The sequence below is a fragment of the Quercus suber genome, unplaced genomic scaffold (assembly GCF_002906115.3).
Source record: "Quercus suber isolate HL8 unplaced genomic scaffold, Cork oak 2.0 scaffold_586, whole genome shotgun sequence".
Taxonomy (NCBI): domain Eukaryota; kingdom Viridiplantae; phylum Streptophyta; class Magnoliopsida; order Fagales; family Fagaceae; genus Quercus; species Quercus suber.
Window position 1 is genome coordinate 50,314 of NW_027070031.1, and position 72,089 is coordinate 122,402.

The following is a 72,089-nucleotide window of genomic DNA, read 5'->3' on the forward strand; positions in this document are numbered from 1 at the left end:
TTGGTAATGTACAGATAGGAGTTACGAGTCAGGGACTCGTATTTAAAGCTTCATGAATGGAGTTAAGAACTCCTCATGAAACCCGATCCTACTTGCATTACCAAGCAAAAATTTATATTTGAGAATGAGGGAGAGAGATTTTGAGAAGAAGGGGACTGATGAAATCCCATATACAAACCTACGCTCTTTGCTTGATGTTACTCTCTGTCCTTGCTTTTTTCTCTTCTCTCTATTTTTTTGCTGTGTGTGTAATTGCTCTGCCTTTTCGTGTTTCTGGCTTTTTTTTATTTTTAATTTTTGATTTTTGATTTTTTTTATTTTTTATGTGCGTGCCTTCCTCTTTTTATAGAGAGACTCGAAAGAAGTTGTTCCCTTCTTTTTCTCTCAACTGATTAGATCATGGAGTAGTTTTCGTCAGTTTTCTGTCCACAATTCCTAATTCCATGTTGAGCCGTGACCCACTATTCAGTTTTTTGCTTTTCTTTTTAACGAGAGATGTTACGTTTACAATAATTTTATAATATTTTTACAACAAATTACAGGTGGTTATTTATTATTGGTTCAAATTTAAAACTAATATTAAAATTACTTTTTTACCCCAACAATAACAATTATTAATAATCTGCCACTTAAAATTTATTATAAAAATATTATAAATATATTATTTCTCTTTTTTTATTTGTCCCGTCCCACTTTAAAATCCTTCTTTTCCGCTGGTGACATCTCCACTTTTCAACTTTTCAGGCTCACTTTCCTTGTTTTCTGGTTGTGCCATTTCCCATTTCACTTTTTTTTTTTTTTTTACTTGTTTTGTTTTTATCTTTTCCTTTCCATAGGTTCTAGGCAGCAGACCACTCACGTGGCTTTTATTTTTATTTTTTTCTTAGTATAGGCTAGTCAACTTTTTATAGATGACCATGCATGACCTTTGCACCTATAATATTGTTTAGTCCACAGTTGCCGTGCACCTATCCTATTGTTTAGTCCACAATTGCTGTGTAAATACAGGTACCTATGACACATTTTATAAGTATTTTTTTTAGTTTCAACAATGCCTAATTTATATAAGGATTTTATATAATTGTAAATTATGTGATCTAGATGTGAATAGTCACAAAAATCTCACTAAAATAATTGTTGACTTGTTAAATTTCATTTAAGTGACAGGCTTTTCAAAAGGAATAGTAAATATAAGTACTCATTAATTTGGCCTATTTTAAGAAGGATCAATATTCTATAATTATTTCAATTAGGCCTATTTTAAGAAGGTTCTATATTCTATTATTACATCAGTATAAATAATGTTGTCTTTTTTCTTCTTCATTTTTTTACATTTTTTTTTAATTATAAAACTTTTATTTTTAAAGATTTTATGCAAACTTTATAGGCTATGCGAGAATATTGTTATCATTATTATTTTTATATGATTATGTGGTTCATTATCAAATGCTCAAATATGAATAGTAAATAGCAAATATATATATATATATATAGGTGGAATAATGAAATATTTTTTTTACGCTCTATTTATTTTAGCGATATTGTTTTTTAGAAAATGGGTCATTTGTCAAAAAGTTTTTTCTATAAAACTATCACATTTTTCTATGTTTGGTAACAACCAAAGACATCATTTTGTCAACCGGTGTTGGCAATTCGGCCATCGAAGATATCACTCTAACAATGATCGTCGGTAGTCTAGTCACCAGAGCTACCACTCTAACTGCCAATTTGTGAGAGACCCGCCCCCGGCCCGTTTTTATGAATGTTAGGCCAAACCCACGTGAATGGGTGGAGTCATGTTATTGCCTCTCAAAATGGAGGTTCGACTAGTTATATTTTCCCTGTAAATTAAGGGTTTTACAATGGAGTCGCCACTTATTTAATTATTGGAAAAATAAGAAAACCATAATTAAAAAAAAAAAAATCATCATTTTATTAATTTGAAATTGAATTTACATTGAACATAGAAAATTACATGGCTTTGGTCCTAGATACAATCTAAGATAAAATACATGGTTTGTTTCCTAGTTACAATCTAGAAATTGAAAATTACAAGGATAAGCATTGGATCTACTAACCCTTGATCTAAGTTCGGAGGCTATGTTACAAGGTGGGAAGGTGTTAGGCACCCACCTTGCCCGGTGAAACCGGTCTTCTAGACTATGGTGGCCAACAATAATATCATATCATCCAATATGTCAATCAATTTACATGTTGAATTTAATGTGTGTGCATGTGATAAACCCTAATTCAATTTATTAAACACTGCATTTAGATTGAAAAATAAAAGTCTAGTGAATGTGTGTGGATGGTGATAACCTAGATTCAAGGATTTGAAAGAATTATGAAACAAACATGTTTTTCATATTTTTGATGTAAATTTAAGATCAAAACTAGTGATATGCATGAACATGTGATGAACAACCAAGAACATGTAAAGAACGCATAAGAACATTTAAGAACATTCAAACATATTCAAGAGAATTTAAATAATCACTATCATGCTTTAATCCTAAATTCTCATCATGGCAACACAATAAACAAGTTAGAGAAAGGGAATATACCTTCATGCAAGATCCATACGGTGGAGGAGGAGACTCTTGGTAAAGGTCCTAAGGGTGGAGAAAAGAAGAACTAGGAGAGGGAGAGTGAGTCTCACTCAATACCTTGAGTCTCAGGAAGACCAAGATATGACAAGACTACTCAACTTCACTAGAACTCAAGAGGGGAGAAGAGAGAAGGTTTTTTTGGTGTCTTGGAATGAAGGAGGGGGAGGGTTTATATAGTAGTCGTGGAGGGAATATGAATGGAATGCCATTTAATGAGGGTTGACAAGGATTATGAACCTAGATCTCATTTTAGCCTTGGGGAAAATCTGGTGCATTAAATGGAGAGATTGGTGAGGGTGGGGAGCAAGCCAAAATTAACCTCATTCACAGATTCAAAATATTCTGAGAGATATTGATGAAATGGTGAGCAGAGGTCATTTGTTAGAAAATGGTTTCAGCACAATTAACATTAATAGGTCCCAAATTAGCTCCCAATTAACATTAAATGGCTCCAATCACTCCCATTTCAAAATTAATTGGTTCTAAATTTACTCTAATTAAAAGATAATTACACAAATTACTCATTGAATGATTAATGTTTTACTATCTAATTAATTAGGTGTATGCAACCTCACCAGAAAATGTAGTCCTAACCAATCAAATTATGACACATCATTGATCTCAAATTGATCACTCCTATAACCAATTGAAATCAATTATTCATAATCATATATAGTCGGACTCAATTTGTGATAGTACATCTTAGTCATTAAAAATTGATTTGATGATAACTTTCAATCTGGTGGTCCGATTAGGGCTTATGACCAGTCGATTTGATCGTTACAACATCAAAATCATTTTGGTGAAATGAATCCAAGGATCTAATGGCTAGAATCAAGATGCATATTTCCAAGGCAAAATTACCCTTTTACCCTCCATGCGTGGTTATATACGGGTTGCAAAATGGGGTGTCAACAGAATTCCAATGGTCCAGTCACCAGACCTTTGACACTAGCAACTTCGTTATCGAGTTATTGGTTTTGGTGGTTTACTACAAAATTTTTATATTTTATACCAAATACTTGAAAATATTTTACTCAAAAGAAACATAGCATTCGTGGAAAAATGTTTGTTTCCAGACTAATTTGGAGTAATGTTGCTCTAAGTCATGAAGTATCTGTTAAAGAAGCTATATGTTTTTTGAGTTTAGACTCCAAACTAATTATGTAACCATTANGAATCAAGATGCATATTTCCAAGGCAAAATTACCCTTTTACCCTCCATGCGTGGTTATATACGGGTTGCAAAATGGGGTGTCAACAGAATTCCAATGGTCCAGTCACCAGACCTTTGACACTAGCAACTTCGTTATCGAGTTATTGGTTTTGGTGGTTTACTACAAAATTTTTATATTTTATACCAAATACTTGAAAATATTTTACTCAAAAAAACATAGCATTCGTGGAAAAATGTTTGTTTCCAGACTAATTTGGAGTAATGTTGCTCTAAGTCATGAAGTATCTGTTAAAGAAGCTATATGTTTTTTGAGTTTTGACTCCAAACTAATTATGTAACCATTAAACAGACTATTCGAATATAGTTTTAGTCACGTGACTCTTTTAAAGAGTCATATAATTTGTTTAGAAAATACACATGGTGACATAGAGATTAGAAAGTATTACAAATCACCTATACATATCATACTTGACAACCCATCTATCTATCTATCTATTTATAATATAATATATTATAAAAGTTGAATCTCACAATTGGTTGATGCACACAACATGATGCAGTCTTTTATCTACTTAGAATGATGTGGACAAATAGTGCAACATGGCAAGTAGTAGTTTCTCTACAACATAATGCTGACAAATGTCCATTTTTCCAAACATACTATGATGACACATCATCTCTTCTTAAAACTAAAAGGATTATAAAGAGATTTTATTAAAATAAAAATTAAAAAAAAAAAAACTATTCATTTACTACTAAATTCTTTCAATTTTTGTTTCTAAAAAAAAAAAAATGCTTTCAATTTTTCTTCTTCTAAAAAGGAAAAAAAAAAAAAAAGAATCTTTTCATTCTTTTTCTAGCTCCATTTGTTTTATTGAAAAATCTTGTATAAAGATAGTTTTATATATTTTTTAATGTTTTGTAGTATCTAAAAAATGAGTCAAACATACTGTGATGACACATCATCTCTTCTTACAACTAAGAGGATTATAAAGAGATTTTATTTTTTTAAAAAATACTATTCATTTACTACTAAATTCTTTCAATTTTTGTTTCTAAAAAAAAAAAGCTTTCAATTTTTCTTCTTCTAAAAAGAAAAAAAAAATCTTTTCATTATTTTTCTAACTCCATTTGTTTCAATGGAAAATCTTGTATAAAGATAGTTTTTCATATTTTTCAATGTTTTATAGTATTTAAAAAATGAGTTAAAGGATAACTATTTTTAGTCAATAGAAAAAGTATAACTTATTTTTAGAGATTGTTTCCTACAATTTTTTTTTTTTTTTAGAAAACAACTCTATCTCACCGCAAACTAAATAAAAGAACTTAGAAGATTGTTTTTTTTTTTTTTAAACTCATTTAAGGTTACTAAACCTCTGGTACTAGTTGTGGTGTAGCATCTTCAGCCATCGAATTGCTAACTCTAGTCTCGATGCGTCATCTTCAACTATCAAACTAATGGTAGCAATCGTTGGTAACACATTTCCTACTACTGAACTACCAACACTGATTGCTAGTGTGGATTCACTAGCCATCGGACTGCTAGCTAGTCCCTAGTTCGATATCTTCAACCACCAGACTAGTGACAATGTGATTTCATGGGAAATGAGAATTCACAATATGTTTTTGGAAAATGGTTTTTTTATCAAAATTTTAAAGGTAAAACATTTTACAATTTTTTATAAAGGATTTTAAGGTCAACGGAAAATATTTAAAGTTTGACAATATTTTACTAACAAACAAGTACTAAAATTAATAAGAGGTATTTGGTATATGCACTTAAAAACTAAAAACATGTGTTTAAAAACATATATGAAAATATGTATGGGTAGTGGCGGAGCCAGGAATTTAGGTTAGGGCGGGCAAAATTAAAAGACAAGATTGGAAGTTAAAAATTAATCGGTATTAATAACAAAATAAGTAAACAACTATATGATTACGTAATTGTTATACAAAATCTAACATAAAATGTAAACTTAAATTTATTTTTTCACATCTAGCTTATTTTACTAAATTGCCCTTGACGATTTTTTATATTTTAAAACCGCTGCATGATTTATTCACACTCAATAGTCTTGAATATATTTTTCTCAATATATGTGACTAAGCAATCATTCATCACTGATCTCCTATTCGATTGCGTAATTGATTTTTAATTATGTTCATTACTGAAAAAGCTCTTTCAACAGTAGCTATTGTAACTGGTAAGATTAATGCCAAAATCACTAATGAGTAAACCAATGGATATGGAACATTCTTTTTTATTTCTACCATCTTTTTAGCAAGCTATCCAATTCTTTTAACTGCTGAAAATTCTTCAGTAGACTGCATGTCATGGATGTATGTCTCAAGTTGGCTATCCAAAAAAAAAACTTGACACATAAAAAAATTCTACAGGTGGCTTTGTCTAGTCCATCAAGTTTACTAAGTGTGATCCATTAATTTTATATATAGAATTGTACTAGGAGTAGAAGTCTACTACTACTAAAAAAGTTGAAAAAGTAATGTGAATTCACTTAATTGAGATTTTTTTTTTTGGTCTTTTGTGTAGGAGAAGGGTGGGGGGTCAAAACATTTGAAAGTTCAGGGGCCCCCCTTCACCCCCCCTCTCTCTGCCCCTGTGTATGGGTAAAAAAATGTATGAAAATATATGTAATATTGTTTAAAAATTAAAAATATGTGTTTAAATAGTTGTACCACCGAAACTTAATTTTTGAAAAATATTTTAATACAAAACAAATGGACAAAAAGTTGCAAAACTGTACCTTTTCTTACCACTTTTTTTTTGAGAATCATTCAGCGAACCCGTCGTACTCTACTCCCCCACGTCAAACAATCCAACTGTGTGGCGCACGTTTAACGTTTATCACATTTCCCACACTCTGTTACTATTATAAAGACTTCAGTATTGTAACTCATAACCCGCTCAGAAAGTCATTGCTCTAACTGTATCCTCACACACAGAGAGACACTTCTAGAGATAACACAAAAAAAAAAGGAAAAAAACCCTCAAGGTTTGTTTTGGCAATGGCGAGTGGTGGTGGTGTTGAGGAAGTGACCAATAAGCAAGTGCTCTTCAAGGAGTATGTGTCAGGTTTTCCTAAAGAATCAAACATGCACGTGAGCACTTCTGGGACCATAAAATTGAAGGTTCCTGAAGGCTCCAACGCTATTCTGGTTAAAAATCTGTACTTGTCTTGCGATCCTTACATGCGTCCTCGTATGGATCAGCCCACTCCTGGGAGTCAGTCCTACATCGATTCATTCAAACCTGGTTCGGTCAGTGGGTCCACCCTCTTTTCACGTTTTTAATGATGTTTTTTTGGGGAGTTGTATGATTCAGTGTTTAATGAAATTGGCAAATTGGAAATGGAATTTTTGGGTTTTTGATATAATGCTTAGATGAGAATCTCACACAAAAAAAAAAGAAAAAGATATATATATATATTATTTTTTGTTGGGTCTTTGAAATTTGTGAGTTCATGGGGTAAATTTGTTTTTTTTTTCTATGTTGCTTGGGTTGGAGTTCATCCAAGTTGCAAGTTATTGTTCTTTTTTGAAGTTATATGCATGATTACAATGGTATTGTTAGAATTATTCTCTATTTGTGTTTTGGGTGAAATTGGAAATGGAATTTTGGGTTTTGGAGATGATGCATAGATGGTTGAGATTCTTCTTCCAAAGAAAAATGTTACTTTTTTTGTTCTTTGAAATTTGTGGGTTAATTGGGTAATAACTTTTTAATTGTTGCATGGGGTGGGTTTCATTCGAGTTGCAATTTTTAGTTTTGTACATTTTTGGAGTTATATGCATGATTTGATGCTTGGAACGGAATTTTTAGTATATTCTCTGTTTGTTTTGGGTGAAAATGGTGTGTTTTTGTTGGAATTCTTGGTGTAATTTTCTGCTTGTTTTGTGTGAAACTGGGAATGGAATTTTGGGTTTCAGAGATAATGATTAGGTGGGTGAGAGAATTGAGATTCTTCTTCCTGTTTGTATATGAAAAAAGAAAACCCAATTTGAAATTTGTGAGTTAAAGGGGTAATATTGTTTTTAATTGTTTCATGGGGTAGAATTCACTTCAGTCGAGATGCAATTTTTCTTGTACGTACTATTATTTTATTATATCCTTGTTCACGAAAGTTGCAATTTATTGTGCTATTTTCTGTGCTGAAGTGTCTGCATCCCATGATTTGTAGGTCAAGCACATATAAATATTAAAATAGTCATATGTTTTGAATTTCTATGTTCTCAAATTGTTTACCTGTATTTGATTATTAGTTATACCTTGACCATGGGAACCCAATAAAAAAAAGGATTTGTAATCATTAGTTACAAGTGGTTGTTAAATTTTAAAATTAGCTCCTTATGAAAAGGCTAAGACACCAATTGGTTTGGTATAGGCAGGGTTTAAACCCAAGTTTTTTATTTGATGACAAGAGATTTACCAATTGACCTAATTAGAATCCACATCAGGATTGAAGTTAAATTGTGAATAATTTGTTGATTATAAAAGTTAGAGATCTTTTGGTCAACTAGAAGCTTATATTGGGATAGAGGATGAGGTATTGGTTCAAGTTTCTTTGGCTGTATTTATAATTTACCAATAAAAAGAAGAAGATGTGAAGCTTAATTTTAAATAACACTATGATTGATTGGTTTTTTACCTGATTGATGTTGTGTCAAAGGGGTTCTTAAATTGATGACCTTTATGTTGAAACTATGCAGCCCATTGTTGGATATGGAGTAGCTAAAGTTTTGGATTCTGGGCATCCAGACTTCAAGAAAGGCGACTTGATTTGGGGAATGACTGGATGGGAAGAATATAGTCTCATTACAAAAACACAGGGTGTGTTTAAAATTCATCACACTGATGTGCCTCTCTCCTACTATACTGGACTTTTGGGTAAGCTCACCCCCACCCCTTGTTATTTATTTATTTTTATTATGCTTTTGGGTTTCCACATCAAAATTTGTTTTATATAGATGTTTGGATGTGCCAAAACCGGAGAAATAGTTGAAAATTATCATCCTTTTTTTTTATTTACTTGAGTGATGCCACATATTCTTCAGTGTTAAATGTTCCTGTTGGTACCAGCTTATTTTTCAGCTTTTTGAAAATGCATGGTTAGAAAAAGTAGCATCTAGAGTGAGGTTTAAAAAATTTTATTAAAAAAAGTGCAGTTCTGAACCCCTGCACCATGTATGGTGGTACTTGCCTACATGAATAGCTGGGATTTTCTGAATTAATGTTTCCATTAATACATGTAGTGGCCCTAATTCAAGAAAACTTGTAAAAGCGTAGTATAGGGGAATCTAAGTACTAATTAAATATATTGCCAGTATATATATATATATATATATATATATGGATGTCAATTTTGTAGTGACAATGATCTCAAAAGCAGTGAATAATTGCTATAGAAAACTGTTGATATGAGCTAATTGTCTTTTATATGATTGATCTGCGTAAAATAATCTCATGCACCTCGGTATTTTGAAATAGCCTGCCCCCAGTGGCTGTCACAGTTCTTAGTTAAGTTGACTTCTCTGTCTTTCTTCTCTCGAGTTAAGTTGAATATGAATTTATCCTATCCTATGTGGTTCTTTCTTTTCAAAATTTGATGAAGTGTTAGTTGTCTGTCCTAAAGAGAACTGATTAACTTTGATGAATCTTTCGGTGAGCCCGGCATCAGTGACTTACCAGGCTGAAGATTTTTTTTATCCTTTTTTTTGAAGTTTGTGTCCATCTCATATTAGGGAAAAAAATTATAGACTGGATATAGCAACTGAGAAAGTAATTTCGCTTGTCATTTTATTGTGCTATGTTTTCCTTGGTGCTCAAAGCACATTGAACATTTTCATTATATGTAGGTATGGCCGGTACGACTGCTTATATTGGTTTTTATGAGATTTGCTCTCCTAAGAAAGGAGAGCGTGTCTTCATTTCAGCAGCTTCTGGGGCAGTAGGTCAACTTGTAGGACAATTTGCCAAGCTATCTGGCTGCCATGTCGTTGGAAGTGCTGGAAGCAAAGAAAAGGTGAGTCATCTTATCATGAGGGTACAGTGTGTCAATAACTTAGCATAGTAGCTGCATCTTTCTTTATAGTATGGTTAATTGTCTCATTCATCTCATCTGTAAATAGTCAAAAGTAGTTCTGTGGGTGATATTCTGCATCTGGAACTCCTTGATAAAGAGCACTCATTCCCTTAATCACGAGAGAGAATGATTTTTGTATCACACAAGTGGACACAACATTGGTGCCAATACATTTCCAACACATACTGATAATACATAGGCATACCTATGTTGGTGTCATGCTTTCTTAAAAAAATCAAAGGGCAGAAAGCTCCCACTTTTGTGAAGTTTGAGAGAGGTGATTTGTATGCAACCTTCGTAGGCAACCAAACTCCTTTTTTTTTTGGAGAGGCTGATTCACTGACCTGAATCCACAATATGTTGATTTAGATGGAAGGCACTTGTCCTCACATGAAGGCCTGACCTTTGGTGTCATGCATTCTTGTTATTAACTAATTATTTTTAAAAAGGTTCTTCATAGACATCATTGTCAAAAAAATTTCTCTTAATGGTTCTTATGCTTGCAAACATATTCCGCCACATTTCTGAACATATTTTTGATATAATTAATTCGAGTGTCAGTTATGTTTTAAGTACATGGGAGTGGCACTGTTTGGTACCCAAGGTTTGTGTCAAAATTGACTTTGTAAGTTTGTATCTGTTTCCACTGGTCACAGTAGATTATTAATCCTATGACTGCTGATTGTCATACTTAAGAAATTTTGGATCTTATTTAGGGGTTGGATTACTTTACCAGTGTGCAACCTCATTAACCAACATTATTTTCTGTTTGCTTTTGTTGCTTCCTTCTATCCTTTCTGCAATATAAGGTCGATTTGCTGAAGAACAAGTTTGGTTTCGATGAGGCTTTCAACTACAAAGAAGAGCCTGACTTAGCTGCAGCTTTAAAAAGGTTAGTAGTAATTACTGCAGTAATCATTATATTTAACTATCATGGTTTGTTTTCGTGATTAGTTTGAATTTTCATGTCATACAAGGCAGCCCATTTACCGGAAACAGGGGATTACTCAAATCTGTAAGCTGGGTTCAATTACACTTTGGTACATGAATTAATAAACATTGGCTTATTTTATTTTATAGAAAAGGAAAATAATAATAATAAGAACAATGAACTATAGTTCAATTGGCACCTCCTCGTCCCATAATAATGAGATTGAGAGTGAGGTTGTGGGTTCAAAGAACACACTTAGTGCATGCTTAAATTAATAGAAAAAAAAGGAAAAAAATTGATACAGAAAAAATAAATGCAAACATAACTAGAGGAGTGTATTGCAAAGGACACAACAATTTTCACAATTGCTGATATGACCTGTTGCAATTAGAACAACATCACTATTATCTAAGTCCGAGATTGAAACCACTTCTTCTCTATTGCTAAACATAGAATGTTGTGATTAAAGCAACATCTCTTTTACATAATACCACCACTAACGCTGCTTTTATCATGCACTGAATAAAACAGATCATGTCAACAGTTGTGAAAGATGTTTTGTCTCTATACTTATTTTTTTAAGTTCTAAATTTCTAATCTATGTGCTTGAAAAACCAAGAGTGAATGATCTTTCATTTGTATTTCTGGTGCTTAAATCTAGAGAGTTGCTGTGTTTTTCTTGCAGATACTTTCCAGAAGGTATTGATATCTATTTTGACAATGTTGGGGGAAAGATGCTTGATGCCGTGCTACTCAACATGAGAGTCCATGGCCGCATTGCTGAATGTGGAATGATCTCACAGTACAACCTTGAGCAGCCTGAAGGTGTGTACAATTTAATGAGTGTGGTTTGGAAACAGATCCGGATGGAAGGATTCCTTGTTTTTGAATACTACCACCTCTATCCAAAGTTTCTGGAGTTTGTTCTGCCTCACATCAAAGAGGGGAAGATTACTTATGTGGAAGACATAGCTGAAGGCCTCGAGAGTGCCCCGGCAGCACTGATAGGGCTCTTCACCGGCCGCAATGTTGGAAAACAGGTAGTGGTAGTTGCTCGGGAATGAATGACTTTGTAGACAACTTCAGGGTCCAAAAACTCTTAGGTCCAGGAAGGTTATATACTGCAAATGTATTTACTTTTGGGTTTTGGGTTTTGTTGGTAACAATAAAGTTTTATATCCTTAATAAAGTGTTTTGTTGTTGAAGTAGAGTAAATTCTTAACTAGCACCTGTCTTGAATCTTTTTACTCAAATTCATTTGAGTTGGAAGCACTAATTTGTTATATCACCTTCACTTAACGTCTCCCTTTTTATTTGACATCTAGACTCAAGCAAATAGAGTAAAGTTTCCTTAAGATCTCAATTCTAAAATATAAGCCCCCATGTGTATACCGATACCATGAAGTTACAATGATTGTACATGTAATACAGCATACTCATCTAGAGGTGTGCAATGGGATATAAGTTATATCTTAATCTTTATGCTACAATCTTTTTTTTCTTTGGTTATGAAATGTGTGAGTCATATTATTTGATAAGGAGTGGCTGCAAGAGTTGCACTAGTTTGAATATTTCATTTTCTGTCCCGTTGGGGGGGGTGGGGTTTGGTGTCAAAACTCACTTTAAAAAATGAAAAAGACGTCCAATGTTACATTTTTGTGGCGCATAAGGCATAAGGTACATGATGGGCCCAGCTTGCATTTGTATTGTTTTTTTCTTTAGGAGTCGGTAAGAAAAATTTTAGTATAAAATGCAAAACTTATTGTCTATATTTTACTAAAATTCATTTCAGTTCTCTAACTCTGCTTTCTTTCATTTCAGTCTTCTAACTTTTAAGTTTATTCAATTAAACATTTTTCATTAACTTATGTTAAATGTTATGGTTATTTTTTCATTTTTTTAAAAAATTTTTCTTAAAAAATTTTAATTTAAAAAAATTCAATTAACGATTGAAAAATATTTTCTAGATTTTTTTTTTTTCAAAAAAATTTAACAAATGTTGATGAAAAGACCTTATTTGAAAGGACTGAAATAAACAAAAATAAAATTAGGGGCCTATTTGGTTTTAAAAAGTGGTGTATTTACTTTTCATTTTTGTTTTATTTTATATTCACATTTGAATTTAAATATAAAAAAAAAAAAAAAACTTATTTTCACATTTGGTAGTATTTGGTAAGTTTAGACAAAATAAAACCATCTTCCGTGGGATCATTGGGATTTGAGAATCGCCGGAGTAAGTATGAGGCAAAAGACCAAAAACCTCACAACGCTTTGTACTATACATACACTTGGGGGTAATAAAGTAGTTACAGTCTTATTAGTTAAACTATTCACTTGTCAAATCACGTCCAATCATACTTTTTTAACTATACTATAAGGATGTAGTTAAAATTTAAAATAAACTATTCACGTTTTTTTGGATATAGAAAAATCTGAATATATATTAAATATGCATCAATTTAGATGAAAAAAGCCAAATTATTTTTGCAACCTGACCAAAATACCCTTGAACCCAAAATTGAAAAAGCGTGTTTTTTTTTTTTTAATCTCTAAATTACCCCCAGCCTTATTATGAACTCCCAAATTTATCCCCACTCTATAACCACAAAATACACAGAAATGACATATATAGAAAATCATAGTAACATCTGGGTATGGACAAGGACATCCATCTGATCATCACTAATCTCACTCTAACATCAGATTTGAATATTCTAACACCATTGGGTCGAGATGACGAGGAGTAGCTCCGATGCATCCATTTAACTTCAATTCCAATTTGGTTTTGGGGCTACAGAGTGAGAGAGGAGTTGGTCTTGGGTGAAAATGAGAAAAATTAACTCTTAATGCTTTTTAATTGGCAGGTAAGAGGAAGGATGAGAAATTTGAGAGAGTGGGTTCTTTGAAGATGTGTGTGCGTGGAGGAGAATAGTGAAGTGTAGAAGAAGAAAGAAGATAAAAAGTGTGGAGGAAAGCAGATAAAGAAGATGAAGAAAGTGGATATTTGTGAAGAAATGGGGGGATGAGAAAAAGAGAGGAAAAAAAAAAAAAAAGAAAAGAAAAAGAAAAAAGGAAAGAAAAAAAAGGGTAATACGTGGGTGGGTTAGAAGTATAAAAGACCTTTTTTTTTTTAGAATGAAGTATAAAAGACCTGATATAAAAAATTTTAAAAAACAAATTATGAAAGAAACTACAATCGCTTATATCATATTATATATAGTTAAAGTTTGGTTTAGACGCGGTGGTTGCGCCAAGTGACTTCACCAAATTGTAAATTTTTAAAATTTTTAGATTTTAAGAAAAAATATATATAATTTTTCTTCTCCTATAATTTCTAAATGGATAAAAATCTTAAAGAACTAAATAAAAGTTGCTTCACATGATACAAATCTTAATTTGATTATAGTTGAATTACAATTGTTGTGCTTAATATGTCTCTGTGCAGTTTCCTTTAAGGATTATGTATTCAAATTGAAATAAAATTATATTAACCTTAGATAGATCATAATGTAGTGATATGGGATATTGCAGCAGGGTGGCAATTTGTGTTCGCGGGTCGAGTTCGCATCGTGTTGAGCCATGAGTATTTGACTATATAGGTTGACCCGAATCCAACCTGTTTAGTAAACGTGTTAGGAATCCTCAACTCAAACACAACCTATTTATTAAACAGGTCAACTCGACCCGACACGTTCAATTCGTTTAATTAACAAGCTATGTAAAGGTCAATACAAATGACCCATTTAATAATCTATTTTATTAATAGGTCATACCAAACATATATAATTTTTATCAATTCCCATATATCTAACATTAAAATACAATTATAACTATAAATAAAGTAATAAACATATAAAAACAAACCATTAATGAAGTAATAATATCAAAATAAATAATAACTTTATAAGCTAAATGGGTCAGATAGGTTCACATGTTAAACACGAACACGACCCGTTTATCAAATCGGTTAGCCGTGTAAACCCGAATATGACCCGATCCCGTTTAACTTCAACCCATGACCTGTTTATAAATGGGTTAATCGTGTTGAGTTTGCAAGTTATATCAGATTTTGCCACCACCAGTACCGCTCAAATGTAATAGGTTCCATTACAATCAAATATACTTGATGTTTGTGTATTATATATAAAAAAAAGTCTGTTATAAAAGAGACACAGTGTTGGATGTTAATGCTGGATGCACCTCACCAGTGAACTCTATGGGTGATGACAGTGCCTTCTGAATAATGTACCAACTCCCTGGTTGCTAAAAAAGGACCCGGCAGAGTGCTAGGAGATTATAGTTGAATTACAATTGTTGTGCTTAATATGTCTCTGTGCAGTTTCCTTTAAGGATTATGTATTCAAATTGAAATAAAATTATATTAACCTTAGATAGATCATAATGTAGTGATATGGGATATTGCAGCAGGGTGGCAATTTGTGTTCGCGGGTCGAGTTCGCATCGTGTTGAGCCATGAGTATTTGACTATATAGGTTGACCCGAATCCAACCTATTTAGTAAACGTGTTAGGAATCCTCAACTCGAACACAACCTATTTATTAAACAGGTCAACTCGACCCGACATGTTCAATTCGTTTAATTAACAAGCTATGTAAAGGTCAATACAAATGACCCATTTAATAATCTATTTTATTAATAGGTCATACCAAACATATATAATTTTTATCAATTCCCATATATCTAACAGTAAAATACAATTATAACTATAAATAAAGTAATAAACATATAAAAACAAACCATTAATGAAGTAATAATATCAAAATAAATAATAACTTTATAAGCTAAATGGGTCAGACAGGTTCACATGTTAAACACGAACACGACCCGTTTATTAAATCGATTAGCCGTGTAAACCCGAATATGACCCGATCCCGTTTAACTTCAACCCATGACCTATTTATAAATGGGTTAATCGTGTTGGGTTTGCAAGTTATATCAGATTTTGCCACCACTAGTACTGCTCAAATGTAATAGGTTCCATTACAATCAAATATACTTGATGTTTGTGTATTATATATAAAAAAAAGTCTGTTATAAAAGAGACACAGTGTTGGATGTTAATGCTGGATGCACCTCACCAGTGAACTCTATGGGTGATGACAGTGCCTTCTGAATAATGTACCAACTCCCTGGTTGCTAAAAAAGGACCCGGCAGAGTGCTAGGAGTGTTGGGAGCAAGAAACCTGCTACCAATGGAAAGGGAGTGACTAAGAAAAGATTAAGGGAAGGTTCTATGGATGATGTTCACGCCCCATTGGATGTTGATGCAGATGCACCTCACTAGTGAACTCTATGGGTGATGACAGTGTCACAGTGCCTTCTGAACAATGTATCAACTCCCTGGTTGCTAAAAAAAGGACCCGGCAGAGTGTTGAACATTGTATCAACTATCAGGTCTTTTTTTTAGCAACCAGGGAGTTGATACATTATTCAGAAGGCACTATGACACTGTCATCACCCATAGAGTTCACTGGTGAGGTGCATCCAGCATCAACATCCAACTGGGTGTGAACATCATCCATAGAACCTTCCCTTAATCTTTTCTTAGTCACTCCCTCTCCATTGGTAGCAGGTTTCTTGCTCCCAACACGCCTAGCACTCTGCTGGGTCCTTTTTTTAACAACGAAATAGTTGATACATTGTTCTAAAGGCACTGTCATCACCCATAGAGTTCACTGGTGAGGTGCATCTAGCATCAACATCCAATGGGGTGTGAACATCATCCATAGAACCTTCCTTTAATCTTTTCTTAGTCAAGCATCTGTTGTCATGTTCAGTTTGCCCACATTTTTTGACAAAATATGAAGCCCCCTTCCCACACAAGTTCTTCCCATTGATTAAAACGTCAAATTGTCACCAACCATTGTACCTAAAGACCAACAAATTAGTCTCTTCCAAAGAATGATCCTTCACAAATTTTTGCCAAATGTGGTTAAAGAACGTTGCATCATCATTAGTCGTCAATTCTACATCCCATGTTAAACCACTAGGACCTTTAAGAGTTGCACTTTGAGGCAGCTTCTTTCTCAAATTGTTAGAAAATGTTTTGGGGATGACTTGCAATGTCAACACAAACATGAGCAAACTAGACAATTGAGGACAAAGATGCAAGAGAGGGGTAAAGTGTTGCAAGAACAAGAAGCTAAAACTTATAATTGACCAAAATGACAACCATAATCATGTGTTATGCTTGCTACAAGNATCCATAGAACCTTCCCTTAATCTTTTCTTAGTCACTCCCTTTCCATTGGTAGCAGGTTTCTTGCTCCCAACACGCCTAGCACTCTGCTGGGTCCTTTTTTTAACAACGAAGTAGTTGATACATTGTTCTGAAGGCACTGTCATCACCCATAGAGTTCACTGGTGAGGTGCATCTAGCATCAACATCCAATGGGGTCATCCATAGAACCTTCCTTTAATCTTTTCTTAGTCAAGCATCTGTTGTCATGTTCAGTTTGCCCACATTTTTTGACAAAATATGAAGCCCCCTTCCCACACAAGTTCTTCCCATCGATTAAAACGTCAAATTGTCACCAACCATTGTACCTAAAGACCAACAAATTAGTCTCTTCCAAAGAATGATCCTTCACAAATTTTTGCCAACTGTGGTTAAAGAACGTTGCATCATCATTAGTCGTCAATTCTACATCCCATGTTAAACCACTAGGACCTTTAAGAGTTGCACTTTGAGGCAGCTTCTTTCTCAAATTGTTAGAAAATGTTTTGGGGATGACTTGCAATGTCAACACAAACATGAGCAAACTAGACAATTGAGGACAAAGGTGCAAGAGAGGGGTAAAGTGTTGCAAGAACAAGAAGCTAAAACTTATAATTGACCAAAATGACAAACATTCACAGCAAGACATAACCTCAACAGAATTCATCTATCAAAGCAAAGAATTGCATTGTCATTCACTATTCACTTAGATGTAAATCAATACTCCTTGACAACATGTTCACCATCAATGGGAACACACCCCCGTAGTTTTGAATTAGAATTCTCTCTTTATGAAATAGAGTAATAGAGAGTGACCAATTCACAAAATAACTTTTTTTTTTCTTTCACAAATCCTATAATGCCATTGCCATCATTTAAAGTATCATCCGACTGATCCATTTTCTAAAAGATTTGCAAAAATTCACAGCAAGATGTAACCTCAACAAAATTCATCTATCAAAGCAAAGAATTGCATCGTCACTCACTATTCACTTAGATGTAAATCAATACTCCTTGACAACATGTTCACCATCAATGGGAACACACCCCTGTAGTTTTGAATTAGAATTCTCTCTTTATGAAATAGACTAATAGAGAGTGACCAATTCACAAAATAATTTTTTTTTTCTTTCACAAATCCTATAATGCCATTGGCCATCATTTAAAGTATCATCCGACTGATCCATTTTTTGAAAGATTTGCAAAAATCCTTTGTCCCACTTATTGTTATGCTCCACCAATCACAGAATGCCACGAAGTAACTTATGTTCTTCTTGGTTCTCTACTTGGTTCGAAATAGCTAATTGTTGCCTCTATATTTTTTTTTTTTTTTTTTTTTTTTTTTTTTTTTTTTTTTTTGTGTCAAATGGACCCTAAACTTTCCTCCATTTTGTTGCTGTATTGAACTGCATATTCCTTAAAGATTGATAATTTTCCCGTATTCCTTAAAGATTGATTGAAATTGTGACAGGTTTGAGAAAATTCTAGCTTGATATTCCTTTGAAATTCCGGCTTGTTATTTTGTTGCATGCAACAAGCCGGAATTTTGTAGGAATAACAAGCTGGAATTGTGTGGGTGATAGGTTTTTTATAGTAGCATTTGTAAAACTTATAGCAGCATTTGTAAATGCATTTGCCATCTGGCCTAGAAAGAAAAAGAAAAAGAAAAAAAAAAAAACTATAGTCGCGTTTTTAAAATGCAACTATAGACAAATTCAAAAAATATTCAGGGGGTTATAATCGCGTTTGAAACGCGGCTATAGGTGCTAGATACATCCACATTTAAAAAATGCGGCTATAGTTGTCACATATAGCCGTGTTTAAAACGCGGCTAAATACGTCTTCGAATCTGTCAACAAGTGACCTATAGCCATGTTTTTAAACGCGGCTATAGATGGCCTCTATAGCCACATTTAGAAAACGTGGCTAGAGAATGTCCTATAGCCATGTTTATAGAAACGTGGCCATTGGTCCGATCCTATAGCTACGTTTTAAATGCGGCTATAGCTTATCTCTATAGCCACCTTTTAAATGCGGCCATTGGTCCGGTCCTCTAGCCACGTTTTAAATGCGGCCATAGCTATTGCCTATAGCCACTTTTTAAACGTGGCCATTGGTCCTACCTATAGCTGTGTTTGAAAAAGTGTGGCCATAGACCCCTTGGGCATATAGTCACGGGGTTTAGACCACGTTTAAAAATGTGGCCTAAAAAAACGTTGCTATAGGCTAAATTGTCCTATAGCCACATTTTTTTGACCTATAGCCGCGTTTTAAAAACGTGGCTATAGAACCTTTTTTTTGTAGTGATAAGTTGTGATTTGTGGAGTATAAAGTGATACACAAAAAGTAGGACTGAAAATTTGTATTCGAATGATAACTGATTTTAAATGATATACTGCCATGTGCACCTTAAGATTTTGTGAAAAGAAAATCTTCACCATGAATTGGCCTTTGTCCATTTCCTAAGCAAATGGAGTAGTTTTGTGACAAAAAATAATGATATAGTTCTAACTTCGAATGGGATCAACTTCAGTTGCTAGGAGTTACCAAAGTACATTTAAAAAGGGGGATGAAAACTAAAAGTCATAAGTTTTTTCTTTTCTTATGAAACTGTAATGTAAATTTCATGATTTTTTTTTTTAATTACAAAAAAGGTGCAACATATTCCACTATTAGATGCCTTGGTCTGAAATTCTTGCATTTCAAGCATCCCCTACCCTTTTTTGCTTCTCAAAAATATAAATTTACACAACACATCTAAACAAAGTGCTACCAATCTAGTTTTCTCTTACTCCACAAGAACATGCAACAAGAAGTAGAGGAGCCTTAAAGCTTCCGCTTCTTCCATGTAAAAAGAAAGGACATTTTGCACTCTAATAAAAAAAAAGTATCACATTTTAGTAGACTCCAAAATCACTTATGTGGCCATGCAAAGTTGTGTAAAAATACATGGTTTGTAAATTTATACTAATCCTGTTCATTTTGCATTTAGTTTGAGGATGAAGGAAAAGAATGCATTGCGGCGTATATATGAAGAAAGATAAATAATTAAAAAAATAAAAAAATTTGATATTTTAATCATGCGTTCTTGAATTGTCTTAGTTCAACTGAATTATAAGTATTTAATTGTATAAGAACAATCAATTGTGAAATATATAATTTCTTAAATCACAAAGAATTTCATATCGATATAGGGAAACACCCCGATGCCCTAGTATTTACATTATTGATTTAAATAAGTTATTATTATTATTTTTGTTAACAATCACCAAGCAAAATTACCTTTCTTCTTCACCCAAATTGTTATTTAATTATATTGTCTTTGAATTTACCCTGCTCCTTGTGGTTTGACCTCGGTACTCCGAGAATTATATTGCTACGATCTCCTGCACTTGGGAGTGAGCAAGCAATGCCTTTATTGAACGGTTTGTTTGTTCTCACATAAACTTGATGCAACTTATTTTTTTTTTTTTTTTTTTTTTTTTTTTTTTTTTTTTTTTGTGTCAAATGGACCCTAAACTTTCCTCCATTTTGTTGCTGTATTGAACTGCATATTCCTTAAAGATTGATAATTTTCCCGTATTCCTTAAAGATTGATTGAAATTGTGACAGGTTTGAGAAAATTCTAGCTTGATATTCCTTTGAAATTCCGGCTTGTTATTTTGTTGCATGCAACAAGCCGGAATTTTGTAGGAATAACAAGCTGGAATTGTGTGGGTGATAGGTTTTTTATAGTAGCATTTGTAAAACTTATAGCAGCATTTGTAAATGCATTTGCCATCTGGCCTAGAAAGAAAAAGAAAAAGAAAAAGAAAAAGAAAAAACTATAGTCGCGTTTTTAAAACGCAACTATAGACAAATTCAAAAAATATTCAGGGGGTTATAATCGCGTTTGAAACACGGCTATAGGTGCTAGATACAGCCACATTTAAAAAATGCGGCTATAGTTGTCACATATAGCCGTGTTTAAAACGCAGCTAAATACGTCTTCGAACCTCTCAACAAGTGACCTATAGCCACGTTTTTAAACGCGGCTATAGATGGCCCCTATAGCCACATTTAGAAAACGTGGCTAGAGAATGTCCTATAGCCACGTTTATAGAAACGTGGCCATTGGTCCGATCCTATAGCTACGTTTTAAATGCGGCTATAGCTTATCTCTATAGCCACCTTTTAAATGCGGCCATTGGTCTGGTCCTCTAGCCACGTTTTAAATGCGGCTATAGCTATTGCCTATAGCCACTTTTTAAATGTGGCCATTGGTCCTGCCTATAGCCGTGTTTGAAAAAGTGTGGCCATAGACCCCTTGGGCCTATAGTCACGGGGTTTAGACCACGTTTAAAAATGTGGCCTAAAAAAACGTTGCTATAGGCTAAATTGTCCTATAGCCACATTTTTTTGACCTATAGCCACGTTTTAAAAATGTGGCTATAGAACCTTTTTTTTGTAGTGATAAATTGTGATTTGTGGAGTATAAAGTGATACACAAAAAGTAGGACTGAAAATTTGTATTCGAATGATAACTAATTTTAAATGATATACTGCCACGTGCACCTTAAGATTTTGTGAAAAGAAAATCTTCACCATGAATTGGCCTTTGTCCATTTCCTAAGCAAATGGAGTGGTTTTGTGACAAAAAATAATGATATAGTTCTAACTTCGAATGGGATCAACTTCAGTTGCTAGGAGTTACCAAAGTACATTTAAAAAGGGGGATGAAAACTAAAAGTCATAAGTTTTTTTCTTTTCTTATGAAACTGTAATGTAAATTTCATGATTTTTTTTTAATTAAAAAAAAGGTGCAACATATTCCACTATTAGATGCCTTGGTCTGAAATTCTTGGATTTCAAGCATCCCCTACCCTTTTTTGCTTCTCAAAAATATAAATTTACACAACACATCTAAACAAAGTGCTACCAATATTCTTTTCTCTTACTCCACAAGAACATGCAACAAGAAGTAGAGGAGCCTTAAAGCTTCCGCTTCTTCCATGTAAAAAGAAAGGACATTTTGCACTCTAATAAAAAAAAGTATCACATTTTAGCAGACTCCAAAATCACTTATGTGGCCATGCAAAGTTGTGTAAAAATACATGGTTTGTAAATTTATACTAATCTTGTTCATTTTGCATTTAGTTTGAGGATGAAGGAAAAGAATGCATTGCGGCGTATATATGAAGAAAGATAAATAATTAAAAAAATAAAAAAAATTTGATATTTTAATAAAATGTAGTGTAAAATAGATAGTATGAGGTGGGTATGTTGAAAAGCGAGAATGCAAAAAATAAAAATAAAGAGATTCTTGTGTGCTGAAATAAACATGAATTTTTTAGCTTTTAACTTACGTTCTAAAAGGCATGTTCAAGAACTTTTTTAACGACCATGCAAATCTACCACCTTTTAGTGTTTTCAAACTTTTTATAAAGATGAAATTCAATAGATCCTAGAAGGAAAAAGATAGTCCTTAAACTTACAAGCTGGCGATCAAAACCACTGAGGAGAAACTGATAGAAGTGAAAGGTTTGGAAATGGGTCCAATAAATGTCCTCAGCCCATTTGCTATAATCTTTGCATGCATCTCCCATTTCCACTGAACAACGGTTCTGAAGTCAAAAAATCAAAGAAAAGAAGACAGAGAGTAAGACTTAATAGTAAATAAACCAAAGACAACACTTTTAAACACAAAGTTGCGTTTGATATTGAAAGAAGATTAGACCCACTTAAGAACTAAAGCAATTTTTACTTAATAGAAGCAACAACTACCTCAAAAAAAAGAATAAAGAAAAAAAAGACCCTTTTCCAACAAATGGAAGGAACTAACTTTACAAGTATAGAGAGAGGGAGACAAAGAGAGATATATATATCCGAGGCAGCAAGGAACTATATATGTACAGTGCAAGACTTGAATAGTGAAAAGAAGGTATGAAGCTTTGACTCTCAGTAAAAGTAAAAAAGACAAAGGGAGAAATTGACACAAATCTCCATTATCTATTTGAAAACACTAGACTTTACTCGAGGCTACTGTAGGAGCACACTAGAGACGTCTAAGGTAACCATGGTATGGTAATATTTATTATGGTGTACAAAAGGCACCTGTTAACAAAGTCCTAATTTTATATAGAGTGGGAATGAGGATGAGGATGAAAATGAGTGGTTGAGGGAGCCTGGCCTGGTTTAATAGCACAACAGAGAAGAAAAGCAGAGATGCTTTGCCAAAAATGTGAAAGGTTTTGAGGAGATACTTTGTTCAATGAAATGAAAACATACCCAAAATAATGAAAATATGCTTTCATGCACTTATTGCCTCTGAAAAACAAGTCTCTTTTATTTGTACTGCATATCAAACTATGAATGTGGAGAACATTACAACAAAAAAATTGTTGCAGTAACATTGAAGTCATTGCAATAGTTTATGCGAAGTGTTGTAATAAAATTTGAGGTAATAAGTTTGTACTACAAAAAAATTTTGTTGCAATAAATCTTAAATATTTTAATGAAAATTTTGATGTAATAATATATTTGCTATTGCAATAAACAATTTATTACTTCGAATATCTTGTAGTAATAGGCTATTATTTCATGAATTTTATTACAATAGACTGTAAAGAATTGACAAAAATAATTTGGGTTCAAATTATTGCAACGGTATATTTATTGTAATAGTTATTTTTTTATTTTTTTTTATTTTACAATAAATTGTAAAATAATTGGAATTAGATCATTGTAATAATATATTCATGGCAACTTCAATAAATCTTAAATATTTTAATGAAAATTTTGATGTAATAATATATTTGCTATTGCAATAAACAATTTATTACTTCGAATATCTTGTAGTAATAGGCTATTATTTCATGAATTTTATTACAATAGACTGTAAAGAATTGACAAAAATAATTTGGGTTCAAATTATTGCAACGGTATATTTATTGTAATAGTTATTTTTTTATTTTTTTTTATTTTACAATAAATTGTAAAATAATTGGAATTAGATCATTGTAATAATATATTCATGGCAACTTCATGTTTGTCATTGCAATAAATTGTAAAATAATTGATATTTTAGTTATTGCAATGTTAAATTTGTTGCAATAAGATATCTTTGAAATTTCTGTTATAATATATCGCAAAATATATAATTGGTATCAAGTTATTACAATGGTTTCTTCAATTTAAGTTATTAAAAAAAATTGATTTCTTCAAATTGAAATTATTGCAAAAAATTTTCTAAATTCAATTTAGTATTAAAATCTCTATTGCAACTAAAAATTATAAATTATTACAACTAATTATTATTAATGTAATAATTTACTATTTTTAAGTTACTATTGCAACGACTTTTAATTTTTGGATGTGATATTATGTCTAATACCAGGCCACTATACTAATTTTGTAGTATTAACACTTGATGTAATAGGCTTATTTTGGTGTAGTAGAAATCTTGACCTTGCAAATGCAAAAGAGACAAAATCAATCACGTGTTGAAGATGAGTATGAGAGAGATCTTGTAGAACATGCAGGTGGTGTGTTTCAATGAGTTTGGAGGTACTCAAGTAAGTTGTTAATTAATTTGGGCTGGTCATTTTTATTCACGAGGAACATGGTACATGGGAAAGACTAACGCAGATTAGGTACAAAGTCATTGGAATAATTAGATTTAGAGAAATAAGTATTCTGCTGTGCCCAAGTTTTTAACATCCCTATTATGTTACCATACTTTATGGGCTAACCAAACAATTGACTTATTAAGAAGATAACAATTCATCTTAAAAATTTATATACGATGCCCCTAAAGCTCAACAAATGACTCTTGATTTAATAGAGAAAATAGATTACCTTCGTTTTTGCAAGCTTTATAGATCAATCTTTATGTAGTGTATTGCATATAGTAGGTAGATTGCATGGCATAGCAAGTAGTTGATGGAGTAGTATCTTTAAAAGTTTTTTTTTTTTGTTTTTTTTTTTTTAACCCCTTTGAATTTAACCAATACAATGGCACACATATATTGGAGAATCATTGCTCTTACATATTCAAGCATCCAAGAACTTGGAATAGTGGTCTCTCTCTCTCTCTCTCTGAGTTAGTATATGTTAATGTAAAGTTGTAAGTTACAACTATGTTTTATGTTGGTTTTATTCCATGACAAAAGGTGTTGTAATTGCTTTAATTTTGTTCCTTGTATTTTGTGAGATTTTATTGTATTGAGTTTAGTATTAAGTTGGTGAAGAATCAAGCATGAATTGAAGAACAAGTGGATTTCGTGAGAAGCTTGTGAGAAGCTAATCCACGAAAGAGCCACGTGAGAAGCACATGCTGGAAGCTGAAGAGTCATGCCAGCCTGGAGGATTTCGCAAGTGTCTCGCAGGCAAGGCCTTCTCGCGAGATACCCATGAAACATTTTGCCTAGAGGATTTTTGAATGTGACTTTTTTACCCTTCACCCATATATACCCTCATTACTCACAAATGTATAGGGAGGCCATTCAGAGAGAAAAATCTTAGATAGGTTTTCTACAACACACACACCCATCTTTTAGAGAGAGAGCTACTTATCCTTAATGAGAAATTATTCTAGCCTCTTCTCCTTCTCTCTCCCATTGTAATACCTTGAGAGGAGGTTTTTACCCAAACACAACCCACACATTTTCAGAGTGTAGAGAATGTTTTAGAGCTTGGGAAACTTTGGGGATTTGTCAAAAGAAGTTGGTGAGGCTTGGCGGATGCAATTAGGTGTATTGCGGGATTCAGAAAGTTAGAGAAGACATGATTTCGAGAAGTCCATTGGTAGCAAGAGTTTGGAGGGCTCAAGAACATTGGGTAGACTAGACTTGGAGGGTCTTTTTTTATTTGTGTACTCCAACTTTATTCTCTAGTGGATTGATTACTGCTTGGAGGGCGGCAGAGAGGTTTTTCACTGAGTTCTTCGGTTTCCTCCTTGATAACACGTCTTGGTGTTATCTTGTGGTTGCATCTCTCTTCCCTTACTCTTGTGCTTTACTTTTATTGTTTGTTATTCATGTTTATGCACTAGAGTAGTTATTGGTTTATTGTGCTTCATTTACTCTTGTTCCGCACTTAAAAGTTAGAGTAAAAACAATTTAGCCGTAGTATATATATATATATATATATATATATATTTGGGTCTAAACAAGCTCTTACGTTTTCTCACAAATTTTGAGCTTTCAATTAACTTGATAACATAAAACTGATGAACCTCTTAGAAAGTTGAAATGTGCAGATAAGATACAGTATGGTAAAATATCTTGCTGCAAGAAATCAAGAGTGTAGACCAAGGCTACAAATTTGTTGTAGATAGGTGGAATTTCTACTAAAATTACATACTTCTCAATGTCCAATTTAAGCAATACATTGATTTTTATTTATTTAATTTTTATGAATCAGAGATATATTGGTATTGGAACAAGAAATACAATCTATACAGTATACAAAGACCAAAACATGAATAGGCAATAGCTACCAAAACTCCTAAGCCAGAAACCCATTCCACCAATGAAACCTACCAAAAAGACAAAGTTAACATGGACATTAATAGCACAATACTAGAAGATGGTTTTGAATCATAGATGATGCACATGCATTATCCAGTAAGATATTTTCAGTGATATTTCCAAATAATTTGAAAATAGAAATAATTGTTATTATTTTTTTAGCTAGAGTAAGATAGATATAATATATTTTATTGGTTAATAGGATTTTTTTTCCCATATAAGGGCCATAGGCCATTGTCTAATCTATATATCTATATACTAATATTTAAAAGCTAAAACATAATATTTATTGTTGCTAAGCTCCTATTAAGCCACATCACAACAACATTTCAGTTCACTTTGGTCCAATTCGGTCTTTTTTCGGTCCATTTGGTCAACTTTGGTCCAATTCTGTCCAATTTGGTCCAGTATAATTTAATTCGGTCTATTTCGGTCCAGTTTAATCCAATTTGGTCCATTCGGTCAACTTCGGTCCAGTTCAATCTAGTTGGGTCCAATTTGGTCCACCTAGGTCCATTCAGTCCACTTTGATTAATTTCGGTCTAGTTCAGTCCAATTCGGTCCACTTCAGTCTATTTGGTCTACTTTTATCCATTCGGTCCAGCCTAATTTAATTCGGTCTATTTTGGTCTAGTTTAATTCAATTCAGTCCATTCGGTCAACTTCGATCCAGTTTAGTCCACTTCATTCCAGTTTGGTCCAACTAGGTCCACATTGGTCTATTCGGTCCAGTTCGGTCCTTTCAGTCTTGTTCAGTCCACTTTGATAAATTTCGGTCCAGTTCAATCCAATTTAGTCCACTTCGTTTTACTTGGATCCACTTTGGTTCATTTGGTCCACTTCAGTCTATTTGGTCTATTTTGCTCCATTTGGTCCAATTTGGTTCATTTCGGTCTATTTCTTTGATTCAAGTAGAAGTTAATTATTTCTTTGTGGTTTCATGTTGGACTACACTATATATGATGAGAGTGAAATTAATCAATGATTTTCCAATACATGGATAAAGATTTTTTTTTAATTCTTTATTTAGTTACATCGTGGATTCTAGAAAAGTTCCTAAAGATATCTACATGGACCACAATAGATTCAATTTTTGTANGAAGGAGAAGAGCTAGAATAATTTCTCATTAAGGATAAGTAGCTCTCTCTCTAAAAGATGGGTGTGTGTGTTGTAGAAAACCTATCTAAGATTTTTCTCTCTGAATGGCCTCCCTATACATTTGTGAGTAATGAGGGTATATATGGGTGAAGGGTAAAAAAGTCACATTCAAAAATCCTCTAGGCAAAATGTTTCATGGGTATCTCGCGAGAAGGCCTTGCCTGCGAGACACTTGCGAAATCCTCCAGGCTGGCATGACTCTTCAGCTTCCAGCATGTGCTTCTCACGTGGCTCTTTCGTGGATTAGCTTCTCACAAGCTTCTCACGAAATCCACTTGTTCTTCAATTCATGCTTGATTCTTCACCAACTTAATACTAAACTCAATACAATAAATCTCACAAAATACAAGGAACAAAATTAAAGCAATTACAACACCTTTTGTCATGGAATAAAACCAACATAAAACATAGTTGTAACTTACAACTTTACATTAACATATACTAACTCAGAGAGAGAGAGAGAGAGACCACTATTCCAAGTTCTTGATGCTTGAATATGTAAGAGCAATGATTCTCCAATATATGTGTGCCATTGTATTGGTTAAATTCAAAGGGGTTAAAAAAAAAAAAAACAAAAAAAAAAAACTTTAAAGATACTACTCCATCAACTACTTGCTATGCCATGCAATCTACCTACTATATGCAATACACTACATAAAGATTGATCTATAAAGCTTGCAAAAACGAAGGTAATCTATTTTCTCTATTAAATCAAGAGTCATTGATAATAACACATGTGGAGGGGAAATAATTGATTTGAATGAATGTCCAATAGATGAGATGGAGGTTATTGAAGAATATGAGGATATAAATTCAATAGAAAATGAATTTGAGCCTTTTGTTGGTCAATGTTTTCTTAGTGAAGAAGAAGCTTTCATTCTTGTTTTAATATTGCGCAAATTGATGATGGTTTTATTGCAATTTAGATTCATGGTCGTATTTCAAGGAATTGTGTTGAGTTAAATGAGTTTCCGAATGATGGAAAAAGTAATAACACATGTGGAGGGGAAATAATTGATTTGAATGAATGTCCAATAGATGAGATGGAGGTTATTGAAGAATATGAGGATATAAATTCAATAGAAAATGAATTTGAGCCTTTTGTTGGTCAATGTTTTCTTAGTGAAGAAGAAGCTTTCATTTTCTATAAAAATTATGCAAATTGAAATGGTTTACAATTTGAAAAGGTCATTCAAAGAAAAAAAAATGGAGAAATAGGAAGATGTAATTTCTTTTGTCATCGGGAAGGTAGGCAACCACTAAAAATGGTGGATCCATTTAAGGAGCAACGAACTAGTAAGTCTTTAAAATGTGGATGCAAAGCTCATCTAATTATTGTATTGCGAAAGTCAATAGGCATTTTTCCGAAAGAATGGCATGTCACTATTTTTGTTGTAGATCACAATCATGAATTGTTGTCCCCTTTGAATGTACGATTTCTTCTAGCCAATTGAGTTATCACTGAAGATGATAAAAATTACATTCTCTTATTCAAAGAAGCTAGACTTTCAGTTAGAGAAATAATACATGTCATGGAACTTAAGAAAAATGTGAAACATGGACATCTTTCATTTTTTCAACGGGATATTCGTAATTTTTATGTGAAAATGAGAAAGATGCATGCTGTGAATGATGCTGTGGATCTCTTACAATTTTGTAAAGTTGCTAAAGAAAGGAATTCTTGCATTCACAACTGATGAAGAGAAAAGGTTAGAGCATATTTTTTGGTCTCATCCTCATAGTTTTGATTGGTACCAAAAATATGGAAATGTGGTTGTTTTTTATACTACTTACAAGGTAAATGCTTATGATATGCACTTCTTCAAAATGAAACAACTAGTGCTTTTTGATGGCTAATGAAAGTACTCTATTTATCTTATAAATTTGTACAACTATTTTTCCATTTTATTTAATTAGCATTTTGTTTCTTGGGTGAAAATGGTTTGTTTGTGTTGGAATTCTTGGTGTTATTTTTTGCTTGTTTTGCGGGAAATTGAAAATGGAATTTTTGGCTTTATATAAACTATTAGATGAGTGAGAATTGAGATTCTTCTTTCTGTTTGTATGTGAAAGAAGCAAAACCAATTAGAAATTTGTGAGTAAAAGGGGATAAATACTGTTTATTGTTTCACTAAAAGTTAACTTATTTATATTGTAATAAAAAAAGAGCTAATGGGAGTAGGTAGTTGTGTTTTTAATTGCTGTATGGGGCGGAGTTCACTTTAGTTGAGATATAATTTTTCTTATTTATATTATTGTATTGTTTCCCCTTGTTCACGAAAGTTGCAATTTATTGGGCTAATTTTTGTGCTGGAAAAGTCTGAATCCCATGATTAGTCGCTAATATTAATACATATCATTTGAAATGTTTACGTATTCTAACAATTTTTTTTATTAGCAGAATTTAGCATGCTTAATGAAGAAACAACCCAAGGCAATTTTGACAGATCAAGATCCATAGATTACGTAGGCAATATTAAAAGAATTACCACTCACAAAACATGCCTTTTGTATATGGCATATTACCACTAAGTTTAGTGGTTGGTTTACATCTATTCTTCGTAATCAATATTCAAATTGGTGCATAGAGTTCTACAAGTTATACAAGTTAGACTCATGTGAAGAATTTGAGGGTCAATGGACTCAAGTTATGGAAAAGTATGACCTGATTACTAACAAGCATGTAATTGGTTTATATCAAATCAAGCACTTTTGGGTACCATGTTACCTTTGAGGACATTTTTTTTGGTGGAATGACAACAACCAAAAGATCGGAAAGTATAAATGCCTGATAACGCCTTAAAATGTATACTTGTTCTTTAGGGCGTTATTTCCTTATTATTATGCTTAATTTGCATAATTAAGCCATGATTTGCATTAGTCCCTATTATTTATCTTTACATAATTTCTTGAGTAAGATGCCATTCATTGTGTGTAATTTTCTACTTTCAGGAAATTATATGAAAAATATGAGTTTAAAGGAATTTGTGAGAGAATGGAGGCCAAACTAAAATTAAAGTGGAGCAAAAGGACCATGCTTAAATGTCTAGGGAGGTGCAGCTGGAGTGCTTGGATCATCTACCATGATTGGAAGCTTCAAATAAGGAAAGAAATCAAAGAGGCAGAATTTGAAAAGGAAAACTCTGATTTGAGCACTAATCAGTATTTTGGGCATATATCTCTCCTCAAAAATCCAATTGACACAAGGCTAGATGGGTTGGAATCGTGACTTAAATATCTACAACTTTCCAGTTTTGAGTTTTTCGAAATTCTCAATTTTTGAAGGCCGAAATTAACTCACAAATTACTGCTGTAAACCTGGACGGAAATTAAAATAGAAAAAGTTTTATTTTCTTTGAATACTTAGACATTAGGGTTTTGAAAGGGAGGCTGTGAGAATGAATTTTGGGGCAAAGAAAACCTTGGATTTTTCTTTCTCTAATGGCAGCCTAAACTCTTTGCTAGGGCTAGGGGTTATGTTTCTTCTATACGGTATGAATATTCAATGTGATTCTTTCTAGGATTTTATCCATGACATATTTGATTGTTCAATTAGATTTCTTTTGATGTATTAGTTCTTCCATGCTTTCAATAAGTTCAATCATGTTTTTCTTATTGTTTAGATGAATTTCTAATAGTTTCAAATAGAAATCAGGTTTTAAAGTGAATGAGTTTTTCTGAAAACTTTTCTAACCGCATTATTAATCGAGGTTATCATGCGTTCTTGAATTGTCTTAGTTCAATTGAATTATAAGTATTTAATTGTATAAGAACAATCAATTGTGAAATATATAATTTCTTAAATCACAAAGAATTTCATATCGATATAGGGAAACACCCCGATGCCCTAGTATTTACATTATTGATTTAAATAAGTTATTATTATTATTTTTGTTAACAATCACCAAGCAAAATTACCTTTCTTCTTCACCCAAATTGTTATTTAATTATATTGTCTTTGAATTTACCCTGCTCCTTGTGGTTTGACCTCGGTACTCCGAGAATTATATTGCTACGATCTCCTGCACTTGGGAGTGAGCAAGCAATGCCTTTATTGAACGGTTTGTTTGTTCTCACATAAACTTGATGCAACTTATTAAACAAGTAAGTCAATACTTACCATTGATTTCTTTTGTTATATAATTTGTTTTATTTTTTTTATTTGTTAATGTTTGTAGTCTTTATATGTCATATAAAAGTTTTTAATTTATTTTATTATTTACAATCTTAAGTTGATCTTGCCATTGAAGATATTGAGCAAACACAATCACACGATACAATGTTAGAGACATTTAAAGGTTCTTTTTTAAGAACATTGTCACCATTAGAAGACCAAACACACAATGATTTCACATGTTATGCTTTCAAATTTTTCAAAAGGAGTTTGAGAGAGCAACACAATTTTCAGTTCATCAAGAAAACCATATTGAATTTGTGCTACAATATTATAAAGATGAAACTAGTCAAAAGCATGAGGTCTTATAGGATGGTGAGGTGACTAATTGTAGTTGCAAACATTTTGAATTTTGTGGTATACTTTGTCGTCACATTCTTAGTGTATTTCTTCACAAAGATTGTTACCATATTCCACCATTGTATTTACCATCTCGTTGGTGTTGTGAAGCCTCATTAAGTGAAAAAGAATTGTTAGTGTTGGATGATGAAAATTTAGTAGGCAAGGAAAATGTGGTTGATGCCAATGTTAATGGTGTGATTGATGGAGATTGTTTCATTAATTGTTCTTTGCTATCAAAGACAAAAGGCCATCCAAAGCAAAAACGAATGAAAGGCAGAAGAGAATTAGGAAAGCAAAAGAAGACTTGTGGGCTTTGTAAGCATGTTGGTCATAAGACTCATAACATCTCTACGTGTTCGGAGAAAGAGACTTGTATTTCCTCAAATGGTACAAAAAAAGGAAAACGTGTACTTCAAGTGAACTAGGATTGAATCCAATATTTTGTTTGAATGTTAGGTAGAAGCTCTTGAAATTGTATTTTTGAATTGGGATTGAATCCAATATTTTGTTATTTTTGACAATCTTATGCCATTGCCTCTTCCCCCACTATGACTATATTATGCCATTGTTAATTGATGCTTCTCTTGTCTTCTTTTTTGTTTTTGTTTTTGGGGTGTTATATTTTCATTTTGAGAATATTATGGCATTGTACTTAGAGATAAATAACATGTTTTTTCAATTTTGAGTTTAAGGGTATTTTGGTCAGGTTACAAAATGATTTGATTTTCTTCATTTAAACTGACACATATTTAATACATATCCAGCTTTTTCTCTATCTCTAAAAAAACGTGAATCGTTTATTTTAAATTTGATCACATTAATGGGTGCTATACAGCACCTGTTAATAGCACCCATACTATAATATAATCCACTCACTCTTCGCGCTCTCTCTCTCCTCTCTCGCAATATGAGTAAACTCTCTCTCTCTCTCTATAAAATAGTGAAAAATCCTTAGTGATATTGATTGAGTAACAAAACCAGAATGACTCTACAAAACTGTCATCTATGTGCAAAACAAGACCACTCAAGCTCTCCTTTTTTATATAGATTATAGAAATGGACCTCAAAAAATAGAATAAAATAAACTCTAGAAAGTAAACATCATGTATAAAACTTTAAATTAATGAAAAACTAAAATCTTTTACTATAAAATGGACCTCCAAAAATAGAATAAAAAAAAAAAAACTCTAGAAAGTACTGTAGTAGTGATTGATGATTATTTATTTATTTCCTGCCCAAAGTGTGGATAAGAATGTAAACATATCGCAAAAGTGTCCGCATTCATTCACGACGCTACCATCTGACGCAACATCGCTTATTTCTTTCCACACAATAAATCAATCCCTGACGCATTCGCTCACATCACTAAATTTCTTTAAAAAAATTGTAAGACCACCTAAAACGCTACAACTTGAGCACAACTGTCTATGGCAGACTAGAGAAAAATGATAATGCATGTGAAAGTGAAAATGTAGCCAATTACATTAGCCAATTACATATGGTCGGCCAAAATACATTTTATATGGTGCTAGAACTATTCACTTTGCCGCACTTGCATTAATTTATTTTTCCGTACTTCAAAAAAAAAAAACCCTCAACTTTCTTGCAAACGCTTTAAAAAGACAACCCAAGAGCCTTAAAACCAACCCACATAATCTGATTGTATTGCTAATATACAATAAGAGCTTTGTTATCAATGGCAAGCGGTGGTGGTGATAATGAGCTAGAAGTGAGCAACAAGCAAGTGATCTTCAAGGACTATGTGTCTGGTTTCCCTAAAGAATCAGACATGTACCTTAAAACCAATGGGACCATAAAGTTGAAGGTCCCAGAAGGCTCAAATGGGCTTTTAGTGAAGAATCTGTACCTGTCCTGTGATCCTTACATGCGTAATCGTATGAAGAAGTCAACCGATTCCTTGGTGCCCGGTTCGGTGAGTCAAAGCAGAGTCCCACTCTTTTTTTCTTTTTTTTTTCCAAAGTTATAGCTATGATTCCTATGAACATTGATAATCTTATCTTGTTGAGTAATACCAAAGACACAAAAATCTAAAACCAATATTATAATTGCATAAATATAATGATAGATTTGATTATCATAGATCTTATGGCCAACTAAGAGCTTAAGGTTATATCTACTATTTTTATGAAACAAAATAAAATAAAATACATCTACTATGGTTTATGAGGGGTATCAGATTGATCTTGTTTCAATTGTGTACTTTAATAATGAATTTGATGTTGAAATTATGCAGCCCATTGTTGGATATGGTGTGGCAAAAGTTGTAGATTCTGGGAATCCAAAATTCAAGAAAGGTGACTTAGTTTGGGGAAGAACTGGATGGGAAGAATATAGTTTGATTACAGATTTGCAGAATCTGTTTAAAATCGAACACACTGATGTGCCACTGTCCTACTATACTGGTATTCTTGGTAAGTCTATCCAAAATAGAACTTATTTTCTATTAACTCTTATATATGACGAGCCTGATTGTAGCAACTAAGTTGTAAGTGGGACAATTTTTTTAAACTGCCATTATTGGATCACCTAGCTGATGTTATATCTTGAGATTGAGGTCATCCTGTAGTAATTAATACCATTACAGATCACATATTGCAAGTAATTTGGCTAGGTTTTCTAGTATGCTGTGTTAACGATTGTCTTGCTTTTTGCCAAAAGCTCATCAAACATCTTCCTTATGTGCAGGTATGCCTGGTTTAACTGCTTATGGTGGTTTTTATGAGGTTTGCTCTCCTAAGAAAGGAGAGTATGTCTTCATTTCAGCAGCTTCTGGGGCAGTTGGTCAGCTTGTTGGGCAGTTTGCAAAGCTGTTAGGCTGCTATGTTGTTGGAAGTGCTGGAAGCAAAGAAAAGGTGACTTCTTGAATATGAGTGCTCAATGTTTCAATTCAATTAATATTGATTTTTCCATTCTATTTATAACTTGATGTGCTTGATTCAATTGGTTGTGTCCAACTAATCTGGGTTTGATCCGAATCAGTTCTACTGTTGAGATACTTCATCTTATTCCTAAATGAACAACTCTCTTCTCTTTTCCTTACCTATGATTAGCACAGAACTATTTGGCTGTTATGAATTTTTTAAAGTAAGTATTATGGTTGTTAATTTGAAAATTGTTTTCCTATTAATGGTTCATATGCATGCAAACAGACACTATCAAGTATAAACATATATGTTCACTGATATTAACGTATTTGTCCTACACCGTGTCTAAACATTTGCGAGTCACATGCCAAAGATAAAATTTCAGGTCAAAATATGCCACCCTTGTCCATTTTCACAAATCATAATAGATATTGATCACCCCTGCACACTTTGGCAACTTCAAATCTTATTTATGAGTTGGTCTGCGTGGGCAGCCTCACTAACCAGCATTTTTCTGTTGGCTTTTGTTTTTTTCTTTATCCTTTCTGCAACAAGGTTGATTTGCTGAAGAACAAATTCAAGTTCGATGAGGCATTCAACTATAAAGAAGAGTCTGACTTGGATGCAGCTTTGAAAAGGTTAGTAATAATATTTGTTCTAATCAGAATATAAAATTTATTTCAGTCTTTAACAGGGTCACTGATTTGATAATGAAGAAAACATTGGACATCCTTGTTCCCAAGGAAGAGGACATCCTTACATATATATTTTATGCCTTGGAATTTTTTTATGGGAAAAAATGGTTATATTGTGGATTAATTTGTCTTTCAAGCCTTCATTAAAAAGGGAAATGATTAATAAAAAATAAGGTAGGAGCATGATATGTTAAGTTTTACTCTATTTACTAGGGAAAACAAGAGTCTTTTGGACTTCTATACCATATTGCTGGTCTCAATCTAGTGTGAATGTTGTATTGTTTTTTCAGGTACTTTCCTGAAGGTATTGATATTTACTTTGAGAATGTTGGGGGAAAAATGCTTGATGCAGTGCTACTCAACATGAGGACCCATGGTCGCATTGCTGTTTGTGGCATGATCTCACAGTACAACCTTGAGAAGCCGGAAGGTGTTTACAATTTAACGCACATGATTTACAAACGGGTTCATATTAAAGCATTTGTGGTTTTTGATTACTATCACCTTTACCCGAAGTTTCTGGATTTGGTTCTGCCTCACATTGCTGAAGGGAATATTGTATATTTGGAAGACATAGCTGAAGGCCTTGAGAGTGGTCCAGCAGCCCTTGTTGGGCTATTTTCTGGCCTGAATGTTGGTAAACAGGTAGTTTTAGTTGCTCAAGAATGATTGACTTCATGACCAAAAGCTCTAGGTCTCTTGGAGATTCCTACTGTAAATAAACCTTAAGCGTCTACACCTTTGGTGGACGTTTCAGGTCTTGGTGTTCATGAAGAATTGAGTTTACTAAGTAGATGTAATGTCATTGATGTCAAGAATTTCAGAAATAGCAGATCTTATGATGCTACAAGCTCAAATTCACTTCAACATACTAATTTCATGCAATGCAATAGTTCGGTAATCGTGGCTGTAATTAATGTGTCGTGCTAATATTTTCATACTTGTAAAACCATTGTATCTACTCAACAATTTGGTGTTCCCCCTCACTATCTTTAAAAAAATTTCAAACAAAAGTTAAAAAACTTACAACTAAACTTGGCTAGAATTTATTAAATCAAGATTTTTCAATAAAATACTTGTCTGAACTATGAAATCTTTCAGAATGTTAATGAATAAACTTTGATCAACCAACCATTCCCTATAATTAGCTGGGTTACAAATTCTAAGAAGCATCAATTGAGCTTCAGTACTCTTGGAACATCGTGAATAACTCTTTTTAATTTTTTTTTTTTAATAATTCCAGAATTATAAGGATGGGGGAGAGAATTTAAAGTTTTAAACGCTTAGCATTTGCATCAGCTTGTGCAAAAATTTCTATCAATTTTAGCATAAGAACTTACTTTTTCTATTTTATATACTCATTTTTCAAAAACACCACACATCAAATTATTTATTTTATACTAAATTTTATTAAAATATCAGTTTTTCTTGATTTTTTAAATTATTTCTCTTTTTTCACACACAAGAATCACCATACCTTCTTCCTTCTTCCTTCATTCTTGAGATTTGTAAAGAAAGAAAAAACAATTAAATACAAAATGAATGGTATTAATGTAAATTTACACCGTTATTTTAGCTAATTTGTAAATTTAAACAATTATATATAAATTGGTGTTGATTATTTTTAAGGAAAACTATGTAAATTACTAAATTTTACACAACTACGTAAATTACTTAAATTTTACACATTTTATGGTTGAACCAGTTGGATCGGCTGGTTCAGCCCCATTTTTAAAACCATGACCTTTGACCAAACATAGTTCTATCTATCTGACGCATTCACATATACCTACCATATGTTTTTTCTCCACCACAATAAAATAAACAATCCTGACGCATTGGCTGATCACACCACTGTTATTTTTGACAGTACTACTCTTGTCTAGTTTTCTTCTTCTTCTCTTTATTTTATTTTATTTTATTTTATTTTATTTTATGTTGTTGTTGTTGTTGTATTTAACACTCATTGATACTACTACTAGTAGGAGCTTCATTTATTAAAAAATGAAGTGATGGTGATGATGAGCTAGAAGTGAGCAACAAGCAAGTGACCTTAAAGAACTATGTGACTGGTTCTCCTAAAGAGTCAGACATGTCCGTGAGTAGCAATGGTTCTATAAACTTGAAAGTCCCAGCAGGTACTAATGGGGTTGTGGTGAAGAATCTCTACGAGCTTGTTTGGATGGCATGAAAACTGTGTGATATCACTCAGTTTTCATGATCCATCATCCAAAACAAGTGGGTCCCACAAATAGATGATTGTTTGGCTTGGTTTCCAGTTATTGTTTCTATCACTCAATTTTCTGATTTTTGAGTGATGAGTTATGGAAACTAAAAACACATTTTAGGTGTTTTCAGTTTCTAAAACTCAATTTCTAAAATGTGTTTTCAGTTTCTAAAACTCAATTTCTAATGGCATTTTCGTAATTATCAGCCGCAATATTTGACTTTTGGGTTTTTTTTTTTTCTTTTTTGGGTAAAACAAAGCCCAGCCACAAATAACAACTTTTTTTTTTTGAAACAAAGTAACGGGAACTGAGTGATAGTGGAGTTTGGAAAATTGAGGTATTTTAAGTGATGAGTAGTGAAAATTGAATGATGAAAATTGAGTGATGACAATTTACAAACCAAACAGGCCCTACATGTCTTGCAATTCTTATGCTTGGTTTTTAGATTTAGATCGTTCAAGAAACTGTAAAAGAGAAAAATTCGAAGTTTTTTGGGTAAAGGTTAAAGTAATTAGCTCACAGCAATGAAATTTTTTATCTTTCCTAAAAAGGAAAAAAAAAAAATTCCTATTAAAATTCTATATTACTAATTTTTTAATATTTTAATTAATTTAGTCTTACATCGCAATGTAACTTACGTTAATTTTTATCGTTAATTTTTATTCTATATATTTATTATTCAATTTCTATGATATTAGTCAAATCTTTTATTAAACTTATATATGAATTTTAATTGTAAACTTATATATGAATTTTAATTGACATGTGTGGTCACATGCTATTATAAAATTTCAAAAGTTTTGAAACTTAATTGACACTTCCTAATATTTCTAATGAAAATGTTTAGTATTCAAATAAATCAAATCTCTCCTCCCAATTGTAATTATTGAATTTATAAGAATAAAAAAAAAAGTACTATCATTAAAGAACGAAATTAAAAAGTTATTTAGTTCGTTGACTTTTACTTCATTTTTAGCTACATAACTTTTTATTACACACCATGTAGAACTACTTCATATTTTTTTTTTGGAGAAAGCACCATGTATAACTTTAAATGAATGAAAAACTAACAAATTTTTACTATAAAATGGACCTCCAAAAATAGAATAAAATAAACTTTAGAAAGTACACATCATGAATAACTTTAAGTTAATGAAAATTTAAAAAATTTATACTATAAAACAACCTCAAATTTCTTGCAAAGTTTCCAACGCTTTAAAAAGACAAGCGAAGAGCCTTAAAACCAACCCACATAATTTGATTGTATTGCTAATATATATATATATATATATTTTTTATAAGTGATTGTATTGCTAATATATGATAAGAGCTTTGTTATCAATGGCTAGTATTTTTTTTTTTTTTTTTGGGTAAAACAAAGCCCAGCCACAAATAACAACTTTTTTTTTTTTTTTTTGAAACAAAGTAACGGGAACTGAGTGATAGTGGAGTTTGGAAAATTGAGGTATTTTAAGTGATGAGTGACGAGTGGTAAAAATTAAATGATGAAAATTGAGTGATGACAATTTACAAACCAAACAGGCCTTACATGTCTTGCAATTCTTATGCTTGGTTTTTAGATTCAGATCGTTCAAGAAACTGTAAAAGAGAAAAATTTGAAGTTTTTTGGGTAAAGGTTAAAGTAATTAGCTCACAGCAATGAAATTTTTTATCTTTCCTAAAAAGGAAAAAAAATTTCCTATTAAAATTCTATATTACTAATATTTTAATATTTTAATTAATTTAGTCTTACATCGCAATGTAACTTACGTTAATTTTTATCGTTAATTTTTATTCTATATATTTATTATTCAATTTCTATGATATTAGTCAAATCTTTTATTAAACTTATATATGAATTTTAATTGACATGTGTGGTCACATGCTATTATAAAATTTCAAAAGTTTTGAAACTTAATTGACACTTCCTAATATTTCTAATGAAAATGTTTAGTATTCAAATAAATCAAATCTCTCCTCCCAATTGTAATTATTGAATTTATAAGAATTAAAAAAAAAAGTACTATCATTAAAGAACGAAATTAAAAAGTTATTTAGTTCGTTGACTTTTACTTCATTTTCAGCTACATAACTTTTTATTACACACCATGTAGAACTACTTCATACTTTTTTTTGTTGGAGAAAGCACCATGTATAACTTTAAATGAATGAAAAACTAACAAATTTTTACTATAAAATGGACCTCCAAAAATAGAATAAAATAAACTTTAGAAAGTACACATCATGTATAACTTTAAATTAATGAAAATTTAAAAAATTTATACTATAAAACAACCTCAAATTTCTTGCAAAGTTGCAACGCTTTAAAAAGACAAGCGAAGAGCCTTAAAACCAACCCACATAATTTGATTGTATTGCTAATATATATATATATATATATATTTTTTTTTTTGTAAGTGATTGTATTGCTAATATATGATAAGAGCTTTGTTATCAATGGCTAGTGGTGGTGGTGATAATGAGCTAGAAGTGAGCAACAAGCAAGTGATCTTCAAGAACTATGTGTCTGGTTTCCCTAAAGAATCAGACATGTACCTTAACACCAATGGTACCATAAAGTTGAAGGTCCCAGAAGGTTCAAATGGGCTTTTGGTGAAGAATCTGCACCTGTCCTGCGATCCTTATATGTGTAATCTTGTGAAGAAGCCAATCAGTTCCACCACCAATTCCTTTGAGCCCGGTTCGGTGGCTCAAAGCAGAGTGCCACTCTTTTTTTTTTTTTTTTTTCCAAAATTATAGCTATGATTCTTCTGAATATTTATAATCTTATCCTGTTGAGTAAAACCAAAAAGACACAAAAATGTTCACCATTTTTTTCCATCTGCTAACATGACTTTCACTTTTTCACATATGGGCTTATCACTGCCCATAGATTGGTCAAGTATTCCACTTTATAACAGGGGACACATCCCTCTTTTTTTTTTCCTTATAAAATCATTAAAATTTAGAATGCACTAACAAAAAATCAAACACATGGCATGATTATAGGTTATGATTGGTAGAAAATACTAAAAGTGGGGAAACTGATTTTTATTTGTTTAACTCTATTTTTTTTAATGTGTTATCTTGTTTGTTTTGGTATAATTGATAATGTAAGTTTCCTTTTATTTTTTTCTAAAGATTTTATTTGAGAATAGAGTCCATAATCCATATATGTAGAATTTTAAAATTAAAAAAAAAAGGTTTATATACTAATAGAGGAGTTTCTTAAGTCTAAGAATTACATTGGATGTAACTTGAAATTAGCTCTATGTTCGGAATGAGAAAACATGATTTGGTATCAAGTATCATAACATTAATAAAGTTTTATTCTTAATGGTTAAGTCTTTTGTCAATCAATTGCATTAACAAACCAATTAATTTATTATATATAGAGATAAAGATAATTTGTGAATGTGTCCAAATTTGTGGTGTTTGGTTACAAGTCACTGTCAATTTCTAAATCCATTATTTAAATTGCATATATATATATATATAATGATAGATTTGATTATCACAGATCTTTTGACCAACTATAATGGTCCATTTGGATTGAGGAGGAAGAAGGGAGAGTAGAGTAGATAAGAATTGTCTCAAAATTAATCTATTTTCAGGCAATTCTATTCTACTCTCCTCCACTCTCCCTTCTTTCCTCTCAATCTAAACAGGCCCTAAGTTTAAAGTAATATATACTATTTTTATGAAGAAAACAAAAAAAAAAAACACTTCTACTATGATTTATGAAGGGGTATTAGATTGATCTTGTTTTAATTGTGTACTTTAAAATTTCAGTTTGAAAAGGTTAGTAATAATATATGGTGTAATCAGTATATAAAATATAATTTCAGACTTTAACAGGGTCTCCGGTTTGATACTGAAGTAAACATTGGACATCCTTGTTCTTTAGAAAGAGGACATCCTTACATATATATTTTATGCCTAGGAAATTTTTTATGGGAAAAACTTGTTATATTGTGGATTAATTTGTCTTTGAAGCCTTCATTAAAAAAGGAAAAGATAGGTAAACAATAAGGCAGAAGCATGGTATATTAAGTTTTACTCTCTTTACAAGGGAAACCAAGAGTCTTTTGGACTTCTATATCATATCGCTGGTCTCAATCTAGTGTGAATGTTGTATTGTTTTTTCAGGTACTTTCCTGAAGGTGTCGATATTTACTTTGAGAATGTTGGGGTAAAAAATGCTTGATGCAGTGCTACTCAACCTGAGGACCCATGGTCGCATTGCTGTTTGTGGCATGATCTCACAGTACAACCTTGAGAAGCTGGAAGGTGTGCACAATTTAGTGCACATGATTTACAAACGGGTTCATATGAAAGCATTTGTGTTTTCTGATTACTATCACCTTTACCTGAAGTTTCTGGATTTGGTTCTGCCTCACATTACTGAAGGGAAGATTGTATATTTGGAAGACATAGCTGAAGGCCTTGAGAGTGGTCCAGCAGCCCTTGTTGGGCTATTTTCTGGCCTCAATGTTGGTAAACAGGTAGTTTTAGTTGCTCAAGAATGATTGACTTCATGACCAAAAGCTCTAGGTCCCTTGGAGTTTCCTACTGTAAATAAACCTCAACCGTCTACACCTTTGGTGGACGTTTCAGGTCTTGGTGTTCATGAAGAATTGAGTTTACTAAGTAGATGTAATGTCATTGATGTCAAGAATTTCAGAAATAGCAGATCTTATGATGCTACAAGCTCAAATTCACTTCAACATACTAACTTCATGCAATGCAATAATCCTTTTGCATCTTATGGTTCCTATCTATTCAACCTCAACCATGTGTTTCTATTATCACTGAAGGGTGTTGACTACACCAAATCGGTAATCGTGGCTGTAATTAATGAGTGTCATGCTAATATTTTCATGCTTGTAAAACCATTGTACTCAAGATCTACTCAACAATTTGGTGTTCTCCCTTACTATCTTGAAAAAAATTTCAAACAAAAGTTAAACAACTTACAACTAAACTTGGCTAGAATTTCTTAAATCAAGATTTTTCAATATAGAAATGATATGTCCACAACATTTTCACAACAAATCATAAGTGGTAGGTTGTTACTGGTTGTTATTGTTGGAGCAAAAAAGTAATCTTAATGTTAGTTTCAAATTTGAACCAATAACAACTAACCACTTGTGATTTGTTGTAAAAATGTTATGGACGTAGCATCTCTCTTTTCAATAAAATACTTGTCTGAAATCTTCCTGAATGTTAATGAATCAAGTCTGAACAACCAACCATTTCTTATAACTGGCTGGGTTACAACTTTAAACACTAGGAAGCCACCTTAATGTTTCTCTTGGAAATACTAAGCAGTGTTAATTGAGTTACAATGCTCTTGAGACATCATGTATAACCTTTTTTTTATTATTTAAATTTTTTAATAATTCCAGAATTATAAGGATGGGAGAGAAAGAATTTAAAGTTTTAAACCCTTAGCATTCAATTAAGCTCTTGCAAAAAACTTTATCTATTTTAGCATAAGAACTTACTTTTTCTATTTTACATACTCAATTAAAAAAAAAAACCCCATATCAAATTATTTATTTTACACTACATTTCATTAAAATATAAGTTTTTCTTGATTTTTTTTTTTAAATTGTTTCTCTTTCTTTACATATAACAACTAGTCAATCACTATCCATTATTTCTTTTTTCATCCTAAAAAAAGAAAAAGAAAAAAAACTAAATGTAAAATAAATAGTATCATTGTAAGTTTATACAATTATTTTAACTAACTTATAAATTTATACAATTATATATAGATTGATATGGATCATTTTTAGGCAAAACAATATAAATTTAATTTATATATTTTTCTATTTTATATATGAACTGATGTGAATGCTTTTAGCTCTCCTTATAATTGGATCGAAATGCTTAGCTCTCCTTATAATTGGAAAGCACGTAATGCCACTATGCCAGTGAGCAACCGGACTCTTCGGTTGTATAACTTTATCCGAATGAAAAACCAAATTTTCTTTAGAGACCTCACCTCATCCACCTTTTGACCAAAGTCGATGCATATCTAAACATAATACTATCTATCTGACGCATTCGCATATACCGAGCATATATATATATATTTTTTTTCCACCACAATAAAATAAACAATCCTTTTGCGACATTCCCTAAACCAATCACAAAGTCTGATTGCATAGTACTCTTATCTAGTTATCTCGTCGATTTTTTTTCTTCTTCTGTATTTAACACTCATTGATACGTGCTACTATCAGTACGAGCTTCATTTATTAAAAATGGCAAGTGACGATGGTGATGATGAGCAAGTGAGCAACAAGCAAGTGATCTTAAAGAACTATGTCACTGGTTCTCCTAAAGAATCAGACATGTACGTGAGTAGCAATGGTACCATAAAGTTGAATGTCCCAGAAGGTACTAATGGGGTTGTGGTGAAGAATCTCTACATGTCTTGTGATCCCTACATTCTTATCCAAATGAAGAAGCCCGACACAAACTCCTCGAAGCCCCCTGTTTCAGTAAGTCAATGCTAGATTTATCTTGTTTGTTTGGGTGGTAATAGCAGTGGTACAAATTATGAAAATGTAACTTTTCTTCCAAAGTTAGATCTGAAATAACTAACTTAACTGAACTTTGTTTCTAACAGGAAAACATGATTTGGTATCGAGGGTCATAATATTAATAAAGTGTTATACTAAGTTGTAACAAGAATCCAATTCTTCTGAATTTTACCAACAACCTCGTAGCTCAACTGATACTTAACACACTTTTGAATTGTTAAATCATTTGTCAATCAAATACATTCAAAATACCATTTAATTTACAATACAGAGAGATAAAGATATGATGTAAATCTGTGTTCCATAATTGCCAACATTTGATCCAATTTATTGCAAATAGTTGCAAGTCACAGTTGATTTCTAAAATTATTATTTAAATTTGATTATTACAGCTCTTTTGGACAACTAGAAGCTTAAATTTAATTACATCTACTATCTATAATGAAGGGGTTTCATATTGATCTTGTTTCAGTTGTGTACTTTGATAATGACCTTCATGTTGAATCATACAGGCACTTACTGGGTTTGGCGTGGCTAAAGTTTTGGATTCTGGGAATCCAGATTTCAAGAAAGGTGACTTAGTTTGGGGAATAACAGGATGGGAAGAATATAGTTTAATTACGGATTTTCAGAAAATGTTTAAAATCCAACACACTAATGTGCCACTGTCCTACTATACTGGCATTCTTGGTAAGCCGATTTTCTTTCCCTTTTGATATATACTTGAGAGATGAATGTACAGTTCTAGGAAACTGATTATTACTGTTATGGTGATATGTGAACCAAAGGAACAGATGGGATTTTCTTGATTGTTCTTGTTAAGTTTGGTCAAGATGATTCTGATTATCAGTAAGCAGATGCTGCATGTGACTATTGATACACACTTCTTTCCCGGTTGATCTACCTGCATTTGATATTCTTGTAAAATCTAATAATATAAAGTAGCCTCCCCCAGATGGCTTTCAAAATTCTCTCACAATCATAAATCAAGAATACAAAATTTTCCAATCCTGAGCACCTTTTTATACATTTTAATAAAGTGGTTAGTTGCTTATCCAATATAAAACTTATATACTATTGATTCTTATTGGTGAGTCTGATTGTAGAACTAAGTTGCAACCGGAAAAAATTATTGAAATTGCAAGTACTAACTCAATTAGCTGAAATTATATATGTAGATTAAGGCCGTCTCATGGTAATTTATCTAGCTTACTGCAAAAACCTCATTAACATTTTCCTTATGTGTAGGTATGCCTGGTTTAACAGCTTATTGTGGTTTTCATGAGGTTTGCTATCCAAAGAAAGGAGAGCATGTCTTCATTTCAGCAGCTTCTGGAGCAGTTGGTCAGCTTGTTGGGCAGTTTGCGAAGTTGTTTGGTTGCTATGTCGTTGGAAGTGCTGGAAGCAAAGAAAAGGCGATTTGCTGAATATGAGTGCTCAATGTTTCAATTCAATTAATATTTTTTTCCATTCTGTTTATAACATGATATACTCAATCCAATCGGTTGATTTCTTCAATCAATCTGCGTTTGATCCAAAGCACTCTAACGTTGATATACTTTATCTTAATACCTAAATGAGCAACTCTCTTCTCTAATGGCTAGAGTATAATTGAGTTTGTCTTGCTACATATATTAGTGTACAAAGAACTAGTGAAATATTGCTTTTTGCATGATTTTCCATGTCCATAAGGACCAAAAAGTAGAAGGAACAAGAAATTTGAAATGTTTCGCAATAATTGACAGGACACTGTGGTCATTTCTAACACTCATTTGAAGGGTATAAATTCTATTTTCTTTACCTAAGGCTAAGATTAGCACAGAACTATTTGGTTGTTATGCATTTTTTATATCGAGTATAAATATATATGTTAATGATATGAACATTTTTCCTATCCGGTAACTAAATATTTGCCAGTAACATGCCAAAGAAAAAATGTTCGGAGCAAAATAAGCCACCCTTGTCCATTCTCACAAATCATAACAGATATTGATCACCCTTGCATACTTTGGCAATTTTTAATCTTCTTTAGGAGTTGGTGTGCCTGACCAGAGTGGGCAGCCTCACTAACATTTTTCTATTTGTTTTTTTCCCCTTTCTGCAACAAGGTTGATTTGCTGAAGAACAAATTAATGTTTGACGAGGCTTTCAACTATAAAGAAGAGCCTGACTTGGATGTAGCTTTGAAAAGGTTGGTAGTAATATATGTTCTAATTAGAATTATAAAATTCCATTTCTTTGACAGAGTCACTGGTTTGATACCGAAGTAAACATTGGACATCCTTGTTCTTAAGAATGTGGACATCCCTTCATATATATATATATGTATTTTAAGCCTTGGAAACTTCAAAGTAAAAAAAAAAGTTATATTGAGGATTAATTTTTCTATTTCACTATTATCTAAGTCCAAGACTGACACTTCTTTTCAATTGCTAAATATAGCATGTTGTGATTAGAGCATCTCTTTTACATGGTACCACCACTAACACCACTTTTATCATGAACCGATCATCACAGATCATGTCTACAGTTTTGAAAGATGTTTTGTCCCTATACTTATTTTTAAGTTTTAATCTATGTCCTTGAAAAACCAAGAGTGACTGCTCTTTCATTTGTATATCTGGTACTTAAATCTAGAGGGCTGCTGTGTTTTTCTTATAGATACTTTTCAGAAGGTATTGATATTTATTTTGAGAATGTTGGGGGAAAGATGCTTGATGCTGTGCTACTCAACATGAGGGTCCATGGCCGCGTTGCTGTATGTGGAATGATCTCACAGTACAACCTTGAGCAGCCTGAAGTTTTGCACCATATAATGAGTGTGGTTTGGAAACAGATCCGGATAGAAGGATTCCTTGTTTTTGATTACTACCACCTCTATCCAAAGTTTCTGGAGTTTGTTCTGCCTTACATCAAAGAGGGAAAGATTACTTATGTGGAAGACATAGCTGAAGGCCTCGAGAGTGCCCCAGAAGCAATGGTAGGGCTCTTCTCTGGCCGTAATGTTGGAAAGCAGGTAGTGGTAGTTGCTCATGAATGAATGACTTTGTATATATACAACTTTATGGTTCAAAAACTCTAGGCCCAGGTGGATTATTTACTGCAAATGTATCTTCTATTGGGTTTTGTTGGTAACAACATAATTTTATATCCTTAATAGAGTGTTATGTTGTTGGAGTTGAGCATACGCATAACTATCAACTGTAAATTCATTTGAGTTGGAAGTACTAATTTGTTATCTCAACTTGACTTAACAACTACCTTTTTTATTTGACATCTAGAGTGACACTTCATGCAAATGGAGTAAAATTTCTTTCGGATCCCAATATTGAATATGAGCCCATTTGTTTACATCATAGAAATTGTAACTGTAATAGAGCATACCCAACATGAGGGCCCATGGTCGCATTGCAGTTTACTTTGAGAATGTTGGGGGAAAAATGCTTGATGAAGTGCTACTCAACATGAGGGCCTATGGTCTCACAGTACAGCCTTGACAAGCCAGAAGGTGTGCACAATTTAACGCATCTGATTTACAAAAGGGTTCATATAAAAGGAATTGTGGTTTTTGATCACTATCACCTTACCTGAAGTTTCTGGATTTGGTTCTGCCTCACTTTGCTGAAGGGAAGTTGTATATTTGGAAGACATGGCTGAAAGCCTTGAGAGTGGCCCAGCAGCACTTGCTGGGCTAATTTCTGGCCTCAGTGTTGGTAAACAGGTAATTTTAGTTGCTCGGCATGGACGGAACTACCCCTGGACCAGGGGGGGAAAATTTAAAAAAAGAAAAAATTATTATATATATGTGTGTGTATTAATTTTAGCAATTTTGTTTTATAAAATTACATCTTATTTTCCTTTAATAATATCATTGATTCTTTTAAGAGTAATGCTATGCTCACAAACCTTTTTATAACATTTTTACAAACCTTTTTGGCAACAAATTTTTATTGGTTCGCATAGGGCACACCACTCACATCATTTTTTTACTTACCAGTAATCACTTATTACATAAATAATTTATAAAAAACTTGCAGTTCTAGCATTTTCCTCATTTTAGTGACCATAAAAAAATTTATAGATCTAAAATCTAAAACAAAATATACAGGCCCCAAAAAAAAAAAAAAAAAATCTCAACAACAAAAATTACGAGTAAAACTAAAAACAAAATTAAGCTAATTAACTAATTTTATCCAAAATAAATAACCTCACCCTTTAAAAAAATTCTACACAAAAATAATTTTGTTCTTACCTAAAAAAAAAAAAAAATCTCAACAACTAAGTAGCAAAATCAGAGGTTGAAATCTCAACAGTAAAACTGTCCCCCCTAACTCAAAGTTCTGGCTCCGTCCCTGTTGCTCAGGAATGATTTGACTTCATGCCCAAAATCTTTAGGTCCTTTGTGTTGGAAATTCAACTGAAATTCCAACCTGTGAGAAACAAAAAAATAAATAAATAAATAAAAATAAAAGAGAAAACACTCGTCAAAGAAAACAATCACACGTACAAGAAATATTTACGTAGTTCGGCAATTTGCTTACGTCTACGGAGTTGCAGGGATTTCACTATTATCAAGGAAAAATACAAAGTGCGGCTACAGTGTTTTTCTCTCTCTAAAAACACAACAACAGTAACAAAACCCTAATTACAAAAGCAGCTTTTATATCATGCGCACGAGATTACAATGGGCTACAAAATGGACTAAGCCTCAGAAAATCTCCCATTAAAAACCATGCAACATTATTCGGGTTGGGTCGGGTTGTCAACCGGATCAAACATAAACTAGGCTCTACAAATCCCAACAAATCTCCCACTTAGAGACTAGTTCAATTACCAACATTAGCCGCTATCCTCTAAAAACAATCTCTCATCCCTGCAACTCATCCTCCTGTCCTCAAGTTAGAAGGCCAATTGAAGCTGCACACAACTTTAGCTTCTCAATAATGACACCCTTAGTCAACATGTCTGCCGGGTTCTTAGATCCACATATTTTCTCAAGTATTACCAGCTTATCTTTAATAATGTACCGGATAAAGTGGTATTTTGTCTGTATATGTTTTGACTTTAAATGAAAAGCCGAATTTTTAGCAAGAAAAATTGTACTTTGATTGTCACTGTGTAGAATGCCCATCTCCTGCTTCTTGCCCAATTCATCTAAGAAACCATGTAGCCAAATCATCTCATTTTCAGTTTCAGTTGCTACAATATACTCAGCTTCTATAGTAAATAAAGTAACAATCTTTTGTAGATTTGAAGCTTATGATATAGCTATATCATCCAGAGTAAATACAAACCCAGTAGTACTCTTTCTACTATCAATATTGCCAGCAAAATTAACATCTACATAACCCTGCAGTTTCAAACCTGCACTTGTGAAGCAAAGACATGTATCTGATGAATCTTTCAGATATCTCAAAATCCACTTGACTGCCTCCTAATGCTGCTTTCCAGGTCTACTCATGAATCTACTCACAACTCTCACTGCATGTGCAATGTCTGGCCCTGTACACACCATAACATACATCAAGCTGCCAATAGCTGAGGCATAGGACACCTTGCTCATATGGTCCCTTTCTTTTTCTGTCTTCAGTGACTGTTCTTTACTTAATTTGAAATGACTACCCAAAGGTGTATTCACTGGTTTAGTTTCATTCCTGTTGAACCTGCTAAGAACTTTCTTCACATACTTTGACTGTGAAAGCTTCAATGTATCATTAGCCTTGTCTCTAATGATTCTCATACTAAGGATTTGTTTTGCAGCTCCCAAATCTTTCATTGCAAACTGTTTTGACAATTGTTTCTTCAGATTATTAATCTTCTTAATGCAAGACCCTACAATAAGCATATCATCCACATACAATAGTAATATGATGTAAGAATTGTCAAAAAAACTTAACATAGCAACAATGATCAACTTCACATCTCTTGAACCCAATTCTATGCATAAAACTGTCAAATTTCTTGTACCACTATTTAGGAGCTTGTTTTAGGCCATACAAGCTCTTTCTCAGTTTGCAAACTAGATTCTCTTGTCCTTGAACAATGAACCTTTCTAGCTGAATCATGTAAAGGTCTTCCTCCAAGTCACCATGAAGGAATGTTGTCTTCACATCTAACTGCTTAAGATGTAAGTTTTCTGCAGCCATCATTCTCAGCACCAGTCTAATTGTTGACATCTTCACAACGGGAGAAAATATCTCTGTGTAGTTAATCCCTTCCTTCTGCTGGAACCATTTAACAACTAATTTGGCATTGTAACGTTTGCTACCATTATGCTCATTCTTTATTCTGTATACTCACTTGTTGTGCAAAGCCTTCTTTCCTGCTGGCAATTCAGTCAGTTCTCATGTCTGATTCCCCAATAAGGAATCCATCTCATCCTTCATGGCTAACTCCCACTTGCTTGAATTATCATCTTGCAAGGCTTCATTATAACACTCTAACTCACCACCATCAGTCAACAGGAGATAATTTAAAGCGGGTGAATAACGCTGTAGAGGTCTAATGTTCTTGGAAGATCTGCGGACTTCAGCTATAGGTGTACTTTGATCTACCTGTGAATCGACATTCTCCTTATCTTCTTCACCCCTTTTCTGGACAATACTTTTAGTCAATCCATCTAAGTTTACAAACTTAGATTTCTTTTGACTTATCTCTATAACATCTAACACTACAGTTGACTTGTCCTTGTACATAACTTGTTCATTAAATATCACATTTCTATTTCTGATGATTTTCCTATTTTGTTCATCCCAAAACCTATAGCCAAATTTCTCATCACCATAGCCAATGAAAATACATATTTTAGATTTTGCATCAAGTTTACTACAAGCATCAGAATCAATATGAACATAGGAAACACAACTAAAAACTTTTAAATGTGAAAACTTTACTTCTTTACTACTCCAAACCTCCTCAAGAAGTCTGAACTCCATGGGAACTGATGGCCCTCAGTTTATCAGGTAAGCTGCAGTGCTAACAGCATTAGCCCAGTAAGTTTTTGGCAGTATAGCATGACACCTCATACTCTTAGCACGCTCATTGAGAGTTTTGTTCATGCGCTCAGCCACACCATTCTGCTGTGGTGTCCCAGGAATGGTCTTTTCCATCCTAATTCCCTGTGCAGCACAATACTCACTGAACCCTCCATCTATGTACTCTCCTCTATTATCAGACTTCAAACATTTTAGTTTTAAACATGTTTCTGTCTCAACCATGGCCTTCCACTTCTTAAAAGTTTCAAATACATCAGATTTATTTTTCAGAAAATAAACCTATACCTTTCTGCTTGAGTCATCAATGAAAGTGATGTAATACCTTGAACCTCCAAGGGATGCAATCAGAGAAGGCCTCTACAAATCAGTGTGTACTAACTTCAATTTTTTAGCCTTCGGTGTCCTGCTAGTTTTCAAGAAGCTCACCTTTCTCTGCTTTCCTAAGATGTAGCTTTCACACATGTCAAAATCAATGGACTTCAATTATGGTAGTTTTCCTTTTGATAGCAGCATCTTCATCCCTTTCTCATTCATGTGACTAAGTCTACGGTGTCATAAGCTTGTATCAGTACTTGCATCAGCAACTGCAATTGTGTCTCTTGGACTTGAGGTCATATATAGAGCACCGGTCTTCTTTCCACGAGCCAATACTCTAACTCCCTTTGTAACCTTCCAAGTACCACCAATAAATAGTATTGCGTGCTCTTCATTATCAAGTTATCCAACAGAAATCAGATTCCTCCTCAGGTCAGGAATATGTTGAATCTTCTCTAGTAACCAAACAAATCAATTGGAAAACAATATCCGAACATCTCCCATACCTGCAACATCCAAGGTTGAACCATCGACCAAATACACTTTACCAAAATCACCTACAACATAATTCTGTATGATTTCTCGGTGTGGAGTGGTATGAAATAAAGCTCCTGAGTCCAAAACTCAATCATCAAGTGGATTGTCTACTGCAAGAAGTAATGCATCATGTACCTCTTCTGTTACAACATTAGTAGAATCATCTTCATTCTTCTTCTTAGGACTTTTGTATTGGTTCCTAAAGTGATTTGTTTTCTCACAATTCCAGCATTGTACCTGTTGGCATGTTTTAGATTTACTTCTGTTCTAATTAGGATTTCTGGATTTTGATCTACCCCGATTTGAATTTCTGTTATTACCACTGCCTCTTGTCTCAAGGTTTAGGACAGAACCAGATCCTGAGGTTTCACTTGCATCTCTTCGGCAAATCTTCTCAGCCAGAATTAAATCTCGAAATCATTTTACTTGAGCTTTTCCTTTCCTGTAGAATTGCTTATTGCCATTCTCATTGCCTCCCAATTATTTGGTAAAGTAGCCAAGATGATCAGAGCACGAATCTCATCATCAAAATCAATTTCTACAGACGACAATTGATTTGTAATAATGTTAAATTCATTCAGATGTTGTGCTACTGATGCGTTCTTTGTTGTGGTCTTCTCCTTTACAACATTGTATGCAACAGACCTAGAAAAAGTTAACCTGATAACTCTTAGTACCTGTCTGTCAAAAAGAGCCCATTCATCAGCCTTCATAGCCTTAGGTTTTGTCCCCAAAAGAGGCAGATGCAATTTCTTCCCATAGAGATAATCTTCAATCTGCATCCTTCAATACGCGAAGTCTGTGCCATCAAACTTTTCTATTCTAGACGCCTTTCCTACTTCCTCTGCCATTGCTCCCACTCAAGCCTAACCCTAGGCTCTGATACCAGTTGTTGGGAATTCAACTGAAATTCCAACTTGTGAGAAACAAAAAAAAAAAAAAATAGAGAAAACATACATCAAAGAAAACAATTACACGCACAAGACCGTATTTATGTGGTTTGGCAATTTGCCTACGTTCACGAAGTTGCAGGAATTTCACTATTATCAGGGAAAAATACAAAGCGTGGCTACAATGTTTTTCTCTCTCTTTAAAAACACGACAACAATAACAAAACCCTAATCACAAAAGTGGCTTTTATATCCTGCGCACAGGATTACAATGAGCTTTTATATCCTGCCCCAAACCCCCAAGAGGCTTGTCCATGGGCTACGGCTTGGGCCTATCGGCCCAAGCCTCCGCTCCATGGACTAAGCCTAAGAAAATCTCCCATTAAAAACCACGCAACATTATTCGGGTCAGGTCGAGTCGTCAACTAGATCAAACATAAACTAGGCTTCATAAAGTCCAACACTTTGGAGATTCCTACTGCAAATAAACCTCTGCATCTACACCTTTTGTGGATGATTCAGGTCTTGGTGTTCATGAAGAATTGAGTTTAGTAAGTAGATGTAATGTCATTGGTGTCAAGAATTTCAGAAATAGCAGATCTTATTGACTTCAATATACTAAGTTCATGCAATAATTCTTTTCTATTTTATGGGTCTTATCTATTCAATCTCAATCATGTGTTTCTATTACCATCGAATGGTGTTGACTACGCTTCCAAGCCTACCAATAGACCTTTCCAAAAAAAAAAAAAAATCAAGAATGAGCCCAAAATTTGTATGAAATGACTCATTTGCCCTCCAATCCACATCTCCTAAATTGTCCCTTTTGTTGGGTTCTTCCTTTCACAAGTGGACCTGGTCCACGTAGCATATAGGAATATTAAAAAAATAAAGTTAGATTGAAAATTCTTCATTAATTGGTGTTGGACCTTATGGGATTTGTCTATTAGTGTTTTTAATTTTACAAGCCCATGTTGTGCCAAAAATGTCTCAATAGTTACAAACTAGCATATTTAACTGCAAACATTCAAAACAATATCAACACAATATTAACACAAGGTTGTAGATAGTGACACAACTAAAAATCAAAACAAATGAACCACTAAAGAGTTTCTAGAAATTTAAGTAAAGTTCCATTATTTATCTTAGTATATAACTAGTTAATGCCCCGTGCGTTACACTGTTTTATTATAAACTAGCTGCAAACCCGTGCGATGCGCGGAAAAATATGATATGATTGTTTTTTATTGGATAATTATTGAATTAATATATTAGATTGTATATTTTTAGAAATTCAATATGTGTTATTTGAAATTATATTTTAAATTAGAAGTTTTTTGTTGTGTAACAAAATATTTTTTGTAGTCAAGTATTATATATAGTAATATATGTATGATAACACAATGCAATAATTTTATTTTATTTATAAAAAAAAAAAATTGATAGTGTGAGAATTATTAGACCAAGTTGTAACTATGTATACTTTGTTTATTATTATACAGATGTATGTGATTTAACTCTTATAGATATATTTTTCTCCGAAATATAGATCCATGTCTCTTTCTTCCTCAGAATTGAAACTAAGTGAAAAAGTAAATAAAGATAACTATACAATAAATCATTATCAATAAATCATATATCATAAAGTGGAAATATAAAATAAAATAAAATGCAAAAAGAAAAAGTTCCTTAAGTATCTATACACAAAAACATTAATAGCATAATGATGCTATAAAGTAAATTATATTTTATCTTATTTTCTTTTTTGGCATTTTTAGTAAAGATGATCAACTAAGCAAAGTAAAAGCTTACCAAGAAAGTTCAGATTAACTAAAAATTTGATGGTGGAGATGCTATTTATTTGTAATAAAATGACTAAAATTAAAATAACAAATAGATTTGAGAAAAACACCTAAGATTTCTGAAAGAAATTTTACCAAACACATGGGATGCAACAATACAAAATTACTATATTGAATATTTTTTTACTTTTTTGATACTCTACAAATAAAAAAAAAAAAAAACTTTATTCACTTTTTGTCATAGTATAGACTATAGAGTGATTACAAAATAACAAAAAGTCAAATAACTTATAGCAAAAGGCTTTCTGTACAAAATTCCAATAGAAGGGAGACTAATAGGCCCTCCACTTTCTTCAAGACATAGGGGATTATGAAAGATCATACATCCTTTGCCTACTCTTTCCTCTTTCTTAAATTCACGTTAACAAAGAAGTATATGAAGCTAAAAACATTGTGAATACATATCTGTTCAATAGAAGTCCATTGGTAGGCACATTCAAATTCATAGCCATGTACATTTTGTTTTGATATAAACTCAAATTTCTATTTTAAAAAAAATTACGTATTAACCCAAATCAAAATTCAACCAAAGCTATAAGAGTGATCTATGATGGGAAATTTAAAAAATACAACACAAAAAAATTTAATAAAAAACTATCAACCTAAATTAGAGCTATAAGAAAGAACAAAAATCGAGAGAGAGAGAGAGAGAGAGAGAGAGAGAGAGAGAGAGAGAGAGAGAGAGAGAGAGAGAGANGTACTCACAGTTTTTGTATGGAAAAAAATATGGATTGAATGGAATAAATGATATCAAATATATACAAAATAAGATGGAGAAAAAAAGAGTTAAAATATAGGAAAGAAGAAATGATGAAAGAAGTTTAACAGTAAAGTAAAGAGTAGTAGAGAGATAAAGAGGCAAAGATGGAGGGGAAATGTTGGAAGAAGAGAAAAGATTTTTTTTTTTTTTAATTTTTTTTTTAAGAATAGGAAGATGAAAAGTTTAAATATTCAATTTTAACAATTACTTGAAATTAGAAAGAAGAAAACGAAAAGTTGAAATCAATTTGGATAGTTGAATATAGTCAAACATTTGCATCTAATGAATAGTAACGTTTGTAATGAATAGTAAACATGTGCATATATCCACTAATATGATAATGAATTATTCAATTTTAACAATTACTTGAAATTAGAAAGAGAAAAATGAAAAGTTGAAATCAATTTGGGTAGTTGAATAGTCAAATATATGCATTTAAAACAAATGAATAGTAACATGTTGCATAGTAATGGAGTGCATTAATAGGTTTGTCCATTAACTATATTTAATTATTTGATATAAAATAACATAGAAAAATCATAAAGGAATTAAAAAGAAAAAAAAGTATGACGTGGTTGATGAGGTAGCTCAACAGGAGTACAACAACATTAAATTCTACGTCTCAGCTTTTAGATATATATATATATATATATATATATTTATATAATATAATAACAAAAGGAATAAATTGTATTAATGTAACAAGCATCAAATATAAAATTATAACACCTCAATGAAAAATACCAATTGTGCTATAATGAGACTTGTAGTTATATGTATCGAATTTTTTACATTAGAATATATTTTTAGTAGCCAAATTGGCCACAAAATGGACAAAGTTGGGTCTTTCTGTCTCTCTGTCACTAAGAAAGTGAGGTTCTCTCTCTTCGCTTAAGTAGTAGAAGTGTTTGTCCATTCTTTAGAAGGAGAGTGCGTTCTCTCAAGATAACAAGTTTACCTTCAGAGCTTGTGGGTTTTTTTTTTTCGGGGTTTTGGTAAATACTTGGGTTTTTTATTCTCCTTTCTCTTATCATTTACATACTATGGAAGAGTTGGCAAGTCAGTGGAATAACTTTTCTTTGTCGGAGAAGGAAAAGGCTGGCTATACTCTCTCAAATGAACAACGCTCTGGGGAATTTATTTTGGCAGCTAAATTCCTTACTCCTCGCTTTCTCAACATGGAAGCTATGGCCCAAACTATCAAACAAATATGGCAATCAACAAAGGGTTTCAAGATTCGTAATCAGAATGAGCACAAGGTCCTTTTTGTGTTTGATAATTCGGGTGACATTGACAGAATCCATCAAAATCAACCATGGAGTTTTGACAAGCGCCTGGTGATGCTTCAGAGATACAACTCAGATTGTCCGGTTTGAGATTTGGTTTTTTTAAAAACAAAATTCTAGGTGCAAGTTCATGATATTTCGGCACGCTATATGACAGTGGAGGTGGCCGAGAATATTTGTGAAATAATTGGCGATGTGCAATAATCGACGAAAGGAGCTGACAAAGAGGGTGGTTACTTCATGCGAGTGAGAGTAGAGCTGGACATATCGCGGCCTCTATGCTGTGGTAGGCTCATCACTTTGGAGAATGGGAAAAAACACTAGGTGAAATTCAAATACGAACGGTTACCAAATTTTTGTTTTTGGTGCGGGTGCTTAAATCACAGCGATAAGAATTGCAAGCTATGTATACAGAGCAAAGGCACATTGACTCCAGAACACCAGCAATTCAACTTCTCATTGAAGGCAACTCCAGCCCTGGCGCATGAAAAAGCTATTATTTATGTGCCAGGATTCTATGAGAATAAGCAACCTTGGACGAGGAAAGCATTTCATGCTACAAGAATGGCCTCGGAAGTGATGGGAGAAGAAGCGGTGGATGGCGGACCGGAGATGGTTCAGGTGATCAAGGAAATTGAAGGGGACCGAGCAATTAATGTAACCATTAGGCACGTTATAGTAGTTAGTGAGTTGAGGGAGACGTTACACACGATTCCAGTCATTCATTTGAATCAGATTTCTTTGCCGAGTCAGCTGCCTCTAGTTGAGTCTCATAATTCAAGGAATCCATGTATTAACGAGGGTTTAACAGATTTGGTGGAGGATTTATTCCCTATTTAGGTACCAACGAAAAATTTATTTGATATTCAAATAAATGAAATTGATGCTGACCTCAACAGGTTTAATGAGATTCCGTCTATGAAAGGAAATCCAAATAATGCTCTTAATGAGTGTTTTAATTTAGCCCAAAAACAGAATACTCATCATAATACCAGGAGCACGTGCAAGCCAACTGAGTCACCCATCATGGAATTTACTCACAAAGACCCGAAAATTTCAACTTTGTAATACACACGCAACCCTACTCTCATGAGCATCAAAAGAAATCGGAAAAAACAAGCACGCACCAAAGGCATAGGTAGTAAGACTGTGAGTGAACACTTGGGTGTGGAGAGAGGTCGTATTATTGATCATTTGGAGTTACTTGAAAAGTGGAGAATGGTTTCAAAAGATGATGAAAGCTCATCAAATTTAATGGTGGAGGTTGTGCATCAACCCCGCCAATCGCCATGAGTTGCCTAGTGTGGACTTGTCATGGGCTTGGAAACCCATGTACAAAGAATGAGCTTGCAGATTTGGTGTGGGCAAAAGATCCCTCTGTCGTGTTTTTAGCCAAAACATGGGTAGATGAAGCTATGTTAAAAAATGTGTTGAGGAAGATAAGGTGTGAGAATATATTCATTGCCCCATGATCAAATATGGGTGGTGGATTAGTGTTGTTCGAGAGATCGACTATTGATATAACTGTGGAGGGTTCAGGCGTAAATTGCATTGATGTAATGTTTCAAGAAGAAGATAGAGCATGGATTACAGTGATTATTCGAGATTGCCAAGGTAAGGGCTTGGCACAAATAGTTGAAATCATCCCTTTCCCCCTAACTATCATGGAGCTTGAAACTTTGGCTACATCGAAGGCTTTACAGTTTGTTGCTGATCCGAGTTTAAATGATGTCATCCCAGACGGAGATTCAGAGATTGTTATAAATGCTTTTAATGCAGATTCGCACTCTTTGGCATCCGTTGGTTTACATAGTCAAGATGTTAAGTGTTTTACAAATTTATTTCATTGTATTAGGTTTTCACATATTCGTTGAGAAGGAAATAATGTAGCCCACAACCTAGCTCGACATGCACGACATGTCACTGGTTTTCAAGAGTGGATGGAAGATGTCCCATCGCACACCATTGCTACTTATCAGGAAGATTTTTCTACTATTTAATAAAGTTCAAATTCTTGATTCTCAAAAAAAAAAAAAAAAAAAAAAAATAATAAAGTTCAAATTCTTGATTCTCAAAAAAAAAAAAAAAAAAAAAGACAAAGTTTAGCTACAAAATTGGTTGTAGCTTTAGACTATAACCTTACTCAATATCTTTTTGTTGATGGTAAATTTTGACAAATCCACAATTAGATTACGTCTAGAAAATTAAAGATCAATTGCTATGTTATCAATAAATTGTTTAAATTGCAAATTTGTGTAGTTTAAAATTATGCATAAAATATAAGTTTATAGATCATATAGTAAATAATATCTAATTGACGTAAAATTTGACATGTGTATTAAGAATGTAAAGAGCATACAATTTAATGGTTAGATTTTCAAAATACAAAGTAATATTTATTTTATTAAGTAAATTTGTAGTCTCAGCCTATAACTAATTTTGTAGTTAAACTTTGCCCTTATAAAAAGGGGAGAGACCATTTGGAAAATCTCTCTCTCTCTCTCTCTCTCTCTCTCTCTCTCTCTTTAATTCTCTTAGAGTTCTAACCCTTTAAGGGATTATCTCCCTCTGGTTGAGGAGTCTTTCCAGAGCACTCTCCCAGATCTTCCTAGGTAGTCCTTCTGACTTGGCCGAGGTGCATTAGATCGAGAACTCCCTTTGGCTAAGGAGATTTTCTAGAGCACTCTCCCAGACCTTCCTAGGTAGTCCTTCTGACTTGGCCAAGGTGCATTAGAACCGAGGACCCCCTTGGTGGAGGAGATTTTTCAGAGCACTCTCTTAGACCCTCCGAAGTACCCCCTTTGACTTGGTCGAGGTGCAATAGGTCAAGTATTCCCTTTGGCCGAGGAGACTTTCCAGAGCACTGTCTCAGATCCTTCTAGGTAATCACTCTGACTTGACTGAGATGCATTAGGCCAAGAACTCCCTTTGGCCAAGGAGACTTTCCGAAGCACTCTCTTAAACCCTCCTAAGTAATCACTCTGACTTGGCCGAGGTGCATTAGGTCAAGGTCTCCCTTTGACCGAGAGACTTTCTAGAGCACTCTCTTAGACCCTCCTAGGTACCCCCTCTAACTTAGCCGGGGACTCTTTTTGGCCAAGAGATTTTTCGGAGCGTTCTTTCAAACCTTCCTAGGTACTCCCTTTGACTTGGCCGAGATGCATTAGGCCAAGGATTTCCTTTGGACGATGAGACTTTCCGAAGCACCCTTTCAAACCTTCCTAGCTAGGTACCTCTCTGACTTGGCCGAGATGCATTAGACCAAGGACTCTATTGGACATTCCTAGTTATACATTTTTTTATTTTATTAGGAACACACTCTAACCCTTTCAGGTACCTTCTACTGAGCACACCCTTTTGATGTCTTCTGATGTACTTAGTTTCAACAAAACTTCCTTCAAGTAACAAAATTTATTGTAGGAAAGTCAACACCACCATATTTTTAGCCAATATATATATATATATATATAGCACTTACTACCGCAATAATAGCTAGGTTCAACCTCCAAAGAAGCTTTGCTTCTAAGTTTCTAGAGTGATCATAAAGTAGCTAGAAGCATAGAAGACCAAAAAAAGTTTATCCAAATTTTGTGAAGGTCTTGAATTAGCATAATAACGCTATTATAAAAAGTTTTTCATATCTTATACTAAACATTTAATAATTTACATTTTATTTTTGTTTATACTTGTAGTTGACTTTTTGTTAATGATATACTAAAATGATTAGTTCATAAAAATTTTTATATTTACTTTTGAATAATATTTAGAACAATGAGTAAAAGAAATAAAAGGCCACGGAATCCAGTGGTGAAGGAAGGAGCTAAAATTACCAGGAGTAATAAGAAGACGAGTTTGATCAACACCTTCCCACCAAGCCATTTAAATTTAAGCATATAAATACCAATAAACGTTGTCAGTAGTTTTGAAAAATCTATATTCTTACAAATTAGTAGGTACTCAATTAGTAGGTTTCAGTTAGTTTAACTGGTAATGTTTTTTATGGTTGAATAAGAGATCTGAAGTTTAATTAATGTATACAACAAAAATTGATCGGTGCAAGTGAACGCCATAACTTAAAACAATCTTTAAAAGAAAAAAATAATACTCAATTTATGGCTATTCTTTGACCAAAGTCAAAGAGATTGACATCGTAAAAATTATAATTATTTTTTGACCGAACAATAATAGGATTTCAACTATTTATATAATTTTTACTATAACTGTATATGATCAGTTGTAAGTAATAGAGTATGGACTGCCACTTTTCCTCCACTATAAACTATAGTTTATCTTAACATTTTTTCTTTTTGACCAAAGTCTATGCAAATGTGAACATAACGCTGATAAAGCCTGCTTGGAGTAACAGTACTATCTCTATGTGACGTATTCGCTAACCTCACTAAGATTTCCAACACGAAATCCTGACGCATAGGCTGATCACATCACAACAATTTTCCCACGCTATAAAACAACCCCAAATACCATTAAATGTTGCAAAATTCCTTAAACCAACCACATTTGATTTCACGGTAGTCTTTATCTATTACTATTAATACTCAAAGATAGTAGTATTAACATCAGTGCATCCGGAAATATACGATTGATCTCTAACAATAGACCTGCAAAAAACCCGAATCATATAGTACTTACTACCCGCGCCACAGAGAGATTAGTCAGAGCTTTGTAAGAAAAAAAAAATGGTAAGTGGTGGTGAAAATGAGCAAGTGAGCAACAAGCAAGTGATCTTAAAGAACTATGTGACCGGTTCTCCAAAAGAATCAGACATGTACGTGAGGACTAATGGTACCATAAGGTTGAAAGTCCCAGAAGGTACCAATGGGATATTGGTGAAGAACCTCTACTTGTCCTGCGATCCCTACATGCTTCACCTTAACAATATGAAGAATGACGGTGCCACTAACACCGACTCGAAGCCTCCAGTTACGGTAAGTCAACTCTTGTTTGTTTGGGTGGCAGTAGTAGTAGCATACAAATTATGAAAATGTAACTTTTCTTCCTATATATATATATATATTTTTTTTTTTAATTTTTTAATTTGATAGTTGGAGAGAATAAATTTGAATCATGAACGTTGCAGGTGACTCAAATTTCATGTCAATGAAATGTTATTTAGTGTAAGCATCATAGCTTATATTCTATATATTATTTTAAAATGTAAAAAAAAAAAAAAAATTGTTTACTTTATGGATGAGATAGTTATTAATTGCGAGAATTATGTTTGGAATAATTTGAACCAAATGGGTCTTTGTTTCTAACGGGGAAAACATGTTATGGCATTGAGTGTCATAATATTCAAAAAGTGTTATTCTAGGTTTGACATGAATATAATTCTTCTAAATTGTGTCAAGAGCCTTGTCTCAATCAAATGCAAAAAAAATACCATTTAATTCATAATACATAGAGATAAAGTTATGATGTAAATTCGTGTCCTAAAATTGTCAACCTGCATTTGATCCAATTTGTTGTAATTGGTTGCAAGTCATAGTCGATTTCTAAAATTATTATTTAAGTTGAATAAATATAATGCTAGAGTTGTTTATCATAGATCTTTTATTCAACTAGAAACTTAAATTTAGATCTACTATTAATCAATGAAGGGGTTTCAGATTGATCTTGTTTCAATTGTGTACTTTAATAATGACCTTGACGTTGAAACTTGAATCATGCAGCCCCTTGTTGGATATGGCGTGGCTAAAGTTTTGGATTCTGAGCATCCAAATTTCAAGAAAGGTGACTTAGTTTGGGGAATAACTAAATGGGAAGAATATAGTTTGATTACGGATTTTCAGAAAATGTTTAAAATCCAACACACTAATGTGCCGCTGTCCTACTATACCGGCATTCTTGGTAAGCTGATTTTCTTCCCCTTTTGATATACTTGAGAGATGAAATTCACAATTCTAGGAAATTAATTAAGTGTATGAGGTAAATCGTTGTGTGTTAAGTTCACCTAAATTATTACTGTTATGGTGATATGTGATCCAACAGAACAGAACGGATTTTCTTGATGTTGGATTCCATTTTCCATTAAGACATCATATTCATGATTGTTCTTGTTAACTTTGTGGTCAAGATGAATCCGATTATTAGTAAACGGATGCTATATGCTACTATTGATTCACACTTTTTTTCCCATTTGATCTACCTTTATAAGATAATCTAGTAAAACTAATTATTTGAAGTTGGCTACCCTAGATGGCTTTCAAATTCTGTGTCTCAGAATAAATCAAGAATACAAAAATTCCCAGTCCTGAGTGCCTCTATATACATTTTAATGAAGTGATTAGTTGTTCAGACAAAATAAAACTTATTTACTATTGATTCTTACGGTGATCCTGATTGTAGAACTAAGTTGCAACTGGAACAAATTCTTTAAACTGACAGTAATAACTCACTTAACTGAAATTATATATGGAGATTAAGGCCATCTCATAGTAATTATTATCGTTTAAGGTCACATATTGCTAGTATTTTAGCTAGGTTTCATTAACATGTTATGTTATGCCTTGCTTGGTGCCAAATCCTAATTTTAAGGTATTCATTATGTGTAGGTATGCCTGGTATAACTGCTTATACTGGCTTTTACGAGATTTGCTCTCCTAAGAAAGGAGACCATGTCTTCATTTCAACAGCTTCTGGGGCAGTTGGTCAGCTTGTTGGACAGCTTGCAAAGCTATTAGGTTGCTATGTTGTTGGAAGTGCTGGTAGCAAAGAAAAGGTGGCTTGCCGAATACGAGTGCTCGATGTTTCAATTCAATTAATATATACATATATATATATATATATTTCATTCTGTTTATACCATGTCTACATTTGATCGAAAGCATTTCTATTGTTGATATATTGCATCCATCTTACTACATATGTAAGCGTACAAAAACTAGTGAACAATTGCAGTATAACTCAAATATTTTCACCCAATTTGCCATGTACATAGGGAAAAAAATAGAAGGAACAAGAAAATTTTGCATGATTCATAAGAGTAGACAGGACACTTTTTTTATGTCATTTCTAACACTCACTTGAAGTGTATAAATTCTATTTCTTTACCAAAGATTAGCACAGAACGATTGATTGTTATGAATTTTTTATGGTGCGTATATATGGTTGTTAATTTGAATTTTTTTTTTCCAATTAATGGTTCAAATGCATACAAACAGACTCTATAACAAGTTTAAATATATATGTTTAGCAGTACCAACATACTTGTCCTTCCATGCGTCTACTTGTCCTGCCAAAGAAAAAATGTTCATGTCTATATATGCAACCGTTGTCCATTTTCACAAATCACAATAGATATTGATCAACCTTGCACACTTTGGCTATTTTAAATCTTATATAGGAGTTGATGTGCCTGACCAGATTGGGAACCTCACTAACCAGAATTTGTCTTCTCTCTCTCTCTCTCTTTTTTATTTTATTTATTTTTTTCCCTCCCTTCAACTAGGTCGATTTGCTGAAGAACAAATTGAACTTTGATGAGGCTTTCAACTATAAAGAAGAGCCTGACTTGGATGCAGCTTTGAAAAGGTTAGTAGTAACATATGTTCTGATTAGAATATAAAATTTTTCAGTCTCTGACAGGGTCACTCGTTTGATATTGAAGTAAACATTGGACATCCTTGTTCTCAAGAAAGAGGACATCCCTTCATATATATTTTATGCCTCAAAAACTTTACAGGAAAAAAATACATGGTTATATTGTGGATTAATTTGTCTACTTCATGCCTTCATTAGAAACTGAAAAGATGGGTAAACAATAAGGTAGCAGCTAAGTTTTACTCTGTTTACCTGGGAAACCAAGAGTCTTTTGGACTTCTATATCAATTTGCTGCTCTTAATTTAGTGTGAATGCTGTATTGTTTTATCAGGTACTTTCCTGAAGGTATTGATATTTACTTTGACAATGTTGGGGGAAAGATGCTTGATGCGGTGCTACTCAACATGAGGCCCCATGGCCGCATTGCTGTTTGTGGCATGATCTCACAGTACAACCTCGACAAGCCAGAAGGTGTGCACAATTTAATGCACCTGCTTATAAAACAGGTTCAAATAAAAGGATTTGTGGTTTCTGATTACTATCACCTCTTCCCCAAGTTTCTGGACTTGGTTCTACCTCACATTGTTGAAGGGAAGATTGTGTATGTGGAAGACATAGTTGAAGGCCTTGAGCTTGGCCCATCAGCATTTGTTGGGCTATTTTCTGGCAGCAATGTTGGTAAACAGGTAGTTTTAGTTTCTAAAGAATGATTGACTTCATGACCAAAAGCTTTTGGTCCCAGGGAGATTCCTACTGCAAATGAACCTTATGCATCTATACCTTTGGTGGGCGTGTTCAGGTCTCGGTGTTCATAAAGAATTGAGTCAATAAGCAGATGTAATGTAATTAATGTCAAGAATTTCATAAATAGCAGATCTTATTGATGTGGATGTGTTCAGGGCTTGGTGTTCATAAGGAATTGAGTTTAGTAAGTAGATGTAATGTCATTGATGTCATGAATTTTATAAATAGCAGATCTTATTGATGTGGGCGTGTTCAGGTCTTGGGGAATTTAGTTTAATACGTAGATGTAATGTCATTGATGTCATGAATTTCATAAATAGCAGATCATATTGATGTTACAAGCACAAACTCACTTCAACATACTAAGCTCATGCAACAATTCTTTTGCATTTTATAGGTACTTTTCTATTCAATCTCAATCACGTGTTTCTTTTGTCACTGAAGAGTGTTGACTACAATTGCAAATCAGTAATTGTGGCTGTAATATGAGTGTCATGCTAATATATGTAGGGTTATTAAACCATTCTACTCAAGATCTACTCAACAATTAGGTGTTCCCCCTACTAACTATCCTGAATTTTTTTTTTCAAAAACACTTAAACAACCTACAACTAAACTCGGCTAGAAATTCTCAACTCTTTAAGATTTTTTAATAAAATACTCGTTCAAAATCTTACAAAATGTTAATGAATCAAGTTTGAATAACTAATCATTGCCTACAACTGGCTGGATTACAAATCTAAACATAAGGAAGCCACCAACAGCCAAGATAACAAATCTCATACATACATGACTGATGAAAAAGTATGATTACTTACAAGAGCGCTTTGCTAATAGTCGTTAAGTGCTAAATTTCCACACGCATATCTACCACTAGTAAGATAATCCAACAGGTTTCATATGGAGAGCATCTTATGGATATAATGAGAGCGAATTGTCTTACTTTTTTGAAAAGTGAATCCTTGCTTGGCTCAATGGTGTCCAAAAATCCCTATGCAATAACCACAATTCCTTCTTCAGAAACCTTGAGGCTAAGCTTCAAGCTGAGTACCATCAAATCCTTACCCTTGAGGAGGAATTTTGAGCTCTAAAGTCTTGAATAGAGTGGACTCTGTTAGGCGACTGAAACACTAACTTCTTCCACCTCCAAACCATCTGCAGTCGTCACCACAACAAAATCTGGTGCCTGAGAGACACGGTTGAAAATTGGACGCATTCGCCTTTAGACATAAAAGCTTTAATCTCCAACCATTTCAACACGTTGTACACTACAGACATGACCAGTTCTAAGCGCCCCACCCCTTTCTCTACCAACACTCGCGCTCTCACGCACGATGTTCATACCGTCTTTAGCAGTGAAGTTTTTGACCAAGAAATCAAATGTGCAATGTTCTCTTTCAAGCCTTACAAAGCTCCGAGCCCCGAAGGTTTTCACCTGTACATTAAAAAAAATTTCACTCCAAAAAAATCCCTAAACCTCAACTCAACTCTCATTTGCCTCATCCCAAAACCATTCACAAATTTCACCCCATTGGCTTGTGCAACACCCTGTACAAAATGGTTACGAAGCTCCTCGTCCAAAGACTCAAACCTTTCCTCCCCGACCTCATTCATCCTTTTCAAGCCAGCTTCATCTTAGGAAGAAAAGCTAGTGATAATGTTATTCTAACTCAGGAAATTGTGCACTCCATTTCAACCTCTAGAAGCAAGCATGGCCTCATGGTGCTCAAGATCGACCTTGAGAAAGCTTTTGATAGACTAGAATGGTGCTTCATCCATAGGGTCCTCATTTGGTTCAACTTTCTAAAAGCTTAGATTGACCTTATTATGTCCTGCATTAGCTTGTCCAACCTCTCGGTTCTTATAAATGGCGAAAAACTTGACCCTTTCCTCCCTTCAAAAGGTATACGCCAAGGTAACCCCCTCTCACCGTACATCTTCATCATCTGCATGGAGTACCTTGCCAACCTCATAAACTCAAAGATCGCTCTTTGAAATTGGACTGAAGTGAAAACTTCTAGAGAAGGTCCCTCAATCTCTCCCATTTTCTTCACTGATGACCTGATTCTCTTTGTGATGACAACTAAGAAGAATCGTATCACCATTAGAAGTTCTCGAAACCTTTTTCACCTCCTTCGACCAAAATGTAAACCATAACAAATCAAAACTCTTCTTTTTGCCCTACACTAGTGCCGAGAATATCACCATCATTGAAAACAAGCCGGGCATGAGACGTACAAACGAATTCGGGAAATACCTTGGTGTCTCTATCATTAGTAATGGTAGAGACAAGCAAGCTTTCGATTCCGTTGTCGACAAAATCCGTGCAAAGCTCTCGGGTTGGAAAGCTAGATCCTTATCCATGGCAGGTCACCTCAAGCTTATTAACTCGGTCACCTCGGCCATGCCCATTCACCTAATGCAGTGCACCATGCTTCCCATCTAAACACCTAAGAGGTCTAGGTGTAACAAAAAACATTAGCCAAAATAGGGCCCTCTTGGCCAAAAAATTATGGGAGTTCCAAACAAAAGCTAGCAATATCTGGGTTAACACCTTTAGGAAAAAATATCTTGATACCTTGAATGCCAGCAAAAGAAAATCTCTGACTTGGAACGGCCTTTTAAAAGCCAAATCCATCTGTGATGAAGGTACTCGTTGGATCATCAGAAATGGCGAAACAGCCTGCATTTGGTATGACAACTGGACCGGCTATGGTCCTCTCTGAAATCTCATCCAAGGCCCACTCCACTCTCTTAACACCACCATGAAGGTCAAGGACTATTGGGATACCAACGGAAACTGGGACTTAAATGTTTTATCCTTTTTCCTACTTGACCAGGTCTGTGGCATATCTAAGCCACTCCTAGACCTCTCCCCTCAACCTTAAGTGACCTTTCCACATGGAATCTCTTCCCAAATGGATAGTTTAACCCTCGCATAGCCGATCTTCTTGTTGCAAATCTACCTATAACCCATAACGCCGCCGCCTGGAAATGGTTTTGGAAATCTCACACCCTCCTAAGAGTGAAGACATTCCTCTGGCTTGCTTATCACGACCACCTCCCCACAAAAAAAAATCAACTCCTTAAAATACACATTATTAACAATGACTCATGTCCCCTCTGTCTCTCATACCTCGAAACCACCGTCCATATTCTTAGGGATTGCCCAAACATTCTCCCTATATGGCATGGTCTCTTTAATGATGCACTCCCACCGAATTTCTTCAATTTTAGCCTCATGGAATGGCTAAAGTGTGTGTCCACCTCCTCGCCAAATATCCCATCTTAGTTGAACACTCGTTGGTCCATAACCTTCCCTCTTGCCATGTGGTCTATCTGGTCAGCCCGTAACAAGTACATCATGGAAGCTCAACCCTTCGTGGCCTACACAGTCATGGAAAAAATAAAAGCTTTTACTCAGGAAATCATTCACTCTCCCTCCCAAATGATCCAACATGAAAAATACTGTTACTCACGTTGGTTGGAAACCCCCACCCTTCAGATTCTTTAAATTGAATACAAATGGGTTGACTAGAAGAAACTCGGGTATGGCCTCGACATGTGGTTTGATAAGAGAACATAACGGAATGTGGATTGGCAGCTTCATCAGAAACATTAGCTTTACCTACTCGATGGTAGCAGAGCTGTGAGATTTAAGGGATGGTCTTGTCCTAGCCAAGAACTTAAACATTAGGAAGCTCCTGATAGAAATTGATGCTCGAATTTTAGTGAATGTGATAAATTCCCATAATGCTTGTTCTGACTCTTCTCACCCTTATTCAAACATTATTAATGACTATAGGGCCCTCCTCCAATGTTTTGAGGAAGCACGGATTGACCATATTCGCCACATAGGAAATCATTGTGCGGACATTTTGGCAAAGGAAGGAATTTATAATGCTAGCTCTCTCTATTTACATAAGTGAACCCCACTAATTATAATGTATTTACAACAATGCCTTTAAGCATTGTTACTCAAAAACTTAAAACTAAGCATGGCAATTGTTACCCGACCTATGGGCACCTGACTTGACCATAATGGGTTAGGTTCCATCCGACTTGCAAAATAGTAGGGTTGGGTTTGAGTTTTTAAAATAAATCCTGAAGTGGGTTCGGGTTGGGTTTGGGTTTTAATGATACCCGCCCCAAACCCAAACCCGAACCCGGACCTAACCCATTAAAGTAAAATTACCAAAAGACCTAATATATATATGTGTGTGTGTGTGTGTGTGTGTGTGTAAAAGCTTATTTAGAAAACCTTAATCCTATCTCATTCTCTCAATCTCATCTGAGCCACCAACCACCATCTCTTAATCTCTAGTCACTCTCACCCACACAACCACATGGCCATGGCCACAACCTCACTCACGACCGTGTGGCTATGTGGGTGAGAGTGACTAGAGTTTAACCCTCAACTCCTCAAGCCGTCACTCTTACCGACCCACATAGCTATACTCACGGCCTCATCATCGCCCCCTTCAATCACTCCCACTCTCCCTCCTCCCTACGCCTTCGCCTCGCCATTGATGCCAACTCCCCCTCTATTACTAACTCATCGACTCATCATAACTCACTCTCAATGATTTGGATTCGTTCTCCACCATTTTTTATTTTGGGTTCATTGCCATTCCTATTTCTCAATGGTATGTTTTTATCTTTTTTTATTTTTTTTATTTATTTTTTATTTTTTTATGTGGCTTTTGTGTTTGTGTTTGTGTTTGTGTTTGTGATTTTGAAAGGGAATTCATTAATACAATTTTTTTCTCAACTAATAAAAAATAGCAATTTGGCTTTGATTTAGTTGGGTTGGAATTGATTCAGTCAGGGACAGAGCTAGAAAGTTTTGTTTGGGGGGCCAAGTTGCTGCACTAATATATTTATTAAGACAATCCCCACACACATATATACACACACTTTTTTATTTGATGAGTTATATATATACATACCAAAAAAAAAAAAAAAGAGTTTAGCAATTTCAATGCCATCTTTCATAAACTAAAATTTATTTTTTACCATTTTCATAGTAAATTCTTAAAAAATTTCATTTTCAATACAAATGATCAAATTGTACACTAAAGTAAGTAAAAAATATTTCAATTGAACTAATGAAATTTTCAAAAACATGAATGATCCAAAACTTGGAGGAATAAGTTAGGCTCTAAACATATTTGAAATTATCTTGTTTTTACCCATTATGTGTGACAACTAAAAAGACATTTCATGTGTAGTTTTAGTCACAATATTTTTTAATGAGTCATTGACTTGTTAATCATCACATAATGGGTTGAAAAAGATAGATCTAAACATAGTTGGTACCAAACTTTATCAAATATTTAAAAGAAATAAGAGCACATTCTGCCATAAAAATAAAATTGAGGAAAATAAAGTTATGTCTCTATAACTATTACACAAATTATTTTTTAAAAGCATTATTGGACTAATTTAAATATTTGGAAAGTAAACTCTTATTTTTGTAAATTTCAAAATTTAGGGGGGGGGGGGGGTAGGGAGGGCCCCACCCATGTACATAGTTTTGCCCCTGGATTTAGTGAATTGTTCAAGACTTGCAAAGAGTGAGATGAGACGAAGAGAGAAGAGAGTGAAATGAGATAAATAAATAAACAATTATTTTCTGTTCATGTAAGAAAAGTTACACTTTTTCTTAAAATGTATATACATATCAAACACATAATTATATTTTTTTTTATTTTAAAGAATTTTATAGAAAAATGGTACTAAAGACATGTTTGCATTATGAGTATTTTAAATACGTATTTTTATAATACTTTTTAAACCACAATTTTAAATAATTTTGAACACAATTCTTAAACACTACTACAAACAGGGTGTTCTCAAATACAATATTTAAATACCATAAATTGAAAACTATTTCTCAAACACCCTTAATTAAACACTCTTAAGATGTGTTGGTTGAGGGATTTTAGGGATGATGGAAAAAAAAAGAAGAGAAAATGATGAGAGAAAACTTTTTGAAGGGTATTTGGTTGCGAAGGAGAGAGAAAAAATATGGTCGGCCTAGGTGCTTTTCTTTTTGGACTTATCAACAAAAGTGTGATTTATTAATGCGACAAAAATGCCCCTAGCTGGCTTCATGGGCAACGTTGACTATTTTTTTTTTTTTTGGGACATTTTGCCTTCTTCTTCTTATCTTTTTTATTATTATTATTTCTTCTGGGAGTGGAGTGTTCCTTTATGCGATTGTTTTTTTCTTCATATCGATTTTTTAAAAATAAATTGGGTAATTGATTTTTTTTTTCACTTGTTTGTCACTTTTTTTTTTAATTAAGCATCATTTTTTATGAGAGTATCTTAGTAAATTTATACAAATTCATTTTTTCATCCTCTTCACTTTCCTCCTCCAATCAAAAAAAATGAGAAAAAATAAATTTTTTTTTATCTCTCACTTTTTACTCCTTCACCAAATGGACTCTTAACAAACATAATTTTCAGTTTAAACACTAAAAATTATGATGAAGTTGTCTACCAAACTGGCTCGGGTGTCTTATTCTAGAT

General features: G+C 33.4%; 5 protein-coding genes and 1 pseudogene across 5 annotated transcripts; 5 read left to right on the top strand and 1 right to left on the bottom strand.

Moving 5' to 3' along the window:
• Window positions 1–6,701: 6,701 nt before the first annotated feature.
• On the top strand, window positions 6,702–12,023 carry LOC111991015 (2-alkenal reductase (NADP(+)-dependent)). The gene is made up of 5 exons (XM_024022785.2): window positions 6,702–7,065; window positions 8,515–8,692; window positions 9,661–9,827; window positions 10,697–10,779; window positions 11,504–12,023. Exons 1-5 carry the CDS (start codon window positions 6,814–6,816, stop codon window positions 11,880–11,882), a joined length of 1,059 nt encoding a protein of 352 aa, XP_023878553.1. The 5' UTR covers window positions 6,702–6,813; the 3' UTR covers window positions 11,883–12,023.
• A 4,242-nt stretch (window positions 12,024–16,265) lies between these two features.
• On the bottom strand, window positions 16,266–22,641 carry LOC136063854 (B3 domain-containing protein Os12g0591400-like; annotated as a pseudogene).
• An 11,102-nt stretch (window positions 22,642–33,743) lies between these two features.
• On the top strand, window positions 33,744–36,733 carry LOC111991017 (2-alkenal reductase (NADP(+)-dependent)). The gene is made up of 5 exons (XM_024022788.2): window positions 33,744–34,173; window positions 34,495–34,672; window positions 34,947–35,113; window positions 35,681–35,763; window positions 36,111–36,733. The coding sequence occupies exons 1-5, from the start codon at window positions 33,937–33,939 to the stop codon at window positions 36,487–36,489; spliced, it is 1,044 nt and encodes a 347-aa protein (XP_023878556.1). The 5' UTR covers window positions 33,744–33,936; the 3' UTR covers window positions 36,490–36,733.
• A 3,772-nt stretch (window positions 36,734–40,505) lies between these two features.
• LOC136063855 (2-alkenal reductase (NADP(+)-dependent)-like) lies at window positions 40,506–42,577 on the top strand. Its single transcript, XM_065764830.1, has 2 exons — window positions 40,506–40,749; window positions 42,261–42,577. The coding sequence occupies exons 1-2, from the start codon at window positions 40,506–40,508 to the stop codon at window positions 42,575–42,577; spliced, it is 561 nt and encodes a 186-aa protein (XP_065620902.1).
• Window positions 42,578–44,177: 1,600 nt separating this feature from the next.
• On the top strand, window positions 44,178–47,831 carry LOC111991016 (2-alkenal reductase (NADP(+)-dependent)). Its single transcript, XM_024022786.2, has 5 exons — window positions 44,178–44,560; window positions 45,115–45,292; window positions 45,851–46,017; window positions 46,711–46,793; window positions 47,264–47,831. The coding sequence occupies exons 1-5, from the start codon at window positions 44,321–44,323 to the stop codon at window positions 47,640–47,642; spliced, it is 1,047 nt and encodes a 348-aa protein (XP_023878554.2). The 5' UTR covers window positions 44,178–44,320; the 3' UTR covers window positions 47,643–47,831.
• Window positions 47,832–61,745: 13,914 nt separating this feature from the next.
• LOC112025926 (2-alkenal reductase (NADP(+)-dependent)) lies at window positions 61,746–65,819 on the top strand. The gene is made up of 5 exons (XM_024058605.2): window positions 61,746–62,193; window positions 62,938–63,115; window positions 63,820–63,986; window positions 64,716–64,798; window positions 65,140–65,819. The coding sequence occupies exons 1-5, from the start codon at window positions 61,945–61,947 to the stop codon at window positions 65,516–65,518; spliced, it is 1,056 nt and encodes a 351-aa protein (XP_023914373.1). The 5' UTR covers window positions 61,746–61,944; the 3' UTR covers window positions 65,519–65,819.
• The last annotated feature ends 6,270 nt before the right edge of the window (window positions 65,820–72,089 follow it).

Excerpts from the sequence above, each read along its gene's own strand:
- LOC111991015 (XM_024022785.2), top strand. The coding sequence starts at position 6,814 with ATGGCGAGTGGTGGTGGTGTTGAGGAAGTGACCAATAAGCAAGTGCTC. Across the intron at positions 8,693-9,660 it reads CTACTATACTGGACTTTTGG|GTATGGCCGGTACGACTGCT; the intron begins GTAAGCTCACCC and ends CATTATATGTAG. Across the intron at positions 9,828-10,696 it reads GTGCTGGAAGCAAAGAAAAG|GTCGATTTGCTGAAGAACAA; the intron begins GTGAGTCATCTT and ends CTGCAATATAAG.
- LOC111991017 (XM_024022788.2), top strand. The coding sequence starts at position 33,937 with ATGGCAAGCGGTGGTGGTGATAATGAGCTAGAAGTGAGCAACAAGCAA. Across the intron at positions 34,673-34,946 it reads CTACTATACTGGTATTCTTG|GTATGCCTGGTTTAACTGCT; the intron begins GTAAGTCTATCC and ends CCTTATGTGCAG. Across the intron at positions 35,764-36,110 it reads TTGGATGCAGCTTTGAAAAG|GTACTTTCCTGAAGGTATTG; the intron begins GTTAGTAATAAT and ends TTGTTTTTTCAG.
- LOC136063855 (XM_065764830.1), top strand. The coding sequence starts at position 40,506 with ATGGCTAGTGGTGGTGGTGATAATGAGCTAGAAGTGAGCAACAAGCAA. Across the intron at positions 40,750-42,260 it reads CACCAATTCCTTTGAGCCCG|TGCTACTCAACCTGAGGACC; the intron begins GTTCGGTGGCTC and ends TGCTTGATGCAG.
- LOC111991016 (XM_024022786.2), top strand. The coding sequence starts at position 44,321 with ATGGCAAGTGACGATGGTGATGATGAGCAAGTGAGCAACAAGCAAGTG. Across the intron at positions 45,293-45,850 it reads CTACTATACTGGCATTCTTG|GTATGCCTGGTTTAACAGCT; the intron begins GTAAGCCGATTT and ends CCTTATGTGTAG. Across the intron at positions 46,794-47,263 it reads TTGGATGTAGCTTTGAAAAG|ATACTTTTCAGAAGGTATTG; the intron begins GTTGGTAGTAAT and ends TTTTTCTTATAG.
- LOC112025926 (XM_024058605.2), top strand. The coding sequence starts at position 61,945 with ATGGTAAGTGGTGGTGAAAATGAGCAAGTGAGCAACAAGCAAGTGATC. Across the intron at positions 62,194-62,937 it reads ACTCGAAGCCTCCAGTTACG|CCCCTTGTTGGATATGGCGT; the intron begins GTAAGTCAACTC and ends TGAATCATGCAG. Across the intron at positions 63,987-64,715 it reads GTGCTGGTAGCAAAGAAAAG|GTCGATTTGCTGAAGAACAA; the intron begins GTGGCTTGCCGA and ends CCCTTCAACTAG.